This window comes from Haematobia irritans, chromosome 1 (genome assembly GCF_050003625.1).
Source record: "Haematobia irritans isolate KBUSLIRL chromosome 1, ASM5000362v1, whole genome shotgun sequence".
Lineage (NCBI taxonomy): Eukaryota > Metazoa > Arthropoda > Insecta > Diptera > Muscidae > Haematobia > Haematobia irritans.
Window position 1 is genome coordinate 83,879,703 of NC_134397.1, and position 69,112 is coordinate 83,948,814.

Genomic DNA, 69,112 nt, shown 5'->3' on the forward strand with positions numbered 1-69,112 from the left:
AACGACAATGATCAACTGAAACTGACCTATTATTTTAACGAAAGGGAAATTATTTGGTTCAACCCCATTAATTCGCTGTTGAAATTCTTATTTAAAGCCAAAGAGCCATCTACATGTCATACTTATAAATTATTTTAGACTGACACCTAGCAGTAAATACCGTTAGATGGACGCAAATAATTTTCATTATACAATGCAAATAAAATGTCTCCAGAGGGAGCAGCTGTTTTATTACGTTTTTTTTACATTTTACTCTAGCAGTTAATAGCGTACCGTAACACCATTAGATGGGAACAAATAATTAACTTTGCACAATAAATCTAAAATGTCTCCACCTTCCTTGGTCTATGGTAGTAACACCACTAGATGGACACAAATAATTTACTTTTCACAATGAATCTAAAATGTATCCAGACATTTTACACAGAAAAAATAGGGGGTTCTGATAAAGCGTAAATTATCGTGTGTTTGCGCCATCTAACTGGTAATAGATGCATTTTAAAATAATATCTTCCCTGAATCGCGCCACCTACTTTTCGGTCACATTTTTAAATCCTGAATTTGAGTGAATTAATTGAAGTCTACAACAAAAAACGGGTTGTGTATAGAGTGTAGAGAAGCATAATGCACACAAATTTTAAACCAGCTAATCGCTTTTACAAATTGTTAATATTTGTTCCAAATTTTCCTCAAATAAATTGTTGATTATTTACAGACCTGTTAAAACGTTTACGCATACAATGATTGTAATAAATTAAATGTTTGCCACCCTGAGTTGTCAACATCTCTCCAAAATATGCTTTTGGCAACCCTGTTATGAACAAACATTTTCATTAGAGGTGCGTACCAGCTTACGAAATTCAACGTTACCGAAAATTTCGTTAGCATAAATAGCAATGTATTTCTTATGGGAACGAAATGTTTCGCTAGAGGTGCATACCGGCCTTAAGATACAATTCATCTTTCAATTTACGAACTTGACAAACATTAAATTATGGATTCTTTACATTTTTTCACCGTGTAAAATCAAAGTCCATCATAAGCGCAACTTAAAATTCCAAATTCAAACTCGAATTCATGTATGTGCCAAGAAAAACGAATAACTTTTTTACAATTTGAATAAATTTCAGGCCAAACTTTTGAACCTACTAATTATTGAAAATCAAGCCATCTTTGTTCACAAATTTAAGCAAATAAAGGTGAAACTTTAGCCTCTGGGGACAATTAAGTGCATATCGGGTGAAAGATATATATTGTTACGAATTAGATATTTCTACATTTAAGTTTATTTAAATTAGTTTCGTTAATTTAAAATTTCAAATTGTAAAGATGACTTGTTAAAATCATCTCTTTATTTTCTAGTACTTTCCGAAACATCTTTTATGTTCTTAGCAAAGACAATAAACTTAGGAAGATGGGAAATTGGCTGCTGAGGACATCAAACAAGCAAATAAAAGAAATTACAAACATGTATGGACCTAGCGCCGTCAATGTAACATTTGGTATGACGCAAGCCAATTTCCCATCGTCTAAAGGTATTGGTTTTGGTTCTTAGTTTCTTATTCTCTCATTGTAACCAAAGACAATAAATTGTAGGAAGATAGGAAATTGGCTACTGAGGAGATCAAACCATTTACCGTGTTAGTTTCATACTCGAACCAAACGCGTATACGACAAGTATTGACATAGCATTAAAATGCAAATAAAAAGAAATTAAGTGACGAAATAAATTTCCTTAAACGGGAAAGTGTAATTTTTTTGTTTGCCAAAATTTAACTTTATTTCATTAACAAAATTAAGTTTTTCATTTAAAATATAAAAACGAAAAACAAAAAAACAAGTATATACGGCCGTAAGTTCGGCCAGGCCGAAGCTTATGTACCCTCCATCATGGATTGCGTAGAAATTTCTTCTAAACACTGCCATCCACAATCGAATTACTTAAGTTGCGGTAACGCTTGCCGATGGCAAGGTATCTTAAAACCTCCTAACACCATCTTCTAAATTGTATGACAAAATTTTCCATAGAAAGAAAATTTTGACAAAAATTTCTACAGAAATAAAATTTTAACAAAATTTTCTATAGAAATAAACTTTTGACAAAATTTTCTATAGAAATAAAATCTTGGTAGATTATATTTGCTCGAGAGGCAACCATGATTATGAACCGAATAAAATTTGAAATAAAATTTTGACAAAATTTTCTGTAGAAATAAAATTTTGACAATGATGAAAATTTTATTATGAACCGAATAATATTTTAACAAAATTTTCTCTAGAAATAAAATTTTGACAAAATTTTCTATAGAAATAAAATTTTGACAAAATTTTCTATAGAAATAAAATTTTGACAAAATTTTCTATAGAAAAAAATTTTGGTAGATTATTTTTGGCTCTAGTGGCAACCATGATTATGGACCGATATGGACCAATTTTTGTGTGATTGGACCAATTTTGGTATGGTTGTTAACGACCATATACTAACACCACGTTCCTAATTTGAACCGGATAGGATGAATTTTGCTCCTCCAAGAGGCTCCGGAGGTCAAATCTGGAGAACGTTTTATATGGGGGCTATATATAATTATGGACCGATATGGACCAATTCTGGCACGGTAGTTAAAGATCATATACTAACACCATGTTCCAAATTACAACCGGATTGGATGAAATTTGCTTCTCTTGGAGACTTCGCAAGCCAGATCTGGGGATCGTTTTATATGGGGGCTATATATAATTACGAACCGATGTGGACCAATTTTTGCATGGTTGTTAGAGACCATATACCAATATCATGTACCAAATTTCAGGCGGATCGGATGAAATTTGCTTCTCTTTGAGGCTCCGCAACCCAAATCTGGGGATCGGTTTATATGGGCGCTTTATATAATTATGGACCGATGTGGACCAATTTTTGCATGGTTGTTAGAGACCATATACCAATACCATGTACCAAAATTCAGCCGGATCGGATGCAATTTGCTTCTCTTTGAGGCTTTGCAAGCCAAATCTGGAGATCGGTTTATATGGGCGGTATATATAATTATGGACCGATGTGGACCAATTTTTGCACGGTTGGTAGAGACAATATACCAACACCATGTACCAAATTTCAGCCGGATCGGATGAAATATGCTTCTCTTAGAAGCTCCACAAGCCAAATCTGGGGATCGGTTTATATGGGGACTATATATAATTAAGGACCGATATGGACCAATTTTTGCATGGTTGTTAAAGACCATATACCAACATCATGTACCAAATTTCAGCCGGATAGGATGAAATTTGCTTCTCTTTTAGGCTCCGCAAGCCAAATCTGGGGATCGGTTTATATGGGGGCTATATATAATTATGGACCGATGTGGACCAATTTTTGCACGGTTGTTAGAGACCATATACCAACACCATGTACCAAATTTCAGCCGGATCGGATGAAATATGCTTCTCTTAGAGGCTCCACAAGCTAAATCTGGGGATCGGTTTATATGGGGGCTATATATAATTATGGACCGATATGGACCAATTTTTGCATGGTTGTTAGAGACCATATACCAACATCATGTACCAAATTTCAGCCGGATCGGATGAAATTTGCTTCTCTTTTAGGCTCCGAAGTCAAATCTGGGGATCGGTTTATATGGGGGCTACATATAATTATGGACCGATGTGGACCAATTTTTGCATGGTTAGTAGAGACCATATACTAACAGCATGTACCAAATTTCAGCCGAATCGGATGAAATTTGCTTCTCTTAGAGCCATCGCAAGCCAAATTTGGGGGTCCGTTTATATGGGGGCTATACGTAAAAGTGGACCGATATGGACCAATTTTTGCATGGTTGTTAGAGACCATATACCAACACCATATACCAAATTTCAGCCGGATCGGATGAAATATGCTTCTGTTAGAGGCTCTACAAGCCAAATCTGAGGGTCCCTTTATATGGGGGCTATACCTAAAAGTGGACCGATATGGCCCATTTTCAATACCATCCGACCTACATCAATAACAACTACTTGTGCCAAGTTTCAAGTCGATAGCTTGTTTCGTTCGGAAGTTAGCGTGATTTCAACAGACGGACGGACGGACGGACGGACGGACATGCTTAGATCGACTCAGAATTTCACCACGACCCAGAATATATATACTTTATGGGGTCTTAGAGCAATATTTCGATGTGTTACAAACGGAATGACAAAGTTAATATACCCCCATCCTATGATGGAGGGTATAAAAATACAAACATGTATGGAACTAACCCCTTTTGTTTTGTTATCTTCATTGCTTATTGTTATTGTTGTAGTAACATGAGCATAACCATTTGCAGATAAATTACGAGATATTTGATGGTTGTAGTCAAGACTATGAGCGACAGACGCGACGAAGTGATTGTAGATTGTTTTTGATGGTTGTAGGCAAAACTAGCCAGAATGTTCGAAATCGTCATATCGCGGTATATAAACCCCTGACAGAGGGAGCTGTCAAGTCAGTTGTTATCAAGAGCTCGAGTTGTAACGTAGTGGGAGTGCTAAGTGAAATTTATCAGTGAAGCAAATAAATTGTAGATTGTCGTTATTGAAAAGAACTGTGTTTTTAATTGTCGGGTTAATAAACACGCCTCAATATAAAAACGTAACAATATTTTTACGTTTTTATATTGAGGCGTCTTTAATAAACCGACAATTAAAACACTGTCCTTTTCAATAACAATAACCTACAATTTATTCACTTAAAGACTTTTTACTAGTTTGATCACACTTCGATGGTGTTAACTTGACGTTTGCTTTACGACTGACCTACTGGCTCCCTCAGTCCATTCTTTATATACCGAGTTCACGACGATTTGGAATATTCTGGCAAGATGGTTATAGAATAGACTATATCCATCTTGTGTGTCTGTCTAGTCTTGTCCACAATCATCTAGAATAATCTACAAGCCTAGAATAATTCATCTACTATTTGTCACACACATACACTATATGTCTGGTTATGCTCATATTACTACGCCAATAACAATAGGCAATGAGAATTACAAAACAAAAAGAGATTGTTTTACTCAAAAACCATAGATTACACAAGGGAACAATGGTTCTGTTGATTAAGAACTGAATATCCTTTTAAAGGTTATTTGGGACGCTGAATTACAATCTGCACTTGTTTTTTTTTCTATCAGCTCGATTTTTCGAGATATACTGTTATGATCAAAGTTAAGGTACTTCCGCTACATATATTGGAATAACATGAACTTGTGGTGTTGTTCACGACTGAATTGATATAAATCGCGATTTCCGTATAAAAATAACATTTTCTAATGGATAAGTGTTTGTATGTAATAAGTTAGTTATAGTTAGGGTATAATAAGTTTTTGCATTTGTATGTAACGCCAAGAAGGAAAAGTCTGAGACCCACCGTCTAGTATACCAAACGTCTTAGGATTAAATTCTGAGTCGATTTAGCGATGTCCGTCTGTCTGTCCGTCCGCCCGTCTGTCTGTTCATATATTTTTGTGTGCAAAGTACAGGTCGCAGTTCAAGTCCGATCGTCCTCAAATTTCTTGGGACAAAGACAATCGCTATTGCTTTTGGAAAACATCGGTTCAAATTTAGATATAGCTGCTATATATCCGGTCTGATCACAATTGGCGTGTTTATCAACCGATGTTCTTCAAATTCCGTACATCCGAATATTTTATTAGTCTCGCAAAACTTGCAAAATATCACCCAAATCGGTTCAGATTTAGATATAGCTCTCATATATATCTTTCGTCCGATTTAGACTCATATGACCACAGAGGCCAAAGTTTACTACCGATTTTCGTGAAATTTTGCAGAGATAGCAGAATTATTATTCAACTATGCGTGTCAAATTTAGTCAAAATCTGTTCAGATTATACTCCAGAGTTGGGGAAATATAGTAGACTGTTTCATATTTTAGACACATTTTCTATGGGATTTTCCTCCAATTAACTGGATAGCGTTAGCCAATTTAAATTTTAACTCTAGAGATGTTGTACACAGAGAATACAGATATGTTGTGACAACCGAATTTATTGCCAACCTCCTTTTGGCAGTTGCAGCATAGATCAATTAAGGTATAGACATCTCAAGTGAATTCACAGCGCTGTAGTTTGTCTGCACACCGTAGAGGGCTCTTTTACGTCTGCAATTGAGTGATGCAATTGAATGGAATGACTGCGCTCTGCAAATAAACAAAACCATGGTGAATTATCAAGGTATGTCTCTATTTTAATTGGTCTATGGTTGCAGACTATCAGTTGGCAGTTGTGTCACCCGAATGATTCGATTGACACAACTAATACAACATATGGTGTTGGTTGGGTCAGCCGACGACATCGGTTGTAGTTACCATCATTATTCGGTTGTGTTGCCCAACCTTAATAATACTTATGACCGAATTAAAAATCAATTCCTTCCCAATGAAATATTATATTTGTTTATTTAAATTGATGTATATTGGTACAAATATATAAAAATATAATGTTTTTGATATCAAAAGATGAAAATTGCATTTACATTTTTTAGCGCTTCATAACCAAATCAGCTCATATACCCTTCCCCATGAATTGGAGAAATCATCCTATGCGGCAAAAAGCTTTGCTAAAAACAAAATAAAAATTGACTAATAAAATGATTCGTATATTTTCGTCTCGAAAATAGCTAAATACGACAGGAAGATCGACCGCGCCGAATTTTAAATACCCAATACCATGGAGGGCTTATAACAAATTTTCCATATCGCAATATACAGTTGCGGTCAAAATAATAGCAGTGTACATTACGTTCATACATAGGTGTTAATATTTTTCTTTCAATACATATTTTAATTGCCCTTACTGTATGTACCGTTAGTATTGACGATTGTCAAAAACAATTGAGCGTCTATACGGATTTGTTGTTGTTGTTATTGTAGAAATGGCGTTCATTTCTGAAACGTGTTTAATTAAGTGCAGTCACAATAATAGCAGCGCTAAAATAAAATTTCGATAAATCTTACCGGATCAAAGTTTTTGGATATTTTTCGTGTCAAAAGTAATTAATTATAGTATTAATTTTACAGTTTCGAAATAATATAATAATATTTAATGTTTTTAGTGGGACGAGGAAAACATTGTTCTGCGGAAAAGCGAAATCTCATAAGAAAGCTTGTTAATGAAGGGAAAACATATAAGGAGATACAAAATTTACTTGAGTGCTCGGCTAAAATGATTAGAAATGCACTTACTTATGAAACAAAACCAGAAACACGTGGAAGAAAGACGATAGTAACTCAGTCCACAGAATGGCGCATAGTAAAGGCTAGCTTTAAAAATCCCCAAACACCAGCGACTGAGATAAGAGACAATGTTTGTCCATCCATAAGTGTTGAAACTGTCAGGAGAGTACTTCGAAACCATAACCTCAATGCTAGAAGCCCAAGAAAGGTGCCCCTCTTACGAAAAATACATGTAGCAAAGAGGATAAGTTTCGCAAAAGTTCATCTGGAATGGCCAATTGAAAAGTGGAGAAATATATTATGGTCAGATGAATCTAAGATTGTTTTGTACGGTGGAACAGGATCCAGGAAGTATGTATGACGTCCCCCGAATAAAGAATATGATCCCCGGTATACAACAAAAACTATAAAACACGGTGGGTCAAGCATAATGATTTGGGCATGTTTTTCGTACTATGGTGTAGGCCCAATTTACTGGATTCAAAACACAATGGATGCTGCGCAGTATGTTGAGATACTTCAAAATATTATGTTACCATATGCCCAGTATGAAATGCCACTAAAATGGATCTTCCAACAGGACAATGATCCAAAACATACTAGTCGGTTGGCAAAAAAATGGTTTCAGGATAACAGTGTAGATGTTATGGAATGGCCAGCGCAGTCACCAGATCTCAACCCAATTGAGAATTTATGGTGCGACGTCAAAAATACTGTCGCTGCTTTAAAACCTAAGAACAATCGCGAACTTTGGACCGTTACAAGAGAAGCTTGGGAAAAAATACCCAACGAGAGATGTTCAGCATTAATAAATTCAATGCGGCGCCGCTGTGCAGCCGTCTTGCGAAACAAAGGCCATGCAACAAAATATTAAATTAGCATAAATAAAATACTATTATTTATATTAGTATAAGAAGTAAATTCCGTAACATAAGTTTTAGAATATTTTCAGTTTTTAATGTCACTGCTATTTTTTAGACCGCCCCAATTCGTATCTGTTTTCATTTCTATGAAAATATATCGAAATTGGTAACACATTTGATTCTGGTTCGTCGACAAAACATAAGTACACAATAACTGTATACTATAAAAATAATAATAATTATGAATTTAAAACAAACAAGGAAGTTTTGCTCTGGATAGTTACTTGAAGCGCAGCACTGCTATTATTTTGACCGCAGCTGTATAACTAACATCTATTGAAATGGAGGACTTCCGTCCTATGACAAGTCATGTTAAATTCATCGCTTCTGCGTCAATTTTGCACCAATTCCGGGTCCAAAAAAGAACATTTCCATTACTTTTTTGGCGACGCTTTTTTGCTGGGTTATTCTTAATCTTTGGAACTGTCAATGAAACGATATGAAACTAAGCAAACAAAAAGAAGTTTAGGAAGATATTAGAAAACAAAGAGATGATTCTAACAAGTGATGACCTAATATGATCGTTACAATTTGAAGTTAACGGAAACTAATTTAAATCTAGAAATATCAAATTCGTAACAATATAGCTATATCTAAATCTGAACCGAATCGGGCGAAGGATATATATGGGAACTACATCCAGTGCTGCCGCTAGTGAAAACTTGAGTGAAGTAGATTTTGGAAAAAAGTGGAGTAGATTGAATAAAATTGAAGTAGCATACATTTTTGAAAACAAAACAATAGAATTCATTTTATTGTTACGTTTTTATATTGAGGCGTATTTAATTACCCGATAATTAAAACACAGTTCTTTTCAAATAACGACAATCTACCATTTATTTGTTTAACTGATTGGTTTCACTTATTTACTCTACGATGTGTACTGTATAAACTTTAGCTTACGACTGACTTGACTGCTCCCTCCGCCAGGGGCTTATATACCGTGATTTGACGATTTCGAAAATTCTGGATAGTCTGCCTACAACCATCTACAACTATCTTGATACAATTTATCTAACACCACATATTCAACTGGTTATCTTCATTGCCTACAGCCATCTGGAATGTTCTATCGGCGTTATTGTACAGGTGATATGGCACACATACTTTTAGGCTTATGCTAATAATCTAGTGCATTCTACTAGATTAGGTAGATGTCGTGCAGGCATAACATAAGTGATTATGGTCATATTACTACAATTATAACAATAAGTAAAACAAAAGGCGTTACTTTTAAAGGGTGATTCTTTTGAGGTTAGGATTTTCATGCATTAGTATTTGACAGATCACGTGGGATTTCAGACATGGTGTCAAAGAGAAAGATGCTCAGTATGCTTTGACATTTCATCATGAATAGACTTACTAACGAGCAACGCTTGCAAATCATTGAATTTTATTACCAAAATCAGTGTTCGGTTCGAAATGTGTTTCGCGCTTTTTTATCGACAAATTTTGTTCAGCGATGAGGCTCATTTCTGGTTGAATGGCTACGTAAATAAGCAAAATTGCCGCATTTGGAGTGAAGAGCAACCAGAAGCCGTTCAAGAACTGCCCATGCATCCCGAAAAATGCACTGTTTGGTGTGGTTTGTACGCTGGTGGAATCATTGGACCGTATTTTTTCAAAGATGCTGTTGGACGCAACGTTACGGTGAATGGCGATCGCTATCGTTCGATGCTAAAAAAATTTTTTGTTGCCAAAAATGGAAGAACTGAACTTGGTTGACATGTGGTTTCAACAAGATGGCGCTACATGCCACACAGCTCGCGATTCTATGGCCATTTTGAGGGAAAACTTCGGAGAACAATTCATCTCAAGAAATGGACCGGTAAGTTGGCCACCAAGATCATGCGATTTGACGCCTTTAGACTATTTTTTGTGGGGCTACGTCAAGTCTAAAGTCTACAGAAATAAGCCAGCAACTATTCCAGCTTTGGAAGACAACATTTCCGAAGAAATTCGGGCTATTCCGGCCGAAATGCTCGAAAAAGTTGCCCAAAATTGGACTTTCCGAATGGACCACCTAAGACGCAGCCGCGGTCAACATTTAAATGAAATTATCTTCAAAAAGTAAATGTCATGGACCAATCTAACGTTTCAAATAAAGAACCGATGAGATTTTGCAAATTTTATGCGTTTTTAAAAAAAAAAAAGTTATCAAGCTCTTAACAAATCACCCTTTACAATGAACGATTGGAAAACACAAAAGATGTTTAGGAAAGTACTAGAAAATAAAGAAATGACTCTAACAAGTTATGACGTAATTTTATCGTTACAATTTGAAATTTAAATTAACGTAAACTAATTTAAATAAACTTAAATCTAAAAATATCAAATTCGTAACACGGCCTCCCGCTTAAGCCTGTTCGTACCGAATAGGCACAGAACCCGTTCCGTAAGGAGCCAAACGTTCCAGGTGAACAACTTTCATCTTTGACCTTGGGCTGTCGTCCTTTTGAATGCGGTATACAACATCATTGATCTTCTTGATGACTTTATATGGGCCTTCCCACTGCGTTTGTAGTTTAGGACATAATCCTTTATTTCGTTGCGGGTTGAATAACAGAACCAGTTGTCCTTCTTTAAAGCCCTCAGTGTTCGCTGCACGATCATATCTCGCCTTCATCCTGTTGCTGACCATTTTTATTTTGTTTCGCACTAATTCGTGAACCAAATGTGTTTGGTATGTCGTTACTGGTTTCTTTCATGGCGAGCTCATTGGGTGTAGCGCCGAATATCAAATCTCCGGGCAATTTCAATTCCGTTCCGAATAGGACCTTGGCCGGTGTTCGTGACGTAGAATCATGTATGGCTGATCTATACGACAGCAAAAACTTTGGTATATGATCGTCCCAGTCTCGTTGGCCGTTATCTACCAACTTTCGAAGATGTTCTTCCAGGGTGCGATTAAACCTTTCTACCATGCCATCAGACTGTGGATGCAATGGCGTAGTCCTTGTTTTCTTGATACCAAGGGAGTCACACATCTCTTTGAATATGACCGATTCAAAATTTCTTCCTTGGTCTGAGTGTATCTCGGTCGGCACACCGTAGCGACATATCCAGTTCTTGTCGACTACATCTACAATCGTCTTCGCCTCTTGGTTAGGAATGGCATAAACTTCTGGCCACTTGCTGAAGTAGTCCATGACCACAAGGACATATCGATTTCCAGATTCACTTACTGGGAAAGGCCCTGCAACGTCCATTGCTATTCTTTCAAAAGGCGCTCCTGGCCTATACTCTTGCATAAGACCTCTACTTTTTCGTCTTGGCCCTTTCGCCTTTATGCACTTCTCACAATTTGCCACCCATTCAGCAATTGATTTCTGGCATCCAACCCAGTAGAATCGTTGCTTCACTTTCTCGGCTGTTTTGGTTATTCCTAAGTGACCTCCACAAGGTCCATTGTGGAATTCCGTCAAAACATCCTTTACCTTGGAATCTGGCACGATTATCAAGTTGCGGCTATTCTTGCGATCTTCACTTTCCCACTTACGTTGTAGGGTTTCGTTGACCAGACATAGACTGTCCCATTGAGCCCAGTATGATTTCATAAGTGGGCTTTCGGCTGCGATGTCTTTCTTACTGTGTTTTTTATTTTCTTCTTTTGCCGAAATAATTTTTCTCAGAATGGGATCTTTACGTTGCTCTGTTGACCAGTCTGTGCCAGATTCGATGTGTAACTGCCTGACATTTACAACTGTCTCCTTTGGTTCAGCCTTCGAGTAGCGTGTGCTTTCTACATTGCAGTGCCGTCGTATCAAGGCTTGATCAATAACTTGTTTGCTACCTTTTCTATTATCCGCAAAATTTAAATTTGAGTCCTTGGCTTTGTGGTCGCCTTCTTATGATTATTGTTTAATGGAGAAGGCGAGATTGATCCCGACGTTTTATGCCACGCTTTACATTCCCGGGGAAGATGTCCAGCCTTATCACAGTTATAGCATTTTATTCTAGATTTATTTGCCTGCTGCTTCATTTCTTGCATTATCTACCTTAGAGCCTCTTTTACCAATTCAATGACCCATTTCGATTCTTCACACTCGGTCTCTACTCTGCGTACTTTGTGAATTTGAGGCCGTGCCAGCAATCTCGCAGTCTCTTGTACAAGTGCAAATGTTACTGTTTCTGTGAATGTAGCTTTTTGTGCGGCATATGTTGCACATTTTATCTCAGAGTCTCGAATGCCACCTATAAGAGGATGATTCTCTCCAGGGTATGCCAAAAGCACCAACCGCTCAACCTCTGTTGCAAAGTCTTGTAGAGTCTCATTTGACTTCTGAACTCTCCCTCTTAATTCCATTCTGAAGATGTCTTGCTTATGTTCTCCGCCGTACTTACGTTGAAGTGCCGCTATTACTTCATTATAATTATTTCTAGAGGCAGCGGGAATGCTTTGTATCACATCAGCGGCATTGCCTTTTAATGCCAATAGAAGTTCAATTGCTTTGTCATTGTCGTTCCACAAATTTCTACAAGCAACCATTTCGAATTGGAATTTGAAGACATCAAATGAAGTTGAGCCATCGAAAACAGGAGGTTTGGTTTTCGAGCCCTCGATAACGCGCACTGGTTCACCTTCAATTTCCAGCTCTGACATTTTTCTTTCAAGGTGTAGAAACTTCTCATCATGAACCATAATTTTCTCATCCACAGAAATAATCTTCTTATCCAGCTCTCCAATTTGGCTTTCGATATGGTCCACACGTTTTTCCATGCCTTCAGCAATTTGTTGATAATTCTCATTTAGAATTCTAGAATTTTCGTCCATCTTTTTTGAATTTTCGTCGAATTTTTCTTCCATTTTTCTAGAATTCTCTTGCATTTTTAGAGAATTTTCTTCCATCATTTTGCTCAAAATATTGACCATCGATGTGTAATCAACAACATTAGAAGCTACAGATGGAGTTTCCAAGGCGCTGGCTACTACTGATTCGTCAAGATCTTCCTTATAATCGAACTCATGTGTTTCGATATCAATACTGCGCCGCTGGAACTCTTCCAGTAGTCGCTTTTGTAATTGAGCTTTGTTTCCTGTAGTCGGCTGCTCCATTTTGCTCCATTCCTTCTTCAAGTCTTCCACTCGAAGCTGATTAAACTTCATTATAGATTTTTTTTCCGTTATTTCACTTCCGACACCAATTGTTACGTTTTTATATTGAGGCGTATTTAATTACCCGATAATTAAAACACAGTTCTTTTCAAATAACGACAATCTACAATTTATTTGTTTAACTGATTGGTTTCACTTATTTGCTCTACGATGTGTACTGTATAAACTTTAGCTTACGACTGACTTGACTGCTCACTCCGCCAGGGGCTTATATACCATGATTTGACGATTTCGAAAATTCTGGATAGTCTGGCCTACAACCATCTAGAACTATCTTGATACAATTTATCTAACAGCACATATTCAACTGGTTATCTTCATTGCCTACAGCCATCTGGAATGTTCTATCGGCGTTATTGTACAGGTGATATGGCACACATACTTTTAGGCTTATGCTAATAATCTAGTGCATTCTACTAGATTAGGTAGATGTTGTGCAGGCATAACATAAGTGATTCTGGTCATATTACTACAATTATAACAATAAGTAAAACAAAAGGCGTTACTTTTACAATGATCGATTGGAAAACACAAAAGATGTTTAGGAAAGTACTAGAAAATAAAGAAATGACTCTAACAAGTTATGACGTAATTTTATCGTTACAATTTGAAATTTAAATTAACGGAAACTAATTTAAATAAACTTAAATCTAGAAATATCAAATTCGTAACATTATTATACCCTCCACCATAGGATGGGGGTATATTAACTTTGTCATTCCGATTGTAACACATCGAAATATTGCTCTAAGACCCCATAAAGTATATATATTCTGGGTCGTGGTGAAATTCTGAGTCGATCTGAGTAAGTCCGTCTGTCTGTTGAAATCACGCTTACTTCCGAACGAAAGAAGCTATCGACTTGAAACTTGGCACAAGTAGTTACTATTGATGTATGTCGGATGGTATTGCAAATGGGCCATATCGGTCCACTTTTACGTATAGCCCCCATATAAACGGACCCCTAAATTTGGCTTGCGGAGACTCTAAGAGAAGCAAATTTCATCCGATCCATTTGAAATTTGGTACATGGTTTCAGCATATGATCTCTAACAACCATATGCAAAAATTGGTCCACATCGGTCCATAATTATATATAGCCCCCATATTAACTGATCCCCGATTTGGCTTGCCTCTAAGAGAACCAAATTTCATCCGATCCGGCTGAGTGTATGGTCTCTAACAACTATGCAAAAACTGATCCACATAATAATTTAATAATTCAATGATTAAAACCGCTATGTTCATCGTAATTAAAGGAATAGGAAAAACAATTAGGTAGTATGGGGAAAATTTTTAAAATTTGAAGCAGAACAAAAAGTGAAGCAGATTTTTGGAAGAAGGGGTGACGAAGTAAATTTTGTGAAAATGCAGTAAAATACTTCGATTGAAGTAGTAGCGGCAGCACTGACTACATCTATTTGAAGCGATTTCAACCATTTTTAGCACACTTGAAAATACTATCAATTATACTCTTACAAAAATGTGTTCTTAGACAGACTGGTGCAGGGTATAAATATTAACGGTTGCAGTGGGCGGATCTATCTGATCCTATGAGCTTTTCTGACGTTATATACAACATGTGTTAAAAATTTAAAACCTATAAGTAAATTTTTGTAATATTTACTTCTGAAACCGGTCGTTGGCCCCATAGTGCAATGGTAGTGGGCTCCATTTCAGTTGTAGCCGAACACCACAGGTAAATTTCATCTCAGTAAAGCCTCTGGCATTGTTGAGGATTTCAAAATGTCTCCATTGAACGTACCGGTCGACAGAAAATTAAAAAAAAAAAGTTAGTCTCTGTTTTCATTTCTTTATTTTTATTTTTTGCCATCCTCTTCATTTGAATCCTAGAAGTTTATTCCCAAATACCATTTCGATATGTTAGTCTACTTTGTCAGATTGTTTTTTAGTGCCAGTTAAACCACCAAGAACTTGTTTAACAAATTTGTTGAGCTCCAATGGGTCGTCGTTGTTGAAGTCATCCATCACAGTTTGCATTTGGTCTTTAAGGCCATCCGAAATTGATGTTGTTATGCGTTCCTTGAAGAGATTTGTAATCGGACTCAATATGACACCAGTCAAGTGTCTTATAAATCGAGTTTGATCCAATTGCACCTGAATATTTCTACATGGGAAAGTAAGGGACTGAAAACTGTTGTTTACGATACATGGTCAATATTACCTGAATTTTATTACGCGAAAATCGATCAGCTTCATCTTCAGTGTTGTAATATCAACAGCCAATTCTGCATAAATGACCGTATCCTCCATAGACCCAATAACTTTGCCATATCCTTCTAAGGCCATCAATTTGAGCAAGAAATTGTATTCAAACTAAACGAAAGATTTAGGAAAATTTCAAATTATATATGCGGAAAAATGAAATAATGTCAAATAATAATGTTGGGATTTGTTTGGTAACGAAATAAGGCATCGTTTTTGGGTATGCAATAAACCCCACAACAATTGTACCAAGATGGGGTTTTATTTCATTATCAGTACAAACATCTATTATTGATCTTGGAGAAAGAAATGATATAAAAACAATTATCACTTTAATAAATATTTAATTAGTTTTAACCTACATGTACTGCATTAAGGTAGGTACCATGTTCGGTTTCCGCAGCGAAATCCCATACAAAACCAAAAATGCGAAAAACTACCGAAATATCTTTTTCATTTGTGGTACTTTGTTTTTTTCGGGTTTAAAACTGAAGTAAAGCCCACAGTCCCTAATTAGATCGCGTTAAATCTTTCCATATGTTGATATTATTTAGTTTCAAAACATGGCGCCATTTTTGGGAGCCACCGTGGTGCAATGGTTAGCATGCCGGCCTTGCATACACAAGGTCGTGGGTTCGATTCCTGCTTCGACCGAACACCAAAAAGTTTTTCAGCGGTGGATTATCCCACCTCAGTAATGCTGGTGATATTTCTGAGGGTTTCAAAGCTTCTCTAAGTGCTTTCACTGCAATATGGAACGCCGTTCGGACTCGGCTAGTAAAAGGAGGTCCCTTGTCATAGAACTTAACATGGAATCGGGCAGCACTCAGTGATAAGAGAGAAGTTCACCAATGTGGTATCACAATGGACTGAATAATCTAACATCGGGCTGCCACCTAACCTAACCTATGGCACCATTTGCAATGTGAATTAAGAAATGATTTAATTATTCAAATGATTTGTGTGAAATTATAATATAAATGATTTGTGTGAAATTATATGTAGTACAAATGTGTTTCGCGTTGTTATTTAAAAATGCAATAAGATCGATTGACAAAATAAAAATAACATGGAGTGGTATTTTCGTAATAAACTAGCAACCACTTTCTAGCCGCTCCCTACTACATGATAGAATAGACTAGCGATGCAACTGGTACGTCACAAAGTGATTTTTCAATAGTTGGAGGATAATCTTAAAATGTAACATATGGCACAATAGGGTACACTGCGCTGTAGGCCTACAAGAGGAGATTTTCAAGTGAATTAAGTCCGGAAAGAAGGCTTATTAATTTTTATTCGTTATTGTCGGCATTAATTATGCATATATTTTGCATTTTATTGATTCAAAAAACTGATTGAATTTTATACATTGGGAGAGTATAACAAGAAACATCCTTCAGTAAACCAGCCACTTTGCATCTCAATGTATTAATTTCACAGTCAACGAAGAGTCTCTGGTATAGGACACTAACATCCCTTTGTGACGAAATATCTTGCGAAATATAAGTCGGGAACAGTGACTTTTGCATAGGAACTACCCTTGAACGTGAGAGATGCTAACATAGTTATGGGCTTTGGTTGGCTGAACACACACAGAGAAGGAATATGATCACCTCAAACATGTTTCAAGAGCAAAATGTTATTTTTGTATGGTGACCATGTAACATGTTTGTCACTAAGATGTTATTTTCTCGTCAAATAAAACCTGCTTGCCGAAATCAGATACATGATTTCCGAGAAAATAACATGGTTGCGAAAACTAAATGTTTCATGGTCACCACCCAAAAATAACATTTTGCTCTTAAAACATGTTTGAGGTGATCATATTCCTTCTCTGGGTGCAGAAAGTTTCACTTTGACCACTGGAGTTGAAATTGCTAGTGAGGCGACAACAGCATGGACTTAAGTAAACTCTTGTTCACTGGTATTGTAATCCGATTATAGTAGATATTGTGGACACCAACGAATTGAGTGGTTGTTGCTGAACGGATTATGAGCCCATTGCTGCGGATGATATAAAATTTTGCATAACACCGGAATTATATGTTTGTTAGATGGGCGTTGCAAATTTATGGTATCCATTTGGAAAAGCTGAAGAAGACGACAATGTACCACATGTTGTAAAAGCTGTTGCAGAATGTGGTAAGACACAAGGAATAGAGAGACTGGGGTTTTATTCTTAACAATTATTAGTGTCCAGTGCTGTATGAGATTTGGTGGCAAAGCAATCAAAAACTGGTAGAAAAACTTTTAAAAACAATTATCATGAATGCGTGTGTGTAAACAATCGAATCACAGCTGCTGCAATGTATGTATGTATACACTCAAAAAAAGTTTACTTGGATCCAAAGATTTTGACCTTCGCTTAAGGATTTTGGCATTGATTCCGAGCCAAAGATGCGGCTTCTTTAAAATAAAGACATTTTTACGGACCTCCCTGGCTTTAAATCTAGGATCAATAAAATTAAAATTGGATACAGATCTCATTCATCGAATTTTTATTCTCTTTTTGCGATATATTAATAAAGGTATTTATGTACAAATAAATTCCAATTTCAAAATCCAAATTATGCCAGGTACTTCAAAGTAAAAACAGTTTTCTTAATGCTAAAAAAAACTTTAAGCCCAAGATGCAAATCCTTAAAATAAGTTTTAGCCTATATTTGAAGCGCTTTTATCTTAAATTTAAAAATATGTCAGTTGAGTTAAAGACGATTTCTTTAATTTAAAAATGTTTTTCTTTATTTTAAGGAAAATTTGGCTTAATTCAAAGATCTACAACTTCAGGAGAGAGACACAAAATTTCAAGATTTAATAAAAAAAAATTAAAGCAAGGATTATAAACTTTCTTTTAATTAAAATGTCATTATTTTAATGAATTTTGTCCTTAACATTGCGTAAATTTCGAGTCCTAAAATTTAAGTTGCATAATCTTCCATATTAGGTCAATATTTTTTTCAGTGTATGTTACCATTTTTTGACGTTTGGCGATGTTGTTAAATTTCGGAGAAATAAACGCGGAATAGTTCCAAAAAGGTTGTTTTCTTCTGTTTTTCAATGCGAAAGAATGGTTAAGGGAATTTTTTTTCGTGCGAACAAACAAAAAACCACCATTATGTAATATGTATTACGTGAGCGAAAAAAACATCACCCGAATTTTTTGGCAAATGTCTTTGCATTTATCTATATTTTTGGAATTTAATACCGTCGAAAATACAACACACGAAAGAAAATGCTAAATTAAATAAAGATTTTCCAAATTTTTGAAACCTCTATACTTGAGCGAAATCTTTATTTTTAATCCCTATAAAACAAAAGATTTTGATTGTGTTTAAGTATAAAGGTTGTGCTAAATTCGCGCGAACCCCATCTAAATTTTCTTTTTAATTGCGATATAAAATAATTACATAAGACCCTTTACACTCGACTAAAATCTTTATTTTATTCTGCAATTGGGAACAATTTAGATTAAGCTCTATGGTAAAGGTTCTAAAAATTCGCTCGAATATTGGGAAAGATTTATTGCCATATATAATTTTTTGTCAAATACGTTCAGTGACAATTCTTTTTCACGGGAATATTACGAAATTAATATTGAGTACATTGTTAACTTCTTGAAACCGAATAGCGAATCAATAGGTATGCGAGTACTTTTCCAGTAAAAAATATCCAGTAAAAACTAGCAATAGAATAAGAGTGTATTTTACTCTCTTTGCTTAATTTTGCTGAATTGTACGCGAACGGCATCCAGTAACTATTTGCACATTCGAAATTTCAGTTTCTAAAACATTAACAAGTATAGACCGGTAAAATACGTATATAAGTATATAATTAATTAAATTCTATAGAAATAAAATTTTGACAACATTTTCTATAGAAATAAAATTTTGACAACATTTTCTATAGAAGTAAAATTTGGAAAAAAAATTCTATAGAAACAAAATTTTGACAAAATTTTCTATAGAAATAAAATTTTGACAAAATTTTCTATAGAAATAAAATTTTGACAAAATTTTCTATAGAAATAAAATTTTGACAAAATTTTCTATAGAAACAAAATAACATTTTGACAATGTTTTCTATAAAAATAAAATTTTCGTAGATTATTTTTGGCTCGAGTGGCAACCATGATTATGAACCGATTTGGACCAATTTTTGTGTGATTGGGGATCGGCTATATATAACTATAGACCGATATGGACCAATTATGGCATGGTTATAAGCGGCCTTATACTAACACCACGTTCCTATTTTCAACCGGTTCGGATGAATTTTGCTCCTCCAAGAGGCTCAGGAGGACAAATCTGGGGATCGATTTATATGGGGGCTATATATAATTAAGGACCGATATGGACCAATTCTTGCATGGTTGTTAGAGACCATATTCTAACACCATGTTCCAAATTTCAACCGGATCCGATGAATTTAGCTCCTCGAAGACGCTCCGGAGGTCAAATCTGGGGATCGGCTTATATGGGGGCTATATATAATTAAGGACCGATATGGACCACTTTTGGCATGGTTGTTAGAGACAATATACTAACACCACGTACCAAATTTCAATCGGATCGGTTGACTTTTGCTCCTCTAAGAGGCTCCGGAGGTCAAATCTGGGGATCGATTTATATGGAGGCTATATATAATTATGGGCCGATGTGGACCAATTTTTGCATGGGCATAAGAGAACATATACCAACACCATGTACCAAATTTCAGCCGGATCGGATGAAATTTGGTTCTCTTAGAGGCTCCGCAAGCCAAATCGGGGGATCGGTTTATATGGGGGCTATATGTAATTATGGACCGATATGGACCAATTTTTGCATGGTTGTTAGAGACCATATACTAATACCATGTACCAAAAATGTTTCGTTCGGAAGTTAGCGTGATTTCAACAGACGGACGGACGGACGGACATGCTCAGATCGACTCAGAATTTCACTACGACCCAGAATATATATACTTTATGGGGTCTTAGAGCAATATTTCGATGTGTTACAAACGGAATGACAAAGTTAATATACCCCCATCCTATGGTGGAGGGCATAAAAATAAACAAGTATACACGGCGATAAGTTCGGATAGGACGAAACTTATGTACCCTCGACCATGGATTGTGCAGAAACTTCTAGTAAAGACTGTCTTCCACAATCGAATTACTCGGGCTGTGGTAATACCTTCCGATGGCAAGATATCTTAAAACTCTTCTAAATTGTAAGTTAGTTCACACTGGGTAAATATTAGATAAAAAAGTTCTTGATCGGTATATACGCTGAAAAAAATATTTACGTGATATTAACCTATATTTTAGGATGCGAGATTTACAAAATATTAAGGACAAATTTCTTTAAAATAATGACATTTTAATTAAAATAAAGTTTATAATCTTTGCTTCAACATTTTTTTTCATTAAATTTAGGATACGAATTTAGTAAATTTGCATCCCTCCGTTAAAGTCGCAAGTCTTTGAACTAAGGCTAATTTACCTTAAGGTAAAGAAACACATTTTCGATTTAAAGAAATAGTTCTTAAATTAACTGAAATATTGAAACTTTAGATTTAAGATAAAAACACTTCAAATATACGCTAAGACTTATTTTGAGGATTTAGCGTTTTTGCTTCAGTTTTTTTTTTTTTTTTTTTTTGGAATTATGGAAACATTTTTTTCTTTGAAGTATCCGTTATAATTTGGATTTTTAAATTGTCATTTGTTTCTACGTGAGTACCTTTATTAATAAACCGCGAAAAGAAAGTAAAAATTTGATAAATGTGATCTGTAGCCTAATTTTAATTTTATTGGTCCTACATTTAAAGCCAGATAGGTCGCTCAAAAATTTCTTTATTTTAAAGAAGCCGCATCTTTGGCTCGGAATCAATGCCAAAACACTTAAGGGAAGGTCAAAATCTTTGGATCCAAGTAAACTCTTTTTTGAGTATATAGGGGAGTCTATAAATAGTTACGAATCGATACGAACTGTTGCGTGGTAATTAGAGAGCCAGAAGTGAAATACGGGGTTGAACTGATATGGACTAATTATTGTGTGATTTGGATCGGTTTATTTGTGGCTATATATAATTATGGACCGATATGGACTCATTTTGGCATGATCATATTTTAGCGGTAATATCCTTACGTACCAAATTTCAACCGAATTGGATGAAATTTATTCCTCCAAAAAGCTCCGGAGGTCAAATCTGGGGATCGGGTTATATTTACGTACCAAATTTCAACCTGACCGTATGAAGTTTGCTCCTCCAAGAGGCTTCGCAAGCCAAATCTGGGGGTCGTTTTATATGGGGACTATACCATTCGAACTACATCAATAACAACTACTTGTGTCAAGTTTCAAGTCGATAGCTTATTTCGTTCGGAAGTAAGCGTGATTTCAACAGACGGACGAACGTGGCTAGATCGACTCATAATTTCACCAGAGCAATATTTCGATGTGTTAAAAACGTATCCTGTCTTTATACCCTTGTGCCACACTGTGAAACAGGGTATTATAAGTTAGTGCATATGTTTGCAAAACCAAAAGGAGAAGAGGTAGAGATATGGTGTCTTTGGCAATATTGCTCGGAGAAGAAATCGGTTCAGATATATATGGGATATAGCTCCCAAATATATCTTTCGCCCGATATGCACTTATATGGCCCCAGAAGCCATATTTTGTTGTTGTAGGATTAACGTTCAGGATATGCATGCCAAATTTGGTTGAAATCGGTTTAGATTGAGATTTAACCATACCACATTAAATAAAAGCACCTATTACATATGGGCACTTCTAGTTTTAACCGCTGACCCTTCTCGATTATTTCTTTCTGTTGAATCAATCAAATTGTTCCAAAAACATTAGCAGACTGTTTAAGTTTACGTTTTCCAGGTCCACCAGTAATCTAAAGCTCTTGCCCCTAAAATTCGCTTACGCTTTACACAAAATGCAGGACACTCACACAAGAGGTGTTTAATTGATCCCTTTTCCTCCGCGTCATGAAAGCTCATACAGTAGTCATTAGTAGCCAATAGTTTTTGCAAAATCGCCTATCAGGCAGCGACCAGTAATAGCAGTCTGACGTCTAGTGTGCGGTTTAAGTTTAAACGGGGTCATATTTGCTTTGTGTCATTACAACCCTTACAATTCTCCCATCGAACATTTGCCATCATAACAGCCTTCTCACGCAGTAAGAGCTTGAAGGTAGCCAGAGGCATACCAACAGATTCTAGTTCGCCTGGAATATGTAGGGTAGTTCTTAGCTTTCTAACTCATTGTGCTGCCCAGCCATCTCGATTTGCGGCAGTCGATGACCGTTTTCGAGTTAAGGAACACAGAGTCCAAGGATTTTATTGCAGGTTGACTGTCTGAGTATATATTAATGCCAACATTTTTGGAAAATTACTTCTCACCCAATTCGCCACCTCTCTTATTGCTAATGCGCCTGAGATACACAAGCATGCCATACGCTGAACTTTATCTAAACAAGTCGGTTTCTGAAGTGCCGGCCACCAGACTACAACACCATATAGCATTATAGGTCTTACCACTGTGCATTATAGGTCTTACCGTCTATAGCCAATGCCAATGGTTTTAGTCCCCACTTTTTTTCTATTTGATTTTATACCGTACTCGCCCATATCCTCAGGATATGGGCTTAACCGCGGGAGTTTTGCGATCTTTGCAGTATAGGACTAGTTCAGTCTTTGCAGGATTTACCCCAAGACCATTCTATATATATCCTTCGGCCGATTCACACTCACATAACCACAGAGGCCAAAGTTTTACTCTTATTTACGTGAAACTTTTTGGGAACAAAAGCCTGGAAAATACTAACAAAACTACTTATCAATTCGTTGTGGGGCCTTATTTCACTGTGCCGTGTTCTATAATGCAACACAGCAACAATGCCCAATTAAACCTCCCAAAGATAGTATTTATTTGGGTTCATTAAAAAACGGGTTTACCTGTAAACTTTTTGTGTTCAAGTAGAAGCGACTTAAAAATGTTTTATCTTTATATGTCATATATGCTGGGCCATAACGCTGGATTCCAGCCAAATTATATACGATTCCATTAGTCAAAAAAATACCAGCCTCGTATGTTATCAGCAAAGGCTTCTGGAAATTTAAGAGTTAGTGGTTGCTTTAGCTTATGTACCGTTGCAATTTACCACTGTGATATTTTCCTTTATATCTGGCAGTTGCAGATGTTCGACGTCGAGCTTTTCCAAATGTTCTAACACTAATGGAATAATGCTGTCGACTTCCTCATTTATTAATGACCATCCAGTTTCCTCGTCATCCCTTGTTGTTCTACTCAGAATGTCTGGCCTCTGTCCATTTTCTTTTGAATCACCTTGCCTGCAAATAAGTGAAAATTTTTTGAGTGTAAAAAGAAACCAAAATCAAAAAGAAATTATTTGTAATTTTTTTCAATATTAGCTGGGCTTGGATCGTGTTGCTGGAATGTTTGTCACCCAAAATAAAAATATTCTACAAAAATTTTAAGAAAATTCTACCAAAATTTACCAACTTTAAAAATATCTGATTTTGCAGTTTTTGGTCAAATTTTGGAATGAAAAACATGTTTTTTTGTTTCCAAAGAAATATTTTATTATTTTATTGCAACAACTTAAAATTTTTTCTGAGTATAAATATCTTTTGAATTGTCGAAATGTTAAAAGTTGATTTTGACACAGAAAAACACGTAAACTGTTTCATAGGAAGAATGAACCACCTCGTGCGAAAATTAACTAAATAAACTAAATTGTACTCCACATTTTGAGGCTTCCTCAAAGCGTTGTTAAAACCAGGAAAATTGAATGCCATGGTGTACTTTTTAACTGCAATTCACGAAATTACACCCTCTCATTGAGGAAAAAATGAAGAAGTAAAGAAGAAAATAATTGACGCCAAATCATGAGCATTTTAACCATGCAGTAGTTCATAGTAAGAATTTTTTTTTGCGTTAGGTTAGGTTAGGTGGCAGCCCGTTTAGCAGGCTCACTTAGACTATTCAGTCCATTGTGATACCACATGGGTAAACTTCTCCTTTATCACTGAGTGCTGCCCGATTTCATGTTAAGCTCAATGACAAGGGACCTCCTTTTTATAGCCGAGTGCGAACGGCGTTCAACATTGCAGTGAAACCACCTAGGGAAGCTTTGAAATCCACAGAAGTGTCACCAGCATTACTGTGGTGCGATAATCCAAAGACAATAAACTCTAGGAAGATAGGAAATTGCCCACTGAGGAGATCAAACCATTTACCGTGTTAGTTTTGTGGGAACTACCTTCCCAACACTTCTATTTTATTTACTTGTTAGTTTAAAATATTACATAATCTTAGCATGCTTTGGATATTTGGTGAAAAATATGTTTTGGCATTTTTTAAAATAAAATTTTCAGTTTTCGTTTTTGACATTAAGAGAAATTCGAAATACATTTCTTTTATTTAAATTTAAAAATCTACCTACAATTTGGTGGCCCCTAAATAAGATTATTTCGAAGATGTCAACAGAAAATATTTCAACAAACAACAGCAGTCATCCTGCAAACAATATAGGTATTGGATCCGCAAGAATCGCGAAACTTCCAGCATTTTGGAAAGAAGAACCAGCCATATGGTTCTTACAAGTTGAGGCTACGTTTCGTCTTCACGGAATTACGCAAGACTCTACCAAATATGAATACCTCGTCGCAAATTTGGATCCCTCCGTGCTTTTTATGGCGAAGGACTTATTGTTGGACACATCAATCACGAATAAATATGATGCGATGAAGAAACGCATAACCAATTCCTTCGCCGTATCAGCAGAAAATCAAATCAAGCGCATACTAAGAGGCATAGAATGAGGTGACCAGAAACTATCGCACTGCTTACTAGAGGTGTGCACGTGACCCGAAATTGTCGTGACTCACGAACATTTTCGTGATTCGTGCGTGAGTCGTGAGTCACGCTCATGACAACAGCGTGAGTGTGCGTGATTAACAAACCAAAATGTCGTGCGTGAGTCACGAAAATAATATTTTCGTGAGTGTGCGCGAGTAAAGAATTACACTCACGAAAATATTCCCGCTCTCCAACATAAAACGCTTAAGAGTTAAATTCAATTACAATTTTAGTGACACCTGGGATGTAAAGAGTTTAATAACACTCTCGATTTTAATAATGCTCATGTTTTCAGACACTTCGGTAAGGTAAATTAATCATAAAATTATTCGTGAGTCACGATATTTTTCGTGAGTCACGGTATTTTTCGTGAGTCATGACGTTTTCGTGCGTGAGTGTGCGTGAGTATGATTTTTCAGTCGTGAGTGTGCGTGAGCGTGAGTAAACTATTACTCACGTGCACACCTCTACTGCTTACAACGATTAAAATGTTTATCAGCTGGAAAGATTTCTGATGAGGTATTAAGGACTTTGTTTTTAGAGCGTTTGCCAGAGAAAATACGAAGTATTTTAGCGGTCTGTGATACTCAGGAAATAGACCAGTTAGGCGTACGAGCAGATAGAATCAAGGAAACCCTCTCGACTTCAACGATATGTTTCGTCTCAGAGTTGCAACAAACTTCAACATCCAGCAATTTAACGACAAAAATGTCACCGCTGACACACTGTCTAGAATTGAAGCCATCAAGATACAACCATTAGACTATAGAAGACTGTCGGAATCTCAAGAAGAAGACCCACAGCTTAAAGAGATTAAAAGTAAGAGTAAGACGATAATTACGGTAAATATTCCAAATACAGACATTAAGATATGGTGCGACGTCTCAACAGGAATTTCCCGTCTTCCAAACGAATTCCGTAAGCAAGCATTTCACAATATACATAGCCTTTCACATCCGGGAATACGAGCAACACGTAAACTGATCGCAAAGAAATTTTATTGGACTTCTATGAATAAAGATATTAATGAATGGGCTCGAGGTTGTTTGGAATGTCAACGCTGTCACCAAGCACAACAAAACAGATTTTGGCAAGTTTTCACCGACAACATCTCGTTTTGTTGTTGTACATTTGGATATCGTCGGACCACTAACTCCATCTGAAGGATTTACAAATCTGCTAACATGCATGGATCGTTTCAGTCGTTGGCCAGAAGCAATTCCATTGCCCGATATAAGAGCTGAAACTGTCTTCACCGCATTTTACAACAATTGGATATGTCGATACGGAATACCAAATTCCATAAACACAAGAAATAGCTAAATTGGGCATTACACACAATTTTACAACCTCATTTCACCCCCAATCAAACGGACTTGTACAACGTTTTCATAGAGTTTTGAAATCAGCATTAACATGTGCGGAAGATATTCAGTGGACAAAAACACTCAACACAGTTCTACTAGGTATCAGGTCTATTAATAAAGAGGACATAGGAGAATGCCCTGCAGAAATTCTTTTTGGAGAACAAATACAACTACCCGGTGATTTTTTAAGAAGGATTCTACTCTAAATCCAACAGATCAACTTCATTATATAAAATCAGCAATCAGAAGCGTAAAATCGACTGAACAAAGACACCACTCAAAACGAATTGTTTTTATAAGCAAGAGTTTGGAAAGCTGTTCGCATGTTTGGATAAGACAGGACGGCTATATGAAACCATTACAACCTCGGTATAAAGGACCCTATCTTGTTCTAGATAGACGTAAAAAGACGTACGGTATTATGGTTGATGGAAAACGTCAAAACGTATCTATAGACCTAATCAAGCCTGCATTTATTTTAAATAATGAACATAATTTCAATCAGGGAGCAGAAATATATTGTGGAGAAAAAAGAACCCGATTTGGAAGAGTTATCAAAATCCCAGAACGATTCTAGCGTTCTTCGACGGGGGAGTACTGTGGGAACTACCTTCCCAAGACTTCTATTTTATTTACTTGTTAGTTTAAAATATTACATAATCTTAGCATGCTTTGGATATTTGGTGAAAAATATGTTTTGTCATTTTTTAAAATAAAATTTTCTGTTTTCGTTTTTGACATTAAGAGAAATTCGAAATACATTTCTTTTATTTAAATTGTAAAAGGTACCTACAGTTTCATACTCGAACCAAACGCGTATACGGCAAGTATTGACATAGCATTAAAATGCACATAAAAAGAAATTAAGTGAACGAAATAAATTTCCTTAAACGGGAAAATGTAATTTTTTTGTTGTTGCCTAAAATTTAACATTGTTTCATTAAGAAAATTAAGTTTTTCATTTAAAAAATAAAAACGAAAAACAAATAAAAAAATTACAAACATGTATGGAACTAACATGGTAAATGCAACATTTGGTATGACGCAAGCCAATTTCCTATCTTCCTCAAGTTTATTGTCTTTGGGATAATCCAACGCTGAAAAACTGTTTGGTGTTCGGTCGAAGCAGGAATCGAATCCAAGACCTTGTGTATGCGTTAGTTCATATTGAACTTATGTGTACGGGCATTGAACTGTATCCCCACGTTTAGTTCATAAAACGTTTTAGACATACTTAACAAATGGAAAATTTCATTGGTCTGTGGAAAATTTCGAAAAAAAAAATTAAATTTAACTGCTAACAAATAATTTTTTTCCAATAAAAATAAGTTAAAAATAACATTAGTTTTACTACGGAAATAAGGATTATCTTTCCCCACATTGAAAATTTTAGATAAAGTAAAATAAAAAGTAGTTAATATAATCCTTGACGGGTGTATATCATTTTTTATAGATTCCTCGTAAATTTGGAATATATTCTACCTTATCCTATAGATAGAATTCCAACTAATCAATAAATGTGCCATTGGAAAATTAAGTGAGAAGAGAGTTATGAAGTGATTGCAACATGTGAGGGAATTTGTAGAGACATTTTGTGTATATCTCGAATGATTGTTTGGTCAAATCAAAAATAAATCAGTAAGAAATGAATAAAATTATACGTCTTCGATGCAAATGTTAAATTAACTTGATGGAGAATAGCCCAAAGCAACTTTTTTTTATAAAGTTTATACTCATTAAAATGCAAATGAAAAACAATCGTGAAAAAATTGAGATTTTAGCGGATATACTCGAATTTATATATAGTATTTAAGGTGGATAACCTTAATATTATTAAAAATAATTATTTTCATTTGCAGGTAGACAGGCCTTCTAATGGTAATTTTTTGGAATTTTCTTACTGTTTAATGCTAACTGAGCTGAAATCCTTATTAATCCTAAGAAAATACTCTTGAAACCCGTAAGTTAAAAATCAATTTACGACAGAATATGATAATATATATATATATATATATATATATATATATATATATATATATATATATATATATATATATATATATATATATATATATATATATATATATATATATATATATATATATATATATATATATATATATATATATATATATATATATATATATATATATATATATATATATATATATATATTTATTTTTTTTTATTTTCTATAACTTTATAATTTCAGATGCTTATAAAGCAAATCCACACAGCAAAAACTAGCCAAATCAATGAAATTGGATAAAAAGGCAATGGTTATACCAACTTATGCAATATATCTTTCATATGGATAGAAAACATGCACTGAAAAAAAGCATGCCCGGTTCCAAAGATTTTGTCTTTACTTTAAAAATTTTGGTATTGATTCCGAGCCAAAGAAGCGGAATATACAATAAGGATATTTTAAAGACACAATTCTCTTCTAAATTTGGGGTTTGTGTATTTGCTTCTAGGAAGCAAATTTTAATTTTTCGTTTTTTTTCAGCTTGTTTTCTTCATATAGCATATGAAGAAAAAGTCCTTTAAAAACGAGTTAATGACAACTTTTTTTTTTCAAATTCAGACTCAACTTCCAGTAGAATTTATGCTATGTTTCAAGTAAAAAGCGTCTTTAAAATAATGTTACGAATTTGATATTTCTAGATTTAAGTTTATTTAAATTTGTTTCCGTTAATTTAAATTTCGAATTGTAACGATAAAATTACGTCATAACTTTTTAGAGTCATTTCTTTATTTTCTAGTACTTTTCTAGACATCTTTTGTGTTCTTAGTTTTCCAATCGTTCATTGTAAAAGTAACACCTTTTGTTTTACTGTTATAATTATCGGTAATATGACCAGAATGCACTAGCCAAGATAAAAATAAGCCTAAAAGTATGTGTGCCATATCACCTGTAAAATAACGCCCCATAGAAAGTTCTAGATAGCCGAGACAATGAACATAAGTCGATAAATATGTGCAATGTCGCCGTGCGACATCTACAAGGTAGTAGCTTAATCTCGAAGGTTGTAGGCCAATTAGCGAGAACATTCGAAATCGTCATATCTCGGTATATAAACCCCTAGCGGAGAGAGCAGTCAAGTCAGTCATAAGCTAAAGTTTATACAGTTCATATCGTAGAGCAAATAAGTGAAACCAATCAGTTAAACAAATAAATTGTAGATTGTCGTTATTTGAAAAGAACTGTGTTTTAATTATCGGGTAATTAAATACGCCTCAATATAAAAACGTAACAATTGGTGTCGGAAGTGAAATAACGAAAACAAATCTACAATGATGTTTAATCAGCTTCGAGTGGAAGATTTGAAGAAGGAATTGAGCAAAATGGAGCAGCCGACTACAGGAAATAAGGCTCAATTACAAAAGCGACTACTGGCAGAGTTCGAGCGGCGCAGTATTGATATCGAAACACATGATTTCTATTATAAGGAAGATCTTGACGAATCAGTAGTAGCCAGCGCCTTGGAAACTCCATCTGTAGCTTCTAATGTTGTTGGTTACACATCGATGGTCAATATTTTGAGTAAAATGATGGAAGCTAATTCTAGAAAATTGGAAGAAAAATTTGACGAAAATTCAAAAAAGATGGACGAAAATTCTAGAATTCTAAATGAGAATCTTCAACAAATTGCTGAAGGCATGGAAAAACGTGTGGACCATATCGAAAGCCAAATTGGAGAGCTGGATAAGAAGATTATTTCTGTGCATGAGAAAATTATGGTTCATGATGAGAAGTTTCTACACATTGAAAGAAAAATGTCAGAGCTGGAAATTAAAGGTGGACCAGTGCCCGTTATCGAGGGCTCGAAAACCAAACCTCCTGTTTTCGATGGCTCAACTTCATTTGATGTATTCAAATTCCAATTTGAAATGGTTGCTTCTAGAAATTTATGGAACGACAATGACAAAGCAATTGAACTTCTATTGGCATTAAAGGGCAATGCCGCTGATATGATACAAAGCATTCCCGCTGCCTCTAGAAATAATTACAATGAAGTAATAGCGGCACTTCAACGTAAGTACGGCGGAGAACATAAGCAAGACATCTTCAGAATGGAATTAAGAGGAAGAGTCCAGAAGTCAAATGAGACTCTACAAGACTTTGCAACAGAGGTTGTGCGGTTGGTGCTTTTGGCATACCCAGGAGAGAGTCACCCACTTGTGGACCGCATCAAAATTGAGACCTTTGTGAATGGCATTCGAGACCCAGACATAAAATGTGCAACATATGCGTCACAAAAAACTACATTTGTGGAAACTGTAACATTTGCCCTTGCACAAGAGACAGCGAGACTAGCACGTCCTCAAGTTCACAAAGTACGTAAGGTGGAGACTGAGAATGACGAATCAAATTCCGTGATTGATTCAGTGAAAGAAGCCATTAAGCAGGCAATTCAAGAAACGAAGCAGGAGACAACAAAATCCAGAATGAAGTGCTATAACTGTGATAAGCCTGGACATGTTGCTCGGGAATGTAAAGCACGTCGTAAGCGATCAAGATCGAAATCGTCATCCCCATCAAACAATAGCCATGTGTGGGTGAACCCACAGTCCAGTGAGTCACCTTTAAACTAAATAGAGTTAGTTCAGCGGGGCAAGAGCTGGCTCCCACATATGATGGCCCCACAATCTCCATAGCAATAGTACAACAGCAAAATAACAATTTAACTGCCGCGGGGTGTGTTAACGGCGACAAGAGTACATTGACGTTGGATACCGGTGCGTCGAAGTCTATCATTAGATCAGACATAGTAAAAGAGAAAGTTACACCATTGATTGGAGTCAAACTACGCACAGCCACAGGGGAACACGCAACAGTATATGGGAAAGTCGCCATGAAGTTAACTATTGCTAACATATCCGTTAAGAATGAGTTCATTGTGGCCGATATAGTAGATGAAGTTATAATTGGTGCGGATTTCATGAATGCCTTCGGTCTAAACCTGGATATGAAACGTCGTGTCATGACCTGGTCCAATACCGAAATACCGGTTAATGTGGGGTACGACAAGAATACCCCTATCAGACAATTGACTACGAGCAAGCCAGAGTTAATACCACCGCATTCTGAAGCGATATTATGGGTTTCTATGAATGGAGATTGTGAAGTCGGCAAATTGTGGGTTGTTGAACCAGCAGAAAATAAAAACAACAACATCTTGATAGCAAATGCCCTGGTAACAACAAATGAAGAGGGACTTATACCAGTTCGAGTTTTGAATTTATCTGACCATCAAGAGCAAATAGGAAAAATTTCGGACATTGGGAAATGTACTCCTGCCGAAGCAATAGTGATCTTGGAAAGCAAATCGCCAAAGAAGCATAATGAAGTGATGAAACATCTGGAAGGCTATGTCGAAACTTGGACACGTCATCTATCACCGTCCGAGAAAAATAAAGCCAAGAAATTGTTATGGAAAAATGCCTCCGCCTTTGCAATTGAGAAGAAAAATCAAGGGAGAACATCTGTGGTGAAGCATGAAATAAATACCACAGAAGAAAGACCCATAAAACAGGCACCACGAAGTGTCCCTCTAGCAAAACGAGACGAGGTTCAAAAGCTCGTTAACAAAATGGCGGAAAGTGGTGTGATCGAAATCATCAAGTCCTTGGTGCTCACCAGTTGTGCTAGTCAAAAAGAAAGATGGAAGTAGCCGATTTTGCGTGGACTACAGAAAATTGAATGATGTTACCAAAAAGGACAGTTATCCGCTTCCACGCATTGATGACACGTTGGACACATTAGCCGGAACAACTTTGTTTTCCACGCTTGATTTGCAGAGTGGAGATTGGCAAGTAGAGATCGCCGAGAAAGACAAAGAAAAGACAGCTTTTGGCGTTAATGGCGGTCTTTGGCAATTCAAGGTAATGCCATTCGGGCTCTGCAATGCTCCGGCTACCTTCGAGCGATTGATGGAGCGGGTGCTAAAGGGGTTGCATTGGAAGTCCTGCTTTATATACCTAGACGATATCATAGTTATGGGCAAGACATTTAACGAGCACCTTAAGAACTTGAAGGATGTTATCCAGCAACTGTCAGCCGCTGGTCTACGACTTAACGCTAAGAAGTGCTCGCTTTTCCAGCGAGAAGTTAAGTACCTGGGTCATCATGTTACAGCAGAGGGCATATCTACGGATGAAGACAAAATTCAAGCAGTAAAAGATTGGCCACGTCCATGGAATCTCCACTAGTTACGCAGCTTCCTTGGCTTATGCACATACTACAGGCGTTTCGTACCAAACTTCGCCAGCATCGCCGCAAGCCTCCATAAATTAACGCAAAAAGGTACGAAGTTCCAGTGGAACAAGGAACAGGAGGAGTCATTCCATCATCTAAAAGACCTTTTATGTTCAACTCCTGTTCTGGCGTATCCTATTCCTGGCGAAAAATTTGTTTTGGATACAGATGCTAGTGCGTACGGAATTGGTCGTGTGCTATCTCAACAGATTGACGGTAAAGAAAAGGTCATCGGATATTTTAGCCGAACGTTATCCAAGCCCGAGAAGAACTATTGCGTAACAAGAAGAGAGCTGCTTGCTGTCATAGAAAGCGTAAAGCATTACCACAAATACTTGTATGGACAGATTTTCTTGCTAAGAACGGACCATTCAGCTCTACGATGGTTGCTTCAATTCAAGAATCCGGAAGCTCAGCTGGCACGGTGGATCGAAAGACTCCAAAGCTATGATTTCAGTATCGAGCATAGGAAAGGTGGCAAACATGGTAACGCGGACGCCTTGTTACGTCGACCTTGTAATGTCGAATGCAAACACTGCTCGAAAGCTGAACATAAGGAAGAAATCGTTGATATCCGGCTGTTGCACGTCGAATCTGGAGCGGACTGGCCAACAGAACAACGCAAAGACCAAGGAAGAAATTTTGAATCGGCCATATTCAAGGAGATGTGTGACTCACTTGGTATCAAGAAAACAAGGACTACGCCATTGCATCCGCAGTCTGATGACATGGTAGAAAGGTTTAATCGGACCCTGGAAGAACATCTTCGAAAGATAACGGCCAACGAGACTGGGACGATCATATACCAAAGTTTTTGTTGTCGTATAGATCAGCCATACATGATTCTACGTCACGAACACCGGCCAAGGTCCTATTCGGAACGGAATTGAAGTTGCCGGAGATTTGATATTCGGCGCTACACCCAATGAGCTCGCCATGGAAGAAACCAGTAACGATATACCAAACATTTGGTAAAGTTCACGAATTAGTGCGAAACAAAATAAAAATGGTCAGCAACAGGATGAAGGCGAGATATGATCGTGCAGCGAACACTGAGGACTTTAAAGAAGGACAACTGGTTCTGCTATTCAACCCGCAACGAAAGAAAGGATTATGTCCTAAGCTACAAACGCAGTGGGAAGGCCCATATAAAGTCATCAAGAAAATCAATGATGTTGTATACCGCATTCAAAAGGACGACAGCCCAAGGTCAAAGATGAAAGTTGTTCACTTGGAACGTTTGGCTCCTTACGGAATGGGTTCTGTGCCTATTCGGGACGAACAGGCTTAAGCGGGAGGCAGTGTTACGAATTTGATATTTCTAGATTTAAGTTTATTTAAATTAGATTCCGTTAATTTAAATTTCGAATTGTAACGATAAAATTACGTCATAACTTGTTAGAGTCATTTCTTTATTTTCTAGTACTTTTCTAGTACAATGAACGTTTTCCAAACGTTCATTGTAAAAGTAACACCTTTTGTTTTACTGTTATAATTATCGGTAATATGACCAGAATGCACTAGCCAAGATAAGAATAAGCCTAAAAGTATGTGTGCCATATCACCTGTAAAATAACGCCCCATAGAAAGTTCTAGATAGCCGAGACAATGAACATAATTCGATAAATATGTGCAATGTCGCCGTGCGACATCTACAAGGTAGTAGCTTAATCTCGAAGGTTGTAGGCCAATTAACGAGAACATTCGAAATCGTCATATCTCGGTATATAAACCCCTAGCGGAGAGAGCAGTCAAGTCAGTCATAAGCTAAAGTTTATACAGTACACATCGTAGAGCAAATAAGTGAAACCAATCAGTTAAACAAATAAATTGTAGATTGTCGTTATTTGAAAAGAACTGTGTTTTAATTATCGGGTAATTAAATACGCCTCAATATAAAAACGTAACAATAAAGTGTTGAAAACCATGTCCTATATTTGAACGATTTTTTGCTTTGTAGTCAAGATGCAAAAAGACAACAAATTTAAAGACAATTTCATTAATTTTAAAGATTTTTTCTGAATTATTAAAGTTAAGTTGACCTTACCCCAAAAAATGTTTCTTTCATGTTATGATACCCATTTTTAAGTGAAATCACTTTATTATAAGGACAATACGACTTCATTGAGAAGTATATCGACTTTTGAACAAGGATAAAAGCTTTATATTAGAGAATTGCGTTTTCTATGCTAAGCAAAATTTCCATTCGTATTTTAAGGACATGAAATCTTTGGCCTCACGACAATATTTTTTTCATGTGGAAATTGAAATTAATTAGTTTAGTCCTACTACATAAAATATTAATCTTTTGAAGAAGCAATTACTCATTGCCGTATCTAGACATTTTTAACAAGGGAGCTAGAGCCCCCTATCTATACTACAGTAACAAGATATAATGGAAAATCATATATAGGTTTTCACATTCTAGGGGGTGCTAATTTTTTTTCTGGAGGGGACTAAGCCCTCCCCCAAAGGCCTTACTACGCTTATGCAATTACTAACTACCGACAAGTAACTGCATACTCGTATATCATAAGCCATAGTTTTGTGTAATATAATAATAATTTGTTGAAATAAAGTACAGGTAGTTATAGAAAATTTACTTGTACTGTACGGACAATTTCTTAGTTGTATACAGGCTAATTGTACCTTTAATTCCTCAATTTCTTTACTTTTTTTAAATTATACTGACAAACGGTTTATTTTAAACCAATTTCTTAATACAGGTTTTCCAAAAAATTGTTCATTTTCCCGGATAGCAGGAATATAATGAACTAAAATCATTAGCGTAGCTAGACAATTTTCCTAGGGGGGCTATAGCCCCCCTAGCCAAAAATGTATATTTCATTTATTTATATTTCAATTAATGTTTTATTTCATAAAAATTAATAAAAAAATTAGACATCAATATAACTCGAAAATTAATTTATAATAAAGCAACTAAAAGTAGTTCCACACATTTCCTAGCAAAAAAATTTGGAAGTTCTTCCAAAGGCACAACTTTAAAAGCACTTCCAGAAGATGTACTCCCAATGATGTTCTTTATTTTAACTACTCAGGAAGTTCTTTAAATTCAATTTTTTATAACTTGGGGTTTTCATACTTTTAATGGGAAATGTTAACTTTTTTGTTTCAAATACCTTAAAAACGAAGTAAGAATTCATAAAGTGGTACAAATAATTTAAATTTTGTCGAAAAAAATTCTACATTCAATCTGAAAAACTTGTGAATTTTTGAAAATATTTGAGGTCAAACGTTTCCGACAAGCATTAGAATCCACTAAAAATTATAAAAATTATTTATTTGACAAAATATAACAGAATTTTTTAATATACATTCAAAACATTGAATTCGGATCACACCTAAAGAAGTGATGCAAATTCAGTGCAACGGCTGTTGAAATGGAGGACTTCCGTCGCTTTTTCGCCAATTTTGCACCACTTCCGGATCCAAAAAGATAATTTTCATTACTTTTTTGGCGACGCTTTTTTGGCTGGGCTTGTCTATTTTTTATAAAAATGGAAAATCGTAAATAGGTTTTCAAATTCTGGGGGGGCTAAAATTTTTCTGGGGGGTCTAAGCCCCCTCCCCAGAGGCCTTCCTACGCTTATGACTAAAATACGATGTAATACATGAACTAATTTATAAGAAAATCATGAACTTATCTAGATGGAAACAATCTTTGGGCCAAATCATGGTCATTCGTACTATGAGTTAGTTAATTTTTCATAAAAAATAGTAAACTTTTTTTTCGGTGTATCCATTCTTTGAGATTTCCACAATGCGTTAAAATAATTTATTGAATTTATTGAAATCTTCCCTCCAAAAGAAAAAATCATTGGCACCAAATCATTACTATATTACTCACGTCGTAGTTCGTTCCTACTGCAGGTAAAGTTTCGTCTACTTTAGTTATCATTGAACTTATTTGTACGGCCATTGAAATTTATACCCACGTTTAGTTCATAAACATTTTCAGACATTTTGGAAATAAAAATAATTGAGCTGTGAAAACTTTCTTGAAAATTTTTAAAAATTAACTTAACCAAAATAAAGGTTTTGCCATAAACGCAAGTTAATTAATTAATTTTAACATTACCCAGCAAACACATTTGGAAGTTCTTCTAAAGGCAGAACTTTCAAAGCGCTTCCAAAATGTTATCCTACAGAAGTTCTTTATTTTAAATGCATAGGAAGTTTATTTGAGTCAACTCGCTTTTTTCATGTTTTTAATGGGAAATTAAAAATTTTTTAGTTTCAAATAATTTAAAAACAGATTAAGAATTAACAAAATGATACAGATTATTTAAATTATGACGAAAAAAGCTAAATCCATTCTAGAAAACTTGCGACTTTTTGAAAATATTTGATGTCAAACGTTCCAGACAACAATTTTAAAATTTATTTATTTGTCAAAATATCAAATAATTTCTTAATTCAAATCCAAAACACTGAATTCGCATCACACCTTAAGAAGTGATACAAATTCAGTGCAACGGCTGTTGAAATGGTGGACATCCGTCCCATGACAAGCCCATGTTAAATTCATCGCTTCTGCGCCAATTTTGCACCACTTCCGGATCCAAAAAGAACATTTTCAATACTTTTTTGGCGACGCTTTTTTTGCTGGGTAGTTCAGTATTAACTGAATTGAGCTGTGAGTACAGCTTCATTGTTTAATTTGATTATATTGCAATATTGATTGTTTTTTAGATAGACCCCACTCTTATAAATTGTAGTGCTTACTTATTTGTACTTACTTGGACAGATACGCTGAGGAGACAGTTACCATTAAGAGCAACACAATAAGCCCGTAGCTCACAAACATTTTTCTCGGGTACAACGTTATCTCAGCATTTATATTTGCTTCTCAGAAGTTGATGCGATCTTGATGTATCAACCGGATCACCTGCAATTCAAAAACAATCAAACAGTCGTAATGCATTTGAAGGTCTAGTTGTTAAACGTCATCAAATGTGAATGCATATGAATCAGGGATGAAAACTCAAATTTTTAAATGGTACCAAAGAGAATAAATAAGTGTACTTTTTGGTTTAAAATTGTACCAAATTTCAAAAATTATGGATTGTATTATAGTAACTGAAAATATAAAGATTATTTATCAACTTTTAATATAAAGAAGGTGATTTTTGTAAAGGTTTTGTGCCAGTCAAAATTCCCAATATAACATATGTCGTTTCAGTGTTTTGAATAAGGCATTAAATATTGGAAATTAATTGAGTGAAAACGAGTTTTCACTCCAAAGTTGCCCATCATCTAGCAGAAGTTTCGACATGACCTCAGTGTCATAGAAAAAATTGTATCCATAGAAAAAATTGTCTACACCCAGAAAAAAGTTAAAATGAACTCATTGTGAAGAAAGTTGAACTTCGTATAGCGCCAAAGACATTTTTATTTGTTTGAACGATGTGATTTTCGTAGAAATTAGGTAGAATACATTCCATATATTAGTTAACATTTTCCTATATATATGTATCACTATACTACAGAATGAAAAAATTTAACTGAGTTGAATTCATATATGGAATGATTTTATTGAACTTTTTTCATTCATTTGGACAAATCTTACATATTTGTGGTAAACCTTTTACTTCAAATTTAGAATTGCTTACCTTCGTTTTTAAATACAATTTTATGTATTTATATAAGCAATTTTTTCTTCGATAAAAGACATGTTTTATAAATATATTAAATATATTTATTTAGAATCAACAGCATCGACTGGCCTTGAAATATTAAAACACATTTTCAAACCAATTTTCAAAAAACGAACATTTTTCTCACTAATTTAAAATAACAAATATTTTATATATTTTATTTGCTTTTTATTATATTGCTTTACTATATTATTTTTAACAATCTCTCAGTATACCATAACAACGCGATTCCAACTAAAAAAACAAGCCACGCGCAAACACATCGATGACAGGTATCGATTACAGGTAGATAAAAGAAATGTAGGAAATTTTCCTATATTCTAACAAGTGTGTTTCCTTAAGTTTTGAAAGGATTGAATACTTCTTAGTACGAATGAACTAAAATATTTCTATGCCAAGTGTTATTCGTACGTATGATAAGCTTTCTATAATAAAGGAAGTCAGAATTATCATTTTATAAGAAATCTTACTAAATTTGAGGAAACTTGGTTTTAGTTCGGTTTTTGTTTATTTTTACGAATGCTTTGTTATCAGTGAATAAAATTTTCTTTTTCAGTAGTAAATTCTTATACCCCGCGAAGAAAACAGTATTAGTAAAATGTCATGCCTTATTCTAGTTAATGAACTATTCCTTACTGCTTTCAGTTTAGGATTTTTTTACTGAAACAAATAAATTTTATTATTTCACACGAAAATTTAACTGAATGGAAATAAAATGGCTAAACTAAATTGATGAACATTTTTTCCTTTAGTTTCGAAGACACTTTTTTCTGGGTGTATGTGGAGTCCATATTTGAGGTATTGTATTTTACATATGCAGTTTGCATCTAATCTTCCGAAATGTTATATTTTATTGTCAGATGTCAGATAAACATCGAACTCACATTTTTTTCCATTCCCGGGAAGGCGAGATTTTTTTCGAATTTCCCGGGATCCCGGTCAAAGGGAAACTTGCTTCGATGTGGCATATATTTAGGCATTTAAATATATTGTCTGGACAATTAACTACGTATATTATGTATATTATACTAAAATAAGAAATATTTTGTAATAACATAATACAAAAAGCTTTTACAATAGTCACAATGGACAGTCTCTTCCGATATAGTGGGATTTTTCTGTAACATTAAAACTTTTATGGAAATGAAAGATGTCACCATCGTAAAACAGAGTCACTATATGCACATGTTCGGTCAATATTCCCAGAAGGAATACACATCTATATTTGAAATTAAGGTAACTATCATAATAAAAGTTGCCATTTTCATAACACACATCCTTGCAATAATTATAAAAATATTTTGAAATTATGCAATTGCAAAAGTGGTTGTATACTCGTAAGGTAAAATGACCGATTGTTTATATAGGTTTACTTAGTCTACCAGTCTGTAGGAATGCCGGTTTACAGAAATATGACAATAAAAAATTAGGAAGAGCAACCTTTCTTTTAACCAATTGGTAGGCCGTTAGAACCTTGGCTAGAACCCACGACTATATATGTCGGACACGGCAACTATTACTACTTGGTACCATATTCAAATAGGAGAATGCAATTTCCAAAGTAATTGAAATTTTTTACTTAAATTATTTCATTTCATACTTTATTTTATCTAAACAAAAATACCAAAAACAATTAAATAATATTATATACTCTTCTCTATTTAGGCTAAATTATACCCCATTTACATAAGACTCAAAATCTACTCAAAATGGATTTGAAGTTCCTTATTTACAAGTCCCTCATTGAGCTTAACATGGAATTGGGCATCACTTAGAGATAAGAGAGAAGTTGACCAATGTGGTATCACAATGGACTGAATAGTCTAATGGAGATTTCGATTGGGGAAAAAGGTGCAACATTCTCGAAATTGATTGCAAAATATAAAGGACACTGTCATAGATTTTGGATCGTGTATCCCTCACAATATTATGAATTAACAATAACTTTGAGCGACATATTTTTAGCGAAACGAAAACGCCCTAAGTGAGCCTGAAACACCTAACCTTATTTACAAAAAAAATGACAGTGGAAAATAGTTAAAGTAGATTTGGGAAGTGTAATGAGAATAATGGTTTACCCAATGGTACTAAGTAATATCTGAAAAGATTTCTTCTTTAAACAAGTAAGTAAAGTAGAAAGTCGGGCGGGGCTGACTATATTATACCTTAACCACCCCTGCTGAATTAGTAAACATTGTTTGTGAGGTATCAGTGGTGTAGGTTTGGGATATAAACTGGGAGATCCATATTTAAGAACATTAAGGGGTACATGTTTTTATACCCTCCATCATAGGATGGGGGTATATTAACTTTGTCATTCCGTTTGTAACACATCGAAATATTGCTCTAAGACCCCATAAAGTATATATATTCTGGGTCGTGGTGAAATTCTGAGTCGATCTAAGCATGTCCGTCCGTCCGTCCGTCCGTCCGTCCGTCTGTTGAAATCACGCTAACTTCCGAACGAAACAAGCTATCGACTTGAAACTTGGCACAAGTAGTTGTTATCGATGTAGGTCGGATGGTATTGAAAATGGGCCATATCGGTCCACTTTTACGTATAGCCCCCATATAAAGGGACCCTCAGATTTGGCTTGTGGAGCCTCTAACAGAAGCATATTTCATCCGATCCAGCTGAAATTTGGTACATGGTGTTGGTATATGGTCTCTAATAACCATGCAAAAACTGGTCCACATCGGTCCATAATTATATATAGCCCCCATATAAAGGGACCCTCAGATTTGGCTTGCGGAGCCTAAAACAGAAGCAAATTCCATCCGATCCGGCTGAAATTTGGTACATGGTGTTGGTATATGGTCTCTAACAAGCATGCAAAAATTGGTCCACATCGGTCCATAATTATATATAGCCCCCATATAAACCGATCCCCAGATTTGGCTTGCGAAGCCTAAAAGAGAAGCAAATTTCATCCGATCCGGCTGAAATTTGCTACATGGTGTTGGTATATGGTCTCTAACAACCATGCAAAAATTGGTCCACATCGGTCCATAATTATATATAGCCCCCATATAAACCGATCACCAGATTTGGCTTGCGGAGCCTAAAAGAGAAGCAAATTTCAACCAACCCGCTGAAATTTGGTACATGGTGTTGGTATATGGTCTCTAACAACCATGCAAAAATTGGTCCACATCGGTCCATATTTATATATAGCCCCCATATAAACCGATCCCCAGATTTGGCTTGCGGAGCCTAAAAGAGAAGCAAATTTCATCCGATCCGGCTGAAATTTGGTACATGGTGTTGGTATATGGTCTCTAACAATCATGCAAAAATTGGTCCACATCGGTCCATAACTATATATAACCCCTATATAAACCGATCCCCAGATTTGGCTTGCGGAGCCTCAAAGAGAAGCAAATTTCATCCGATCCGGCTGAAATTTGGTACATGATGTTGGTATATTGTCTCTAACAACTATGCAAAAATTGGTCCACATCGGTTCATAATTATATATAGCCCCCATATAAACTGATCCCCAGATTTGGTTTGCTGAGTCTCCAAGAGAAGCAAATTTCATCCAAGCCGGTTGTAATTTGGAACATGGTGTTAGTATATGATCTTTAACAACCGTGCCAGAAGTGGTCCATATCGGTCCATAATTATATATAGCCCCCATATAAAACATTCTCCAGATTTGACTTCCGGAGCCTCTTGGAGAAGCAAAATTCATCCGATCCGGTTCAAATTAGGAACGTGGTGTTAGTATATGGTCGCTAACAACCATACCAAAATTGGTCCAATCACACAAAAATTGGTCCATATCGGTTCATAATCATGGTTGCCACTAGAGCCAAAAATAATCTACCAAAATTTTATTTCTATAGAAAATTTTGTCAAAATTTTATTTCTATAGAAAATTTAGTCAAAATTTTATTTCTAGAGAAAATTTTTTTAAAATTTTATTCAGTTCATAATAAAATTTTCATCATTTTCAAAATTGTATTTCTATAGAAAATTTTGTCAAAATTTTATTTCTATAGAAAATATTGTTCAAATTTTATTCGGTTCATAATCATGGTTGCCACTCGAGCCACAAATAATCTACCAAGATTGTTGTTCTATAGAAAATTTTGTCAAAAGTTTATTTCTATAGCAAATTTGTTAAAATTTTATTTCTGTAGAAATTTTAGTCAAAATTTTCTTTCTATAGAAAATTTTGTCAAAATGTTTATTTCTATAGAAAATTTTGTGAAAATTTTATTTCTATAGAAAATTTTGTTAAAATTTTATTTCTGTAGAAAATTTTGTCAAAATTTTATGTCTACTTTCTCAAACTGAATTATATACGTATTGGATCGATCTTTTTTGATTTAATATATACCACGTATGGACTTACATACAATTTATAAGATGGTGTTAGGAGGTTTTAAGATACCTTGCCATCGGCAAGCGTTACCGCAACTTAAGTAATTCGATTGTGGAAGAAGTTTCTACGCAATCCATGATGGAGGGTACATAAGCTTCGGCCTGGCCGAACTTACGGCGGTATATACTTGTTATACCCTAAACCACATAGTGGTCAGGGTATAATAAGTTTGATCGGCCAAAAAATGTGCCTACCAGAAATATTGATTTTAGACCCCATAAAATATATACCGATCGACTCAGAATCACCTCCTGAGTCGATCTAGCGCTTGGTGTCCGTCCGTCCGTCCGTCTGTCCATGTATTTGTTGTTCACAGGATTCCGGTCGCAATTATTAACCGATTTTAATGAAATTTGGTACAGGGAGTTTTTTGGGCACAAGGACGAACGCTATTGAATTTGGAAGAAATCGGATCAAATTTAGATATAGCTCCCATATATATGTATCGCCCGATTTCGACAAATGGGGTCACGTTGCGCTTTTTATCATCGGGTCGTCACCAAATTTGGCAAAAGGTAATCTTTTCCATCGCCCTTCAAGTCTGCAAAATTTCATCCAAATCGGTTCAGATTTAGATATAGCTCTCATATATATGTATCGCCCGATTTTCCCAAATTTGGCCACAAAACCCTAATTTATCAACCGATCTTACTCAAATTTGGCTAAATGTAGTCTTCTATAGCACTAACTATATGTGAAAAAAAATCATCGAAATCGGTTCAGATTTAGATATAGCTCTCATATATATGTATCGCCCGATTTTTCTAAATTTTACCATAAAACCCTTATTTATCAACCGATCTTACACAAATTTGGCTAAATGTAGTCTTCTATAGTACTAACTATATGTGCAAAATTTCATCGAAATCGGTTCAGATGTAGATATAGCTCCCATATATGTATCACCCGATTTTGAAAAATTCGCCCCTAATAACCTTATGTTTGACCATACAGGCCTCATTTCTTAACTGATCTTACTCAAATCTTGCACAAGGTAACCTTTTGTGGTACTAATCAAACCAGCAAAATATTATGCAAATTGGTTCAGATTTAGATATAGCTTCCATATATATGCATCGCTCGATTTTCCCAAATTTGGCCATAGTACTCTTATTTATTAACCAATGTTACTCAAATTTCAAATTTTGATGTACTAGCCGATCGTATTTATACGTACTTGTAGCTCTTACATAAGAATATTGCTCGATTTTTACAAATTTGTATTTATTACCCACACTAATTTAACGATTTTCTCTTTTTCAATAATGGGCTCAATATTAGTGGCATACTAACTCCGTAGGTGCAATATCAACACAGCCAGTGTTGCTAGAAGTAGGGGAAATTCCCTATATGTAGGGTTTTTCTAATATTTAGCGTCTTGTAGGGACGTAGGGCCACAATGTAGGACATTTTCACTCAACACAATTTGTAATAATTTTTACATTTTGGTGGCTCTAGAGGAGGAAATTAGAAGCCGGCAAGGCTTGATCTTTAACAATGTGTGGTAAACTTTATTCCTGTATAAAATTTTGTCAACATTTTATTTCTATAGAACATTTTGTCAAAATTGTAGTTCTATAGAATTTTTTTTTAAACATTATTTCTATGAAAATTTTTCTCAAAATTTTATTTTGTGGAATTTTGTCTCAAAATTTTATTTCTATAGAATTTATTGTCAAAATTTTATTTCTATAGAAAAATTTCTCACAAAAATTTGTTTATAGAAACTTTTTCCAAAATTTTATTTTTTTAAAGATTTAACAAGAAAGATTACTAATTTGGGTAGAATTCTACCAACTGTGGCAACCGTGGTCGTAATACAAATTTATATTCTAAGTTATATACGTTGCATATTCATGTTTTAAGATAATAAAGTACTTAGAACCATTTTTGTTTTGTAAAATTTTTTAAATTTAACGAAAAATATAGTAGGGAAAATTGTTTGGGAATGTATAGGAAAGTAGGGAACTTTTTTTGTCCTTGTAGGGTAAACCGAACATTTTCCCTGGCAACATTGACTATGAGATATAGTCTGATTGACACAAAGCACCCATAGACATGTACCCCTTAATTTTCTTAAATATGCAACTGCGGTTTATCTCCCTGACCTATATGTTACTCCACAAATGCTTATGATTACTAATTCTGTAATGGTGGTTTAGGGTATGATATAGTCGGCCCCGCCCGACTTTCTACTTTACTTACTTGTTTAATAATGGACTCAATATTAGTAGCATAGCTCCTAATATCAGGCATTTCTGGTCAGATTGTGATAAAACTCCCATGTACGGTAATGTTATTAAATATGGAAATGCGGAAACCTATACCATTGATACCCCACAAACAATGTTCACTAATTCAGTAGGGGTGGTTTAGGGTATGATATAGTCGGCCCCGCCCGACTTTCTACTTTACTCACTTTTTTTTGTGAGTATGCTCATTAAAAATTTTAATTCAAAAATTGTATATTCAAATATATATTTCCGTTGAGAGTACACCCAGAGAAGGAATATGATCATCTCAAACATGTTTCAAGAGCACCATGTTACTTTTTCACAGCGACCATGTAGTATTTTTGTCGCAAGAATATTCTTTTCTCGTCAAACATAAAATGCTTTCCGAAATCAGATACATAATTTCTGAGAAAAGAACATGGTTTCGATAAACATGCTACATGTTTTCCGTGAAAAAGTAACATGTTGCTCTTGGAACATGGTTGGGGTGATCATATTCCTTCTCTGCGTGTAGTCAGATGAAGTATACAGTGAATATTTTCGTCTACGAGGTTGCTGCTCAACAACTATTTTCCAATGAAGCCCCAGAAGTAGGAATGAAGTTTACACATTTGTGTCGGTTTTAACCACCGCACAGTGGGTTGAGCGGTAGGCAAAGTGGCGATTAGTTCAGGAAAGCCGTAATTTTAAAATATTGTTATTTTTTATTGATGGATATTCATAAATACATGAAAAGGCATAACTAGAAACAACAACAAAAATTTTAAAAATTGTTGTTTTAATCTTTTATAGCCTTTTTTGTATTTTGGAAAAAGTGGTCTTATATCACAATTTTCGCTGTAACTTTTCAAAGAAAAACGATAAATTAGGAAATGCAATTGAAAATTTGAGTATACTTAATGTGCTTTTAGAAAAAAAAAATGTTCTTAAAAAATAAAAATTAATAAATATTTAATCTGTATTTATATACCCAAAATTTTAAATTAAAACCCGATTTTTTTTCTTCAAGTTCCGTAATTCCACATATTTAAAAAAAATTACATTAGAAAATATTATTATATCTTATTGAACAATATTCATAAAAAACATAGTATAAAAATAAAACAAACAACCATTGAAGGAAAAAAATAAGTAAAAAAAATATAATTGTACGGTTTTTTTATTTACTTCATTTCATTAATTTTAAAAGTATTCATAATCATCATTTACTTCACAACCATTATAAAATTAATTTACGTAATAATAATAATTTTCTTCTTAATCATCATACAATTCGTTAACATAATCTTCATCTTCATTATCTTCATCATCTTCATCATCTTCATCACCATTATCATTTTCATTTTGGGTAAGAATAAGTAACTCCAATGCAGTCTAAGGCATTTGCTGCATTTTCATTTTGCAACTCTTTCTCTTGCTCGAAATAAATGGATCTGAACTTAGAAGAAATCTATTAAAGACGTCTTCTATTGTATTTTCCCGACTGAATTTACGGGAAAAGTGCTCCCTATAGCTTTTGAAGTCCTTATTTCTGGCTTCCTGATATTCTTCAGTTAGCTTACGAAGCTTTGTAAGTAATTTGGAATTAATTAATTAATTTTTTTTTCGTGAGTGCGCGTGATTTAAAATTACTCACGTACCCATCTCTAATAAACTGCAACTCAGTAGCTACAATAACAAATACTAAACGGAATATAAAGACAAAAGCTAATAAGGTCAAAGTGATTTTTTGTTTGTTTTATTTTTTCATATATATAGCGACTGGAGTTATTTTACAAATTCTTTAATAAGTCAAAAAATGCAACAAAAAGGCAAAAATATGTTTTGGAATTTATAAGCTGAAACTTCATATTTTAAGAAAATATAAGCAGTTTTACTAAGTTTCACCGATAATTCAGTTGAAATCCAATACAAACATCAAAAATACCTCATTTTTGGAGCAATTTCCTAATATTTTTTTTTTCAATATTTCCAAAACATTTATCTAAACAAACAAATATTTATCATATGCTCAAATACCTGAAGTAGACGGCTCCATTATAAAATTTTCACTTTTAGAAGTCTTAATTAAAAAAATTATCACTGGAAATATGCAAATTTTCACTTTTAACCAATGCGCCCAAAAATAATAATAATTATTGAACTTTGAAGACACACTGCAAATAAAGTAAACGACTAAGAACTTTTATTTTGGCAAGTAATGATGTAGAATTTTATCTTCTTTCACCCGGTACCAAATACGGTTATTAAAGTTAAAGTTCATCTTTTGAATTAATCGCCAGTTTTGATGGGTTTCAACCCTCTGTGCACCGGCTTGACAACTGAGCCGCTAAATATTAAACGTTTTGGCGGGTAATAATTATCCGCTAAAAACAATCGAAGGCATGTATATGTATTTAATCTGCCTTATTTATCTCACATAGACATCATATGGACTAACTTACAATTTAGAATGTTAAGAAATAAAACCATACATTGTAATCCGTACTCTTATTAGATTGCATTTACTTGTTTTGTTATTGGCTTTCATATAAATCTTATCGGTTTGTTTTAGTCTCCTCAACCCTCAAACTGCTACTACGTCATTGTGAATTTAAGAAAATATAATTTATATGAATAATAATAATCCTGTTATCATCTTAGTCATACTATGTAATTCCACTTACTGCTCTCCAAGTTTTGAACTTTCAATTATATCGTCAATGAAGAAAATATTTTCTCATAGGCGTAAAAACATAATTTCAGAAAAGTCAATTTTTTTTATTAACACAACGATCAAACACAAACCAGAGAAAATTAAGCAACACAAGGGAGCGTAGTTGTGGTGTTAAACCAAAGCCTTAGCCACCTGTTGTAAAACTGATTTACAATCAATTGCTCAATTATTTTGTTTGGTTTCAGCCGGTAGATTGTGACTCAATACGAAATTGTTAAGCTCGTCTTTCTCACTTATTCCCGATATGTTCATATACGATAAGTACGTGTTTACGGCTCCGTCCTCTACTACAAACATACTTATGTGCTCATATACTGCTGGCATTTACATTTACAGAATGACTAAGTTAACTCAGAAAGGTTTAACATTCACCAAACTAGATGTGTCTAGATGTAATTTCACTTAAAATAAATTGCTTAACAAAATTGGTAAGAACTTAAATCAGAAGAAAAATTTCCAAAAATGGTCAGAGAAGCGATTTTAATTATTATTTTCTTTTATGAGAAGGAGCAATTTCGTAAATGGCGTTCAAATGAAATACAAGATTATTATATTTTCCATGTTTTAACGACATCCCAAAAATATAATAAATGTTCAATCTCATTGTAAAAACAAGTATATACGGCCGTAAGTTCGGCCAGGCCGAATCTTATGTACCCTCCACCATGGATTGCGTAGAAACTTCTACTGAAGACTGTCATCCACAATCGAATTACTTGGGTTGCGGTAACACTTGCCGATGGCAAGGTATCTTAAAACTTCCTAACACCGTCTTCTAAATTCATACGTAGTATATACTAAACTAAAAAAACCGATTAAATACGTATATAATTAAGTTTAAAGTTTCTATAGAAATAAAATTTTGACAAAATAAAATTTTGACAACATTTTCTATAGAAGTAAAATTTGGGAAAAATGTTCTATAGAAATAAAATTTTGACAATGTTTTCCTTAAAAATAAATTTAGATTATTTTTGGCTCGAGTGGCAACCATGAATATGAACCGATATGGAGCAATTTTTGTGTGATTGGGGATCGGCTATATATAACTATAGACCGATATGGACCAATTTTGACATGGATATTAGCGGCCTTATACTAACACCACGTTGCAAATTTAAACCGGATCGGATGAATTTTGCTCCTCCAAGAGGCTCCGGAGATCAAATCTGGGGAACGGTTTATATCGGAGCTTCACGCTCACAAAAAATCGCTTCTGTAACATATACTCCCAAACATATTTTGCTTCAAGCATATATATTTTTGGGTATTGCCCAAACATTTATATGTTTGATCTCTTCCAATATATAATATGTTTGAAAGCATATTGGTTTAAACAATATATGTTTGGGTAGTCTAAGTTCCAAACATTTTGTATTTTTGCATCCAAATTCAATAATGTTGTCTTCCAAAAAACAATATGTTATTATGTGAACATATAATATGTTTGGAAGCATTTTGCACCCAAAAATATTATATGCTTAAAAAAATTCTCCCAAACAATATTGTGCTCAAAATTTTATTTATTTATTTATATATTTACAATCATAATGAACAACAACATAGGTTTTCGACCTGAATGCTCAAAATTTTGTTTCTGCCCAATTGCATATTCCCCCACATCTTTCTCACTTCCACGAGATTTTTTTAGTTCTTAGCACCTTTTTCTGTAATACAAACATTGTAGAAGAAATTATTCAATTGTATGATTTTTTTTATTTTAATTTTACCTTTTCCCGGACGGGGATTCGAACAGCGGACCACACAGTTTGTAAGGATCAAAGAAGTAGCTGATCAATTGCCCAAGGAAAAATAAAATGTTAATTTTGTAATAACAAGCAACAACCACCAACTTAATTCAATATCGCTCCCTGTTAAATAGCGCTCCAAGCTACTAAACACATATATGTTTATAGGCTATTTCTAAATTAATATATGTTTGCATCCAAGCATATTATATTTACAAACATTTTATGTCCCAAACATAATATGTTCTAACATATTAACATATATGTCCCAAACATGTTTGCTAGTTTATGAACATTATATGCTTGCACTCAAAAATATTGTGTTTAAAAATTTGTGTTCCAAACATATAATGTTTATAGCCAAACATATGAAAAACAGTCTTTTTCATCCGTGTATATATAATTATGGACCGATATGGACCAATTCTTGCGTGTTTGTTAGAGACCACATTCGAACACCATGTTCCAAATTTCAACCGGATCGGATGAATTTAGCTCCTCCACGAGGCTCCGGAGGACAAATCTGGGAATCGATTTATATGGGGGCTATATATAATTATGGACCGATATGGACCAATTTTTGCATGGTCATTAGAGAACATATACCAATACCATGTACCAAATTTCAGCCGGATCGGATGAAATTTGCTTCTCTTAGAGGCTCCGCAAGCCAAATTGGGAGATCGGTTTATATGGGGGCTATATATAATTATGGACCGATGTGAACCAATTTTTGCATGATTGTTAGAGACCATATACTAGCACCATGTACTAAGTTTCAGCCGGATCGGATGAAATCTGGTTCTCTTAGAGGCTCCGCAAACCAAATCGGGGGATCGGTTTATATGGGGGCTATATGTAATTATGGACCCATATGGACCAATTTTAGCATGGTTGTTAGAGACCATATACTTACACAATGTACCAAATTTCAGCCGGATCGGATGAAATTTGCTGCTCTTAGAGCGATCGCAAGCCAAATTTGGGGGTCCGTTTATATGGGGGCTATACGTAAAAGTGGACCGATATCGCCCATTTGCAATACCATCCGACCTACATCAATAACAACTACTTGTGGCAAGTTCCAAGTCGATAGCTTGTTTCGTTCGGAAGTTAGCGTGATTTCAACAGACGGACGGACGGACGGACACGCTCAGATCGACTCAGAATTTCACCACGACCCAGAATATATATACTTTATGGGGTCATAGAACAATATTTCGATGTGTAACAAACGGAATGACAAAGTTAATATACCCCCATCCTATGGTGGAGGGTATAAAAATTTGTGTAAACTATGTGTTTATTAAAATAATAGCCACATTTTATTTGAATGTGCCAGAATAAAAATCTAGCCGGACATAAGGGTTATCTTATCAAAGTCTGGTATATTGCAACCGTTGCACCACTTTAGGAGTAAATTTGCTACTTTTCTCAAGCGATGACAATTTTGTGCTATTTTTGCTTATGACACTAACCCCCATTTTCATGAAGCTTCGTTAGAGCAGGGTAAGCCAACCATCGTTTAAACCATTATGTAAAGTTTACCCAGCTTGCATACTCATGTGTTTGTTAAAAATGTAACTGCTAAAAAATTTTCAGTTAAAATGAACCCGCAACGAAAATTTCGTCATTTTACTTCTTGTTAATTGGCATTTAAAGCCTAATGGAGTTACCTAAAAATTACCATAAATGACATACTCTTTAAATTCTTGTTGTGCCACTTTTTAATTAATTCCTGTTTTCCTATGAGTCCCGTCAAGATTGCGGATACCAAAATAGTGTGCCACCTTTTACTGCGAATGATACTTCTTGTGTCCCTGCTTGGGTAGAGCAACTTACTTCTATGGATTAATTTTATTTTTATTTATTAATTTATTGTAATTAAATCTAGTTTAATTTAATTGATATTAATTGAAAGTATTTTACTTCAACTCTTTAGCGCTACGGAAGCATCTACACTTTACTGGCACCTCACCAAATCGCTTAACTTTCAAGTACGTTACGTAATTTGGTGTGTTGATTCCAACAAAGTAAAAATTTTCGCCCGGAAGTACCCAGGTCTTGAGAAATAATCTCTAAAGAGTCAATCAAAATTTTGCTATATCTCAGCCATTTATATTTCAATGTGTAAAAGTGCTATCAACCACAAAAGACTTTACGTAAATATTTACTAAAGTTTATGAGATATAAAACAAATTTAAAATGTTGACTCTAATTTTGGGAAAAATTGTATGTAACTTAAAAGTCCTTCGATTATAACCTATACTTTTTCTTCCTGTATATCAAAAACCATTTTCTGCCCTTTCATTTAAGATGTAACTATAGCTTAAACCTTAGTAAAGTTATTAAGGGTTTATTGATTTTTGGCCCGTTGAGAAAATTATGTACGTATATGCCAATGTTGGATATAGACAGAATCCAAAGTGGGCAAAGTGGAAGGCCGGCCTTTGGCCGGGGTTTGAGACTTTGTCCTATGGACAGACTCCAAAGTGGGCTAACGCGAAAGTAGTGACATGCGTCGACTGCCTGCGGCCGGGGTTTGAGACTTTCTCCTATGGACAGAATCCAAGTGGGCTAACGCGAAGATAAAGTGAAATGGATGGACGGCCTACGGCCGGATTTTGAGACTTTCTCCTATGGGCAGAGTCCAAAGTGGGCTAACGCGAAAGTAGTGACATGCGTGGCCGGGGTTTGAGACCTTCTTTTATTGACAGAATTCGAAATGGGGTAACGCGAAGATAAAATGAAATGGATGGCCGGCCTACGAATGTAATACAAAGTGAGCTAACGCGAAAGTAGTGACATGGGTGACGTTTGAGACGTTATCCTATGGACACAATCCAAAGTGAGCTAACGCAAAAGTAGTGAATTGGGTGACCGGGGTTTGAGACATTCTCCTATGGACAGAATCCAAAGTGAGCTAACGTGAAAGTACCCAACAAAAAAAATTAAAGTTATTTTAAAGGAACAACTTTAAAATCACTTCCAAAAATGTCCTCCCAAAGATGTTCTCTATTTTAACTACACAGGAAGTTTTTATAATTCAATTTTTTATGACTCACTTTTTCCATATTTTTAAGAGATAATTTTAATTTTTTTGTTTCAAATAAGTTAAAAACAGAGTAAGAATTAATAAGATGTTACAATTTATTAAAATTTTGCCGAAAAAAGTGCAATATCCATTCTAGAAAAACTGCGAATTTTTAAAAATCTTTGAAGTCGAACGTTTCAGACAAGTGCAAAATGCATAGAATCATAAAAATATATGAATTATTTATTTAGCAAAATATCAAAAAATTTTTTAATTCACATCCAAAACACTGAATTCGTATCACACCTAAAGAAGTGATGCAAATTAAGTGCAACGGATGTTGAAATGGTGGACACCCCTCCCATGACAAGCCCATATTAAATTCATCGCGTCTGCGCCAATTTTGCACCACTTCCAGATCCAAAAAGAAACATTTTCACTGTTTTGGCGACGCTTTTTTTGCTGGATAGACACATGGGCGACCTTCAGCCGGGGGTTGGGACTTTCTCCTATGGACAGAGTTTGAAATGGACTAACACAAACCCTAGTTGGAGTGTGTGAACAATCTGTATATAGCAATGGCATACATGGTTGCATTAAAATTAGTAAATACCACAAATTCGTGCCCACAACATAGTATATAATTTTCTCAACGGGCCAAAAATCTATATATTTTGTATAAAATAAAACCTTCATAACATTGCTAAAACTTTATCTATAGTTACAAATTATACCTCAAATAAAAGAGCAGAAAATGGTCTTTAATATACAAGAGGAAAAAGCGTAGTTCATAATCGAAGTACTTTTGGGATACATTATATTTTTCACAAAATTAGGGTCAAATTGTTAAATTTGTTGTTATATGTTATCTCATAAACTTTAGCAAATATTTATGTATTTTTGTGGTTAATAGCACTTGGGATCAGCTTTACAACCAAGTTTGTTTAAATTGAATCATAAATTACTGAGAAATAGCACAATTTTGACTTTTACAAAGTTATTACTCAAGACCCGAGTACTTCCGGCTCAACAATTTACTTGAAGCTTAAGCGATTTGCCGAGGTTCCAGTAAAGTAAATCGTTTACACTATTTGGAAAGGCACGACAATAACGCTCGTCCACATGTTGCAAAACCCGTAAAAAACTCCATATATCCCTGATATTGCTCCATCTGATTACCAACCGATGTCGCATGACCTGCCTAGTCAGCATGTTGGTTCTTATGAGGGCACCAAAAGTTAGGTCGATTTGTGAATTGAGTCTAAAGACAAGTCGGGGTGGGTAGTGATATGCGATGGATAATGTTTCGATTAATCAGTGTGTTACAATTTGTTTCGAAATAATTTCCCAAAGATTTGAGAATATACCGCATTTTTAATTTGCTTGGATCTCAAATAAATTCTAAATGTCCACAAACTAAGTTCAATAGTAACTTTTGCAAGTATAATACAATGCAATTAAATTATAAATTCCTTTACTTGCACAATCATAGATAGGGGAGACGATTGAACAATTGAAATCAATTAGTGTCAATCGTTTTAATGTAGGCACAATGAAAAGAACGCCAAATCGCAGGTCACAGGCAACCACCATTTAACATTAAATAATATTAATTATTTATTCAAATGGCCAGCGGCTACTTAAGTGTCTTGGCAATGTATATTCCCACTACATCAACACCTGTCTGATTTAATTCTTAATTCTAAACAACGGGCGCTATGATAATTGACTGCACAGTCACGCAAAAAGATTTAATGTAGCTGTCCGACCTTAATTTACAAAACTGATATTAAAATCCAAAATTACTCTCGAACTGGGTAGTGGTTGGGGAAAAGTATGACCTTTCCACCAACCATTTTTCTTAAGTTACCAGTTATCTTACTTACTCGATGGGTATTAGTTTCCCGAAGGTAAGTACATATTCCTTCGAATTGTTTTGAGCCAGTGTGCACTAAATGCCTGATAGATTTAAGTAAACAATACGGAAATACTTAATGAAATGCTATTTTCTTGAACACATGTATCTACAACAAGGGCTAGATCCGCGAACACAGCGTTTAGCTTTCAATGAGTCTCGACTACTGATTGCATTGTACGTCGCCGAAATATTCGGAAGCAACAACTGTTCTCCGCTCTCGTAAGCGCCGATTGATGTAGTTGAATCATGAGATTACAGTACAGAAGATGGTGGGAAAACCCTAGACAAGCATTGTTCTGAGTGACCAGTGGACGGGCGAACAGAGCTAAGTATTGTCAATTTAACAGTAATGCTGCAAATGAGGGAAAATAGTTTTGAACAATTTAATTTGATTAGTTTTCTCAGCGTTGTTGTGGGTAACTTTTAAAAGAACCTATGAGAATATGCAGCTTATTTAGGGTTTCCAAAACCGACACTGGTTTATCGGTTAATTGGAGAAATAATTTTGTAAAGTCAAAGATTTAATGTCCTTAAAATACGAATGCGAATTTTGCTTAGCATAGAAGATGTATTTCTGTGACATAAAGTTGTTTTCTTGTCCAAGAGTCGATAAACTTATTAATGAAATCGTTTTGTCCTTGTAGTTAAATGAATCGACTTCAAAATGGGCATGAGAACTTTGTTAAACTACTCAACTTGGCTTTACTAATTCTGATTTTTTTTTTTCAAAACCAATGAAATCTTCTTTAAATGTTTGGTACCTTGATTTCAAAGCAAAACATGGTATAAAAATAGGATATATTTTTCAATTTTTTTTGATGATATTTTTTACATGAAACATAGCATAATTTCTACTTCAAGTCGACCGTGAATGTGTAAAATTAAGTTGTCGTTTACACATTTTCAAACAACTTTGATAGCTCATGAAGAGAGAAACTGAAAAAATAATAAAATGTGTTTCCTAGAATCAAGTACGCGAAACTCAAATTTTGAAGAGAGTGAGATAAAAGTAAATAAAACAAGTCACATCTCATAAAATGTACATGAAAAAATTTATTTTGTAAACTAGTGTAATTAGTGTTTTATTTTCAAAAAGCTAAAAACGATCATTTCATAGCGGTATACCAGGTAAAATGATATTTTAATTAAAATAACGTTTATAATCTTTGCTTTAATTTTGTTCATTAAATTTAGGCACGAATCTTGCTGATTTGAATTCCATTGTATGTCCTTGAAATAAGGAAAATTTTCCTTAAAATAATGAAAAGGAAATCTTTAAATTCACTGATATATTGAATTTTTAAATTTATAGTAAAACCGCGCCAGGCAAAGACTTGTTTTTAAGGATTTTGCAATTTTGATTGAAAGGGCTTTTTAGAATTAAGAAACCATCTTTTTCCTTAAAGTATATGTTGTAATTCGGATTTTTAATCTGGCATTTTTTGTGTGAATTGTATATCGCAAAAACAAGAATGAAAATTCGATATAAATCTGTATCCTAATTTTTATTTTATTGATTCTAGATTTAAACTTAGATAGGTCCCTGTCTTTATTTTAAAGAATTCGTATCTTTGGCTCGGAATCAATACCAAAATTCTTAAAGGCAGTCAAAATCTTTGGATCCAAGTAAACTTGTTTGTAAAACAAAACAAAATCATTGAAAAGTTAATCGACTTTTAGGCAAAAGAAATGCATCTTCTATGGTAAGAAGAATTCGCATTCGTATTTTAAGGACATCAAATCTTTGCCCTCAATACAATATTTTTTCAGTGTATTCACCAAAAAAATTAATACTTTCCTCCTAACGATATTATATACCAAAAAGCATCACACTCAGGGTTGACCTAAAAAATTATTAATTTTTAAATTTGGTCCGATGGTCGGACCAAATGGAATTTGATTGATTTTGGTCCATTTTCGTCAAGTCGGTATTTTTTCAAAATTTTCTATAGAAATAAATTTTTGACAAAATTTTCTGTCGAAATAAAATTTTGACACAAATTTTTATAGAAATAAAATTTTACCAATATTTTCTATAGAAATAAAATTTTACCAACATTTTCAGAAATAAAATTTCAAAAAATTTTTGCAAATTTTCTATAGAAATAAAATATTGACAAAATTTTCTATAGAAATAAAATTTTGACAAAATTTTCTATACAAATAAAATTTTGGCAAAATTTTCTATACAAATAAAATTTTGACAAAATTTGCTATAGAAATAAAATTTTGACAAGATTGTCTATAGAACGTTCGTGTTTAGCCGCTAAATAATCCTTTAATAATCCATTTTAAACTTTGTGAAAATTTGCTTTGGGCTATTCCCCATCAAGTTATAATAAAACTTGCAAGAAATATGTATAATTTTATGCCTTTTCTTACTGATTTAGTATTTACATTAGCGACTAAACTCGAACTTAGTACTCATCTTAATGAAGAAAATTTTAACAAAGTTTTCTATAGAAATAAAATTTTCTACAGAAATAAAATTTTGTCAAAATTTTCTATAAAAATAAACTCTTGACGACATTTTCTATAGAAGTAGTGACAAAATTTTCTATAGAAATAAAATTTTGATAGAATTTTCTATAGAAATAAAATGTTGACAACATTTTTCTATAGAAATAAAATTTTGACAAAATTTTCTACCGAAATAAAATTTTAACAAAATTTTCTATAGAAATGAAAATAAAAATTTGACAAAATTTTCTAACGAAGTAAAATTTTGGAAAAATTGTAAGTTTTAATTGGTATCAATTAGTTTGGAAAAATGATCCGCTGGTACGAATTTTTGGTCCAATTTTGGAAAAATGTTGGCCCAAAATAAAAATTAATTGTAGCAACGCTGGTCACATTTGAGTCGTTAAGCCATTTCTCCTTGAGAAAATAACATAATTAAAAAGAAAATAATTATTCAAGCTTGAGATAGGTTTTTGTATGTATTAGTTTCTTCATTCTTCAATATTTCGTAATTAAGTTGAATTGCTGAATAGTCTAAGTGAGCCACTATACCTAACGTAACCATTTGTACTTTATTTCCTGATAAACAAAACTGTATATTCAGATAAATTATATACCTATACTATTGCATTTATCAAAATAAAATAAAAGTAAGCCTGAATCCAGTTTTACTTCTACTAAGTTTTTTGTTATTTCTTTTGGTATCCAATTAATTTTTTAATTCAAATGTCTTCAATCACGAAAATGATAGTATCAATTAAAAATTAATTGACAGTCAATTAAAAAATTAATTGATCCAATTAAAAAATTAATTGATACTATTAATTTGTGTGATTGATTTTTATTTCAATTAAAAAAATTTGTTGAAATAATTAAATTTTTAATTGAATATTTTTTAATACCCAATTAAGATTTAAATTGGACAAATTTTCGTGAATTTTTTTCTATGTAGATCTCGACGCTATTTTTTGGTGTAATCTCAAGCGCCTTTTAACCGGAGACCATACCCAGCAGCGGAAATAGGCGTACAGCAGGCGTTTTATAATGCCTCCCTACACATGCAGTGGGCATGCAAAGCACATACACACAAAAAATATCAATTAATTTGATTGTCAATACAATTAAAATTATGTTTAAATTTGAGCTAACAATGTCATTTGTAAATACAATTACGATTTTAGTCACTTTAGCAACCAATTTTGTTATATCAACATACATTTTGTTATATCAACAAAATTTTTGTTGAACTTAAAAATTTTCTGTAACAACAATTTATTGTTAGCTCAAAAATTATAATATTATTTTCTGTGTATGTACTCGCTTTCAGATTTACTCGGCGTGTAATTGGTTCTCATAGTAGGGCGGAAAAATATACCGCAAAAAGAGCGCTATTATAATGCCTCATATGACAGGTATGGAAAACCCCCTGCAAATGTAGGCATTTTATATGACATACAAAAGTGTCATTTATTTTTATTTTTTATATTTCATATAATTTTTCTCATGTATCTTACTTTAATTAAACATTCCTACCATTATATAGCATTTTCACTTCAAATGAAACCTTTTTCTAATCAAATGAAACCGCTATTATAATGCCTCATATGACAGGTATGGAAAACCCCTGCAAATGCAGGCATTTTATATGACATACAAAAGTGTCATTTTGGAATGTGCTCAGACAAAAAAATAAAAACATACTTCTATATTTTTTATATTTCATATAATTTTTCTTATGTAGCTTACTTTAATTAAACATTCCTACCATTATATAGCATTTTCACTTCAAATGAAACCTTTTTCAAATCAAATGAAACCTTTTTCAAATCAAACGAAACATTTTTCCAAATCAAGTGAAACCTTTTTCAAACCCAATGAAACTTTTTTCAAATCAAAAGAATCTCTAAAACCAAAGGAATTCTTTTTAATGAATGAATTTATAATTAGCCCGCAAAATTATTTTCAAAGGAATTGTTATATCGTGAAGAATTATTTCGTTGAAGATTTATGTGGGAGCCACCGTGGTGCAATGGTTAGCATGCCCGCCTTGCATACACAAGGTCGTGGGTTCGATTCCTGCTTCGACCGAACACCAAAAAGCTTTTTAGCGGTGGATTATCCCACCTCAGTAATGCTGGTGACATGTCTGAGGTTTTCAAAGCTTCTCTAAGTGGTTTCACTGAAATGTGGAACGCCGTTCGGACTCGGCTATAAAACGGAGGTCCCTTGTCATTGAACTTAACATGGAATCGGGCAGCACTCAGTGATGAGAGAGAAGTTCACCAATGTGGTATCACAATGGACTGAATAGTCTAAGTGAGCCTGATACATCGGGCTGCCACCTAACCTCTATGTGTTACTTTCTTTTTTGTACACCCAACTAATGCTAAAATGATTGATTATCCAAGTCTTAATTTAGGATTGCACGTCCTCTTAAAATTAAGCTCGTTTTTAATTGAATATAGGTATGTTATGGTAAATGTCATTCAAGAATTTATTAGGATTTTTAATTAAATTTAAGTCACTATTACTAATCGATGTCTAATATTCTCTGGGAAATTTCATCCAATCGAAAATCCATAATGAGTTATAGTAACTATTGTCATTTTTCAAACGAAATTTAAAAAATAAAACAAAAAATTCTTTGATGTCAGTTGTAAACTAAGGATTTGGTGACATTATAAGTCAAAATATTTTTTTTGTATACGGAACCTATATCCAAATCCGAACTTTTTTTTTGAAATTTTTCATATCCCAGCTAAAAATTCGGAAGTTTTTCCTAAAATCCTTTTCTAGAGATGGACTTAATTTTCACATTACGATACATAAAAATTCTTTGTTTTACTATGTTTTCGCAATAAATTAAAATGTTCTGAATTTTACAAGATATAAAACAGAGTAAGGACAAAAAATAATGGAAATTTAAAAAAAAAATTTAAAAAGTGTACTGATCCATTTCTCGGCAGACGTGGAATTTGCGATCAAATATTTTTCAGCGTTATCTAAAACTCCTTTACGTAAAGATACAATTAGAAGGCGTTAATATTTTTTATGATTTTCCTTATTTGTTTTTTTGTTAATCAAATCTAAAATATTGAAATATCAAAGAACATTATCATTGCGTTTTTTTACTACGTTTTTTTTTTGTTGGTCTTCTTTTTTCAGTCTTAAAGTACAAATTGTTTAGCCATGTCATTTGTTTCCTTCATGTACACATTACTTATACACCAACCATCAATGATCTATATATGAATTCGAATAATGAAAAAGGTTTCATTTGATTTGTAAAATGTTTCATTTGAAAAAGGTTTTATTTGATTTGAAAAAGGTTTCATTTGAATTGAAAAAGGTTTAATTTGAAATGTAAAAGATTTCATTTGAAGTGAAAATGCTATATTTTATTTTTTTTACTTACTTGATTTTCGCCGCCGCCGGTTTCGAACCTGCGTCTCATTCTTGCTAGTCCTGTGTTCTACTCACTCATCCATCGCCTGTTATAATAAGTTGATGCTAAAACCTCCACATAAGCTAATATCTATTTTTAGAACAAACTACAACACCCTTGCATTCTTGTAGTAGTCATGATATTATGCCTGCTGTGAGAAAGCAAGTTTACATGTGATGAGATTTTACTGAGAGTAATTTGAAGAGACGAAGACAACATCATACTTGTATTCTACGATTAGTCATGATATAATGACTACTCTTAGCATGCAAGTTTACATGTGATGGACTCTTACTTAAAGTATTTTTAAGAACTTTGTCATGGGGTTTGTTTCTATTCAAATTATTGTCTTATTGAGAGGATCTACATTCTATACAGAGAAAATGCTTGCCCGGTTCCAACAATTTTATGATTTTGGTATTGATTCAGACGCTGAGAATTCAAGTAAGGATACGTTCAAAACATGATTCTCTTTTAAATTTGAATTTTGGGTACTTGACACTAAAAAGTCCTTTAAATGTGTTAACGACAACTCTTCTTTCTAAGTTCAGACTCGAATTCAAGTAGAAATTATGCCATGTTTCAAGTAAAACCCGTCTTTAAAATAAAGTTTTGAAACACATATCTTATATTTGAACTTATTTTGCTTTCTAATCAAAATACAAAAAGTCAACAAATTAAGAGGCGATTTCATAAATTTTTCTGAATTATTAAAACTAGTTGGCCTTAGGTTAGGTGGCAGCCCGATGTATCAGGCTCACTTAGACTATTCAGTCCATTGTGATACCACATTGGTGAACTTCTCCCTTATCACTGAGTGCTGCCCGATTCCATGTTAAGCTCAATGACAAGGGACCTCCTTTTTATAGTCGAGTCCGAACGGCGTTCCACATTGCAGTGAAACCATTTAGATAAGCTTTGAAACCCTCAGAAATGTCACCAGCATTACTTAGGTGGGATAATCCACCGCTGAAAAACTTTTTGGTGTTCAGTCGAAGCAGGAATCGAACCCACGACCTTGTGTATGCAAGGCGGGCATGCTAACCATTGCACCACGATGGCTCACCATAGTTGGCCTTGGTCAAACAAAAGTTTGTTTAGTGTAAAGATGTCCATTTTAAAGTCGAACCACTTAATTATAACAAAACGATTTCATTGACAAATTTATCGACTTTTGGATAAGAAAAAACTTTATATGAGAGAAATCTTTGGTCTCACAACAATATTTTTGCATTGTATCTCTTTTATACTCTTAATCGCTCTGTTGAGGGGATTATTATTAGTTACTGCATAAGTTACTAACACCCAGATTGAGACAAGATAGACACATGGTTTATTTGGCAATACTGCTCAGGGCCGGCCCCAGATTCGATCCGGCCATGTCCGACTGCCTGTGAACACATTTTTGTAATCAAATTCTAGGTCGCAGTTTTAATCCAATTTGGTCAGAGAGAGACCCTTTTGATGTTGGAAGAAATCAGTTAAGATTTAGATATAGTTCCCGCAAACATGTAACCCTTAATTTTCTTATATACACGCAAAGAAAAAAACGTTTGGAAAACGTGTACCGAAAACGTTTTTCTTTTGTTAGAGTTTTTTGAATTGCTTCGAAAATTTTAAACTTTTATCACCAAAAAAATTCGTTTGATTACAAAATTTTTATTTTTTCAATAAAAAAAGTTATTTTTGAAACAACAACACAGTCCATTTCGTTTATATCAAACACTGTTCTTTTCTGACTTTAGGTCTTTAATAAGACACATTTTACAGTTCAAAATTTTATATATTACAATGTAATGTTGAACATTTTTTCGGAATCTTCCGAACATATCTGGAATATATGTAAAAAAAAAAAAAAAAAAAAACTTTGGTCGAAGCAGGGATCGAACCCACGGCCCTTGGCATGCAAGTCGGACGTAGCAACCACTGCACCACGGTGCCAAACTAAATGTTTGTTTCTGTTAAATAAACTTTGTTTATTCGGTTCGTGGGCGCCGCAAGCTATGCTATATAAATATAACTTATATGGATATTTATCTATTGATGACCATAACAGGTACATAGCTCAGTGGTTAGTGTGTTGGCTTACAAAGTGCATGGTCCGCGGTTCGATTCTCCGTCCAGGCGAAAGGTAAAAAAATTTTAAAAATTTATAAAATCGTATAATTTCTTCTACATTGTTGGTATTACAGGAAAAGGTGTTAAGAACTAAAAAACCTCGTGGATGTGAGAAAGATGTGAGGGAAAATGCAATTAGCAAGAAAACAATGTTTTTTTTTCTTTTTTGAGTTTGTCCTTATGAAATTGTTTTTACATCCTGGAAAAGTATAAACGTTTATCACAAAAAGTATATACTTTCTCCCAAATACACTTCCTTACAGCGAAAAGCAAATGAGAAACGAACTTTGTTTGTCTAAAATTTCGTTTGGGAGGAAAGAATTATTTTTTTGCGTGTACAGATATGGGAAAAAGTGAGAGGCATCTGCCAAATCGTATGCGATCCAGATTTATTTCACAAACTTATTTAAATAATACCCCCAAATAGGTAGGTTTACTAATTTAGTAGGGGTAGTGTAGGGTATAATATTATCGGCCCCGTCCAACTTTCCTCTTCACTCTCTCGCTTTTTACTTTCTGTTCCGTTCCAGAACATGAGCCGGGAGAGAGATTTTATAGAAGTGTAAAAATTTGTTTCCAAATCTGTTCAGATTTAAATATTTGCATATGGGAATATAAGCCTTTATATAAAGCACTCAACACATTTGAAATATTTAAGATGGAATCGAAAGTGAAGATCTACAAAGTGGTTCAGGGTATAAAATCCTTTCCTTTTGTAATTTTTGCTATTTTTTCTCTCACTTGTACGCTATAAAACGTTATTAGGAATTTTAAAATTTGGTAAAAATTGTTTGCTTTATTTTAGTTTAAAGCCCGATTTTTCTACCATGAGTAATTCAAATGGACTTTTCTATTAATCGAAATGTCGAAGTCGACTTTTTGTAATACACAAATTCTACTAATGGACTTTTGATCATTTTGAAAATTTGCAAAATAGAGTTTTACAAAAAATGTTCAAAAATCGACATACATACTTTGAATATCATCTCCATTTTTAAATTTTGAAAAAGTGGAAAACTCGAAAAGTATAGTTTTTCAAATTTTGATAAAAAGTGAACGATCGAAAAGTCGACTAATCAAACGTAATTTTGATGTTTTCCGTGGTTACCTATATTTTTCCTAATTTTGTAGGTAAGAAACGTAGGGATATTTTAATGTTTTACTTACTAAGAAAACATGAACCCAACTTTTTATACACCTTTGCGTAATACATTAATAAAGAAGTAAGCTTTTTCTAATAGAACTACGGGATATACATTTTACGCATTTTAATATGTTTTAATATTATTAATAGCATGCGAAGCAACATTTTGGGTATGTGCAAAAATGCTCTCTTTAAGGCATGTAAAATTGCCTGCTTATAGAAGCGAAACGTGCATGACCATCGGATCTTCGAGAAGCGCTTATAGTTGCAGTGTAAATGAGAAGGCATCTAAGATTCCACTGCTGGCTAAATTCTCAATAGGATTCACATCGGGGCTTTGTGGTGGCCTTTCGAGCATTTGAGAACTGTGCTCCGACAACCATTTCCTTACTATTTTGTAAGTATGCTTGGGTTTGCCGTCTTTTTGAAATTTGATTGCACAATATCGTTACCAGGTCATTACCAGTAATATTCGAAGGTCGTTACCAGTAATGACCTTTTGCATTGGATAAAAAACGGTTTATTTTTGCTTAATCTGGCCATTTAACTTATTTATTTAACTTATAGTCATCAACGACCCAATTATTGTGGGCCTTACTACACTGAAAAAAATATTGTCGTGAGGTCAAAGATTTCATGTCTTTAAAATACGAATACAAATTTTGCTTTGCATAGAAGACGCATTTCTCTAAAATAAAGTTATTTTTCTTGCCCAAAAGTCGATAAACTTTTCAATGAAGTCATTTGTCCTTATAATTAAGTGATTTGACTTAAAAATGGGTATCTTAACATGAAAGAAAAAATTTATAGGCTAAGGTCAACTTGACTTTAATAATTCAGAAAAATTCTTTAAATTTAATGAAATTGTCTTTAAATTTGTTGTCTTTTTGCATCTTGACTACAAAGCAAAAAATCGTTCAAATATAGGACACGTTTTTCAAAACTTTATTTTAAAGAAGTTTTTTACTTCAAACATTGCACAATTTCTACTGGAAGTCGAGTCCTAATTTGGAAAATAAAGTTGCCGTTAACTCGTTTTTAAAGGACTTTAATAGCATATGAAGAAAAAAAGCTGAGAAAGCGAAAAATTTAAATTTACTTCCTAGAAGCAAGTACACAAAACCTAAATTTAAAAGAGAATTGTATTAAAAGTATCCTTACTTGTATTCTACGCTTCTTTGGCTCGGAATCAATACCACATTTTTTAAAGTAAAGACAAAATCTTTGGAACCGAGTATGCTTTTTTTTGGTGTAGACATTTTCTATTTAATAAAGATTGCGAAAAGTGAAAACATGCACTCGGGTTTGCTCCTCACTGCAGATATATTCATGAAAATCGATAAATAATTGTGACCGGAATCCTGCGAACAACAAATACGTGGACAGACAGACGGATGGATACTAAGGGCTAGATCGACTCAAGTGGTCATTCTGAGTCGATCTTTATATATTTTAACCTTTTCGATCTCGAATTTTTACAGGTATCGCTAATTTTTATATCATTCAACACTACTGTTGTACAGGGTTTAATAAGTCTGTGCATTTGTATGTAACGCCAAGAAGAAAAAGTCGGAGACCCGTCGTTTAGTATACCGATCGTCTTAGAATTATATTCTGAGTCGATATAGGGATCTCGTAAAATATGCAGCCAAATCGGTTGAGATTTAGATGTAGTTCCTTTCGTCCGATTGGCCTAACAAACCAGAGTTTTGCCATGATTTGCTTCAAATTTCGCACAAGGAGTACGTTTAATAATATCGTTAAGGGTGCCAAATTTTACCATTTAAATCGGTTCAGATTTAGATATAGATCCCGTATATATGTACGCCAGAGTTGGGAAAATAGGGTAGAATGTTTGATCTAATTTGGATCAGCTTGAGATAGAGCTTCTATATATTTGTTCTTCCGGTTTATACTAATGTGGCCAAAATATCCACATTTTGCACAAAATTATGTGATGATTTCCCCATAGTCATTTCCTACCAGCCAGACATTCCATAGAACAGTTGAGTTTTAAATAAGCCTCCGAAATATCGCCCGACTTGGCCAAAAGATATATCACAACCCACAATTGACCACATATATTGGCGAGATTTAACCAATATCCTTGTAAAATCACCACTGCCAAGTAGCAAAAATTGTAAATATTACTCAAACTGTCCTATATCTCGAATGCATATGTATCGTCCACACTTAAAAAAAGAGTTTACTTGGATCCAAAGATTTTGACCTTCCCGTAAGGATTTTGGTATTGATTCCGAGCCAAAGATGCGGATTCTTTAAAATAAAGACATCTTTGACGGACCTCCCTGGCTTTAAATCTGGGATAAATAAAATTAAAATTAGATACAGATCTCATTCATTGAATTTTTATCCTCTTTTTGCGATATATTAATAAAGGTATTTATGTACAAACAAATTCCAATTTAAAATCCAAATTATGACAAGTACTTCAAAGTAAAAACAGTTTTCTTAATCTTAAAAAAACTTTAAACCAAAGATGCAAATCCTTCAAATAAGTCTTAGCCTATATTTGAAGCGATTTTATCTTAAATTTAAAAATGCAATATGTCAGTTGAGTCAAGGACGATTTCTTTAAATTAAAAATGTTTTTCTTTATTTTACGGAAAATTTGCCTTACTTGAAAGATCTGCAACTTCAGCAGAGAGACAGAAGATTTCAAGATGTGTGTCCCAAATTTAATGAAAAAAAAATTTGAAGCAAGGATTGTAAACTTTCATTTAATTAAAATGTCATTATGTTAAAAAATTCTGTCCTTAACTTTGGGTACATTTCGATTCCTAAAGTTTAGGTTGTATAATCTTCCATATTAGGTCAATATTTTTTTCAGTGCAAAAACTCATAAATGCTCTTTTGTACAACTGCATTAAAATTGCTCTAGCTCTATATTTCCCCTATTTTTTTACTAACATTTTGTTTCATCCCAAGGCTTTAGCCGATTTAAATTTCAATTCTAGAGATTTTGTAGAAGTGTAAAAAATTGTATACAAATCGGCTAAGTTATAAATATTTGTATATGGGAATAAAAACCTTCATAGTAACTTCCAACAAATTTGAAGGAGTTGAGGTGTTAACACAAATTTTGGTCTGCATAGTCGGCCCCGCCCGCCCGACTTACTTATTCATTTTTTTAACTTTTAATCATGTTGAAGTCATTTAAGAAGCGTCTAGTCAAAATTTCGGGTCACCACGCCCATTCGTTTAGGCGGTTTAGGCGTTAGGTTGCCTGTGGGCAACTTTGGGCAATTGTGGCAATAAAATATTTCGTTTTGTAATTATAGACATATTACGTTTTATTGGATTTTTTTTTTAAGTTTTTGTTATTTTTACAGTCATTATTTATATACGTGGATGCGCGCGTTAGTGAAATTTCACTCACGCTCAGGCACATTCACGAAAAAAATATTTGTACTCACGCACGCTGTGTGGGTAGGAATTCACGCAATTTCACGAAATGAAAAGTCATACTCGCGCATACTCACGCACGAACAACATTTATGCCTCACGCTCCCGCACGATTCACGACAATTTTCGCAATTCACGATAAATCTCGTGATTCACGAATATTTTCGGAATAGCACAATTTTCGTGGTTCAATAAAATTCTCCTATTTCACGAAATTTCTCTTGACTCACGACAATATTCTTGATTCGCGAAAATGTTAGTGACACAATAATTAGCATTCACGAAAATTCACGACAAATCTCATGATTCGCTGCAATTACTGGTGAATAATTACCATATATAAATCACGACGGAACCATTAGCACAATTAAAATACATTGTACAATCAAACAATGGGCGCTATTGAAATCTTAAGCGTGGTAAAATACGTGAAAGTGATTAAAGGCGATGAGCTTGAATTTAATCGTGGACGTGAATTTTATCGTGAGCGTGCGTTGGATCGTGAACGTGAATTTTTATCGTGAGCGTGATTTCGGAGAAATTTTACTCACACAATCACGAACACAATTTGATTTTTACTCACGCACGACACATTTTTGTTTAGTCCCGTTCAACCACGAGATTTAGTTTAAATTTCATTCACGGCTTCGCGTGATTCACGAAATTGTTGTGTTTTTTTAATCCATGCCATTTTAAAAAACCAAAATATAATCAAGCGCCAATATTCGTGCTAATCCACCAGTAGGTTACCAAGAAGGCCAAAAAAGCTCAACGGTGAGGAAAGCATTTTGCTTCGGAAAGACAAACTTTTCTAAACTTAAATCATTGATCTCAGAAATAAATTGGAGTAACGTATTAATTTCAAATTCGATAAACGAGTTGTCATCTTGCTTTTACTAAAATCAGCTTCTAGATTAACAGATGATCGTACTTCCGCTCCTCCTTGGAGTACTAGAAACCTTTCAAAGAACAAATTATATAAGAAATTTTAAAAATCAGGATCTACTCGAGATTTTCCAAAATATTCAGTTGCTAGGTCACAATACAATTTGGAAAATTGGTTGACTTAATAATTATTTAAATAGTATGAGAGATCAGTTGAAAATTAATCCTAAATCCTTCTAGAAATTTGTAAATTCTAAACGTCGTTCGAATTGCATACCGAGTAATATAAAATACGGTTCTATGTTAGGGTGTAACTCTGGCTTCTAGGGCCATATAAGTGCATATCGGTCGAAAGATATATATGGGAGCTATATCTAAATGTGGATCGATTTCTTTCAAAATCAATAGGGTTGTATTCTGACCCAAAACAGAAACTTGTGGTAGTCGACTGGACTAAAACTGCGACCTGGACTTTAATCATATAAATGTGTTCACAGATAGACGGACATGGCTATATCGACTCAGGGAGCCGCCCTGAGCAATATTGTCAAAGACACTATATGTCTATCTCGTCTCCTTTTGGGTGTTGCAAACATATGCACTAACTTATAACACTCTTTTCCACAGTGTGACGCAGGGTATAAAAATCGCTCAGTTAGTGTGGGTAATAAATCCAAATTTATGAAAATCGGCTATATTATTATGTAAGAACTACATGTAAGTCTAATACATCAATAAGGCCAATACATCAAAATGTTAAATTTTAGTATTATGGCCAAATTTGGAAAAATCGAGCAATGCATACACCCAAAAAATTTTGTTGTTCACAGTAGCAGAAATGTTTACTAAAAGAGCAGTTTTTGTTTGCGGAAAAAAGGAAAGCAGTAGCATGTATTTTTCAGC

The 69,112-nt window shown here is 34.2% G+C and overlaps 1 protein-coding gene across 3 annotated transcripts; it reads right to left on the minus strand.

Annotated features, from left to right (window-relative positions):
• Nucleotides 1-15,070: 15,070 nt before the first annotated feature.
• Nucleotides 15,071-54,908, minus strand: LOC142221307 (uncharacterized). Of its 3 annotated transcripts, none has more exons than XM_075290987.1 (6): nucleotides 54,700-54,908; nucleotides 37,773-37,921; nucleotides 23,663-23,852; nucleotides 23,457-23,606; nucleotides 15,459-15,610; nucleotides 15,071-15,401 (listed from the first exon to the last, which is right to left on the minus strand). In XM_075290987.1, exons 2-6 carry the CDS (start codon nucleotides 37,838-37,840, stop codon nucleotides 15,158-15,160), a joined length of 804 nt encoding a protein of 267 aa, XP_075147102.1. In that variant the 5' UTR covers nucleotides 37,841-37,921; nucleotides 54,700-54,908; the 3' UTR covers nucleotides 15,071-15,157. The 3 variants fall into 3 exon arrangements, with proteins under 3 accessions (XP_075147102.1, XP_075147100.1, XP_075147101.1); XM_075290985.1 differs by having other exon boundaries at nucleotides 23,457-23,609; XM_075290986.1 differs by lacking the exon at nucleotides 54,700-54,908 and adding an exon at nucleotides 47,982-48,173 and having other exon boundaries at nucleotides 23,457-23,609.
• Nucleotides 54,909-69,112: the final 14,204 nt, after the last annotated feature.

Bases quoted from the DNA above. Each gene is read 5' to 3' on its own strand.
- LOC142221307 (XM_075290985.1), bottom strand. From the start codon at position 37,840: ATGTTTGTGAGCTACGGGCTTATTGTGTTGCTCTTAATGGTAACTGTC. The intron at 23,853-37,772 runs GTAAGTACAAAT...ACTTATTTGCAG, and splicing joins TCCTCAGCGTATCTGTCCAA to GCAAGGTGATTCAAAAGAAA. The intron at 15,611-23,456 runs GTAAACCCGTTT...TCTTTCGTTTAG, and splicing joins TGAACACAAAAAGTTTACAG to TTTGAATACAATTTCTTGCT.